At 48.7% G+C, this 69758-nt stretch overlaps 3 protein-coding genes across 3 annotated transcripts; 2 read left to right on the top strand and 1 right to left on the bottom strand.

Moving 5' to 3' along the window:
- The first annotated feature begins 3921 nt into the window (after positions 1-3921).
- LCK (LCK proto-oncogene, Src family tyrosine kinase) lies at positions 3922-12160 on the top strand. Its single transcript, XM_052654886.1, has 12 exons — positions 3922-4026; positions 4321-4402; positions 4554-4644; positions 4862-4960; positions 5115-5218; positions 5402-5551; positions 5824-5976; positions 6129-6308; positions 8538-8614; positions 8706-8859; positions 8941-9072; positions 11535-12160. The coding sequence occupies exons 1-12, from the start codon at positions 3922-3924 to the stop codon at positions 11735-11737; spliced, it is 1530 nt and encodes a 509-aa protein (XP_052510846.1). The 3' UTR covers positions 11738-12160.
- A 4825-nt stretch (positions 12161-16985) lies between these two features.
- Positions 16986-49649, top strand: HDAC1 (histone deacetylase 1). The gene is made up of 14 exons (XM_052659594.1): positions 16986-17108; positions 24358-24470; positions 37403-37520; positions 41927-42001; positions 43685-43823; positions 44281-44422; positions 45460-45552; positions 46737-46845; positions 46928-47068; positions 47637-47745; positions 47844-47974; positions 48116-48268; positions 48784-48832; positions 49109-49649. The coding sequence occupies exons 1-14, from the start codon at positions 17060-17062 to the stop codon at positions 49134-49136; spliced, it is 1449 nt and encodes a 482-aa protein (XP_052515554.1). The 5' UTR covers positions 16986-17059; the 3' UTR covers positions 49137-49649.
- A 233-nt stretch (positions 49650-49882) lies between these two features.
- On the bottom strand, positions 49883-52201 carry MARCKSL1 (MARCKS like 1). Its single transcript, XM_052635595.1, has 2 exons — positions 51923-52201; positions 49883-51114 (listed from the first exon to the last, which is right to left on the bottom strand). The coding sequence occupies exons 1-2, from the start codon at positions 52007-52009 to the stop codon at positions 50605-50607; spliced, it is 597 nt and encodes a 198-aa protein (XP_052491555.1). The 5' UTR covers positions 52010-52201; the 3' UTR covers positions 49883-50604.
- Positions 52202-69758: the final 17557 nt, after the last annotated feature.

The following is a 69758-nucleotide window of genomic DNA, read 5'->3' as shown; positions in this document are numbered from 1 at the left end:
GTAGCAGGGAGTCTTAACCACTGAACCACCAGGGAAGTCCCTACACTCTTGCTTCTAAACTCTTCCCTCTAAGGACTTACTTGCCCTTCCCCTGTCTTACTTTTCCCTCTCCCCCATGGCTCTCATGATTTTGAGGGTTTTGCTGACTAAATTACCTCATTTAGGTACTAATTTTGTTGTTTCTAGTTCAAATGTTAATGAGAGACTTACCTAAGTATGCACTGTGGGTGTGTGTTCACTCACTCAGTCGAGTCCGACCTGTGTCCGACTCTGTGCGACTCCAGACTGTAGCCTGCCATGCTTCTCTGTCCATAGGATTTTTCCCAACTGGAGTGGGTAGCCATTTCCTCCTCCAGGCAATCTTTCCAACCCAGGGATCAAACCCATGTCTCCTGCATCTCCTGTATTGGCAGGCAGATTCTAAACCACTAAGCCACCTGGGAACCAAGTGGCTAAGCCACCAAGTATGCATTGAAGAAGCAATAATGCAATTTGTCAAACTGAGAAGCAAATCACCTGCAAGCCTTCAGTGTTATTCTGGGGCCTCATCGGCGCATGTGGCTGAGCCACTCAGCAGAGTTATGTCTGACACTGCCAGGTCTTGGGGTCTTCTGATTGCTGCCAGGTGTTATACTCCAAAACTCACACTTCTGTATAGGGCAGGGCCTGAAACCTGAAGCCAGGGCTCCGTGGGCACTAAGCAAGTCACAGAAGAAACACTAAGGGTCAGCTACCCAACAGAGCTACCAAGTACCATTTTCCTTAATTTAATACAGCTTGGCTTTGTCTCACTCCTGGCCCCAGTCTTTTATTTAATCGACATATAGTTGATTTACAATATTGTATGAGCTTCAGGTATATAGCAAAGTGATTCAGTTATGCATATATCTATTTTTCCGGTTCTTTTCCATTATAGGTTATACAAGATACTAAATATAGTTCCCTCTGTTATACAGTAATCTTTGTTATTTATTTTATATGAAGTGGTGTGTGTCTGTTAATCTCATATTCTTAATTTATCCCTCCCCTCCCCCACCCCTTTCCCCTTTCAGTAGCCACAATATCGTTTTCTGAGTGTTTCTGTTTTGCAATAAGTTTATTTGCATTGGTTTTTAGATTCTGTATATAAGTGATATCATGTAATATTTGTCTCTCTGTTCCTGGCTTACGTCACTCAGTGTGATAATCGTAGGTCCATCCATGTTGCTGTCAATGGCAATATTTCATTCTTTTTCACCTGGTCTCAGTCTTCAGGGACGTCATCATGTCCTCTCTGGCAGGTCCAGATTTACCCAGGGTATAGGTCCTGCCTGCATGTTTTCCTGGCCCCTCGCCCAAGGCCAGGTGGCTCCTCTTCTCCCGCCGTGTGACCCCAGCCTGGACCACGTGCAGTATTCAGCCCTAGATTCAGCATAGATTTCTTCTGCAGGTCTACCAGCCTCCCCTCACTGCTGCACCCCAGTTCATCCCATTTTCTCAACCCCAATCTTTTCTCATCTTGCTCTTACCCTTTTCAAAACCCCTGAGAATGTCAGGCCTAGAACGGACTTACTGACCCAAGTTGACACCTTATCTGGTGTTGGTGTTCTCTGTATAATATAGCCAACTGGTGGTTTTCCAAGGGCTGTTTGACTATCACAAAAAACAGGTTGCTCAGGACCTCAGACCCTAGACAGTCAGCTCAACTAAGGCTGGTTCCAGAACGTAAACAGTTATTTTCTGGAGGCTTTTGCTGTTAATCAGTTCTACGCCATAATAAAAGTAGCAATCGAAAAAATAAAAAAGCCATTTGCAGCCACAGAGCCGAGGAAGATTTCTCAAATGTCTCCCCAGGACTCCTAAAGCAGGAGGGGAAGAGTATATGTGCGAACACCTTTCCTTGAAAGTCTCTTGATTTGGCTTAAAATTTCATGTACACTTTGTATTTTCCTCTATTGGTAATAGATCTTTTTGTTTAACTATGTGAATAAGATTTAACTATGTGTTTAACACTCATGCTTTGAGAGGTATACACCCGTGACTTCCGGTACCCATGAAAGGTTATAAGTATCTCAGTTCGAAGAGACATGAGCTTATCAACTATACTCCAATATAAAATAAAAATTTTATATATATATATATATATATATATATATATATATAAAAAGAAATGTGAGCTTAAAGCCAAGAGGATTATTTACCAGTCATATTCTTCCACTTTACAAAGCAGGGCTTGGTAGGGCAGAATGAGCACTCGTGGAAATCTTTCTAAGCTCTAAATCAAGCCAGAATTTATCTAAGCTTCTGAGGAAGGGATGACAATTCCCAGTTGACAGAAAAGGCAGAATGAAACTAGAGAATGATTTCAGCAAAGTGACACATGAGTATTATTCCCAGAATTTGAACATAACTCCAGGGACTATCGTTGAATCTTTTTTTTTTTTTCTTTTTTCTTTAATTGCATTCTAATTGAATAGGTCCTTAAGTCTTACTAACTAAAAAACCACCACTGCTCCCCACTTCCAGTTGACCTCAGCAGGGATTAACAGCTCTAGCTTTGTTCTGCCTGTAACAGTTGTCTGAGTTTGAGCAGAACTTTCTGGTCCTCTGTTTGCTCATCTAAAATCTGAGGTTAGACTTGGTGGTTTCTAAGACCTTTGCAAATGGGAGAATCTGTGCATTAACCCTCCACATACCAGTCAACATTTATTAACAAGAATTGTCCTGGGTAATGGGACATTCAGGCAAATAAAACACAACCTCTGCTCTTGCTGAATCCCTGATCTCACCAAGCGGGTAGGAAAGGCACATAAATTAGTGTCATCTTGGCACTTGGTGGAAGTTGATGATTGTGGCTGGTGAGAGTGGAATGTCGTAGTACCAAAGAGCAGTGGGGATTGGGGAGGTTTCACAGAGAAGATGATGTCTGAGCTGAACCTTGAAGACTGAGCTAGAGTTCAATAGATGGGCAAGAGTATTCCCTGGCAGGTGAACCACACGTGCAAGGCATGTTGTAGGAACAGTGTGAGTTTTCTGGAGAAGAGGAGCTCAGAAGACAGATTCTGCGTGCGTGTGTGTGTACACGTGTGTGTGTGTTGCAGAACAGACTGAGGAGATGGATTTGATCATGATAGTAAAGGTTCTTGAATGCATAAATTAATTTATCTGAGGACTGGTATTTCCAGGCAGTCCAGAGGACCAGCCCTGGGGGAGGAGGTACTGTAGGGACTCCTGGGGACTTCGGGGTGAGAGCCCCACTCTGCTTCAGGCAGAACAGCTTCACTTTTACCTGCTATATCTACGGGTTCCGCTCGATTTCATCTGACAAAAAGTTTCCACTGCTAAAAAAGCAAGCAAACAAATACAAAAAAAATATGTATGGCCAATAGGGCCATTGAGGGGTTTTCTTCTAGGGAGAAGCAGAAAGAAGCCTCTGAAGCAGACTTTGTGGGGACTTTGGGGGAGCAGAGGCCTGGTGGCTGACATTCAGCAGAGAGGGTCCCTCATTCAGCGTCCTTGGCAGCAGGGGGTACTTGTAATTAGGAGGTGAGGCACACACCCCTGACTGGTAGGGGAGGATCAAAACTCAGGTCTTCCCTAGGGCTGGGGGAAGTGTGTGTGATCTCTAGTAGGTAGTCCCCCAACTTGGGGGATGGGCTGAGAGAGTGGGAGAGGGGAGAGGCAGGAAGTGGGCAACTAGACTAACAAAGGTGCCTGTGGCGGTTTACCCAGCCCAGGTGGGAGGGCGGGGCCTAGGTCTCAGCAGGGGGCCACGTGTGACTTTATGGGGAGCTAGGACCCCATTTCAGCTTTTCTGCGGCTGGAGAATGGCGGCTGGGGGGCTGACAATCTCAGGCACTTCTGGAAGTTCCCAGGGCTAGGCCCTAGCATGTCTGATGTTCGGGGAGCCCTTTCAGCCCCCTCTCCATTCCCCCAGGGACCATGGGCTGTAGCTGCAGCTCAAACCCAGAAGATGACTGGATGGAAAACATCGATGTTTGTGAAAACTGCCACTACCCCATAGTTCCACTGGATGGCAAGAACACGGTAAGAGGCAAGACAGGGGGCTTGGTGAGGGAGTCGGGTGGGATGCAGGCGTGGGGAGAAAGGAACAGATCATCCCTACAGGTCCTGGAGATGACAGCGAGCCCCCTGCCACACAGAAAGGAAAAGAACCCCAGAGAGGGAAAGCGACTCTTCTAAGGTCCCACAGCAAGTGGTGGGCAAATTCAGTGAAAAGATCCAGCCAAGCTGAAGTGAAGGAGAGCAGGAGAGTGGGGAGGCAAGCCAGGGTCTCACCCAGTCTTCAGCTCTCGGACTTTTCTCATCCCACACCCACAGCTGCCCATGCGGAATGGCTCTGAAGTGCGTGATCCACTGGTCACCTACGAGGGATCCAACCCCCCAGCTTCTCCACTGCAAGGTGACCTCAACCAGCAGGGCCTGAAAGACAAGGCCTGTGGATCCTTGGTTGTCAGCGTCCATCTCCTCCCCCATCCCCAGCTTAAAACTCCTGAACTCACGCTCCCAGTCTGCTCCAGAAGTCTTCTCCCTGACTGCCCCTGTCTTTACAGACAACCTGGTTATCGCCCTGCACAGCTATGAGCCTTCTCACGACGGAGACCTGGGCTTCGAGAAGGATGAACAGCTCCGTATCCTGGAGCAGTGAGTGACCCCCTTCGCCCTGCCCATCCTGGGGTATCTCCAGTACCGCAAACCCCTGCGGTCCCGGCTTGCAGTGGGAGCTCTGCAGACAAAAATGGGAGGCTCCGGGGTGCTGAGCTGGAGGGTGGGGTGGCATGGCCTAACTAGGGGCTCCGACGGAGGATTTCCAGCCGAGTCCGAGGCTGTGCAGACCATGCTAACTGCCGCCGTCGCGCAGGAACGGCGAGTGGTGGAAGGCGCAGTCCCTGACCACCGGCCAGGAAGGTTTCATCCCCTTCAACTTTGTGGCCAAAGCGAACAGCCTGGAGCCCGAACCGTGAGTGGGGACGCGTCGTGGGAATGGTGGGACGCAGATCCAGGGATCTCGGAGCAGAGGAGAGGTGCTAGGGGTGGTGGCGGTGAATGCTTGTGGGTAATGGGGGAAGACCGGACCAGAGGACCCATGAAGACTTCGCTTCTGCCTTGAGCAGCTGGTTCTTCAAGACCCTGAGCCGCAAGGACGCGGAGAGGCAGCTCCTGGCGCCGGGGAACACGCACGGCTCCTTCCTGATCCGGGAGAGCGAGAGCACTGCGGGTGAGCGAAGGGGGCTGCTGCGGGGCGTCGGGAGGGGGCCGCGGGCTGGGGCCGCTAGCCGAGGTCCGGGGTGCGAGGAGCCCGCGGGGATGGGGGGCGTGGGAACCGCGCTGGCGGAGGGGCGACTCGCTGGAGGCCACCCCTCCCCGTCTTTTGCGTTCCTTCATCCCTTCTTTCGTTCAGGATCGTTTTCACTGTCGGTCCGGGACTTCGACCAGACCCAGGGAGAAGTGGTGAAACATTACAAGATCCGGAACCTGGACAAAGGCGGCTTCTACATCTCGCCCCGCGTCACTTTTCCCGGCTTGCACGAGCTGGTCCGCCATTACATGAGTGAGCACGCACGGCAGGACTCTTCACCTGGGCCCTACCCTATCAGCCTGTCTCCCCCACTTCCTCTCGGGGGTCCCCCACCCCGCCCATCTCTCAGCATGCTCCTTCATACCCCCCACCCCCACTCAAGTGGGTGAGGGGCGGTACCTCGTAGCCTCAGGGGTCAGGTGACAGCCCCTGCCTGTCCATTTCCCCCGGTGGGGACTGAGTGAACCCGCCACCTCCCAGTTCCGCCTTATTGACAGCCCTTCCCCCCTCCCTCGACCTCACAGATACTTCGGACGGGCTGTGCACACGGTTGAGCCGCCCCTGCCAGACCCAGAAGCCCCAGAAGCCGTGGTGGGAGGATGAGTGGGAGGTTCCCAGGGAGACTCTGAAGCTGGTGGAGCGGCTGGGGGCTGGCCAGTTCGGAGAGGTGTGGATGGGTGAGTGAGGCCCTCCAGGACTGTGGGCAGGGGGGAAGGGGAGGCGTCTACCGAAGACCTGAGAGTTCTGCGACAGTACCTTGTTTCAGGGCAGCTGCCTGGCTCTGGGCACATGGGCTGCGAGTGACCCTCCCAACCCTTTCCTGCCCTAGGGTACTACAACGGGCACACGAAGGTGGCAGTCAAGAGCCTGAAGCAGGGCAGCATGTCCCCCGATGCCTTCCTGGCCGAGGCCAACCTCATGAAGCAGCTGCAACACCAGCGGCTGGTCCGGCTCTACGCGGTGGTCACCCAGGAGCCGATCTACATCATCACGGAATATATGGAGAACGGTGGGCGCCGCCGCCGTGCGCGGCCGCTGGGGGGCGCTGCCGTGTCCTCTGCCCCCTCCCGGAGTCGGGAGGAGATATGCGTGGCTCTGCACTGAGGTTTTTCTGGAGGAATTTTGCTGAGCCCTCAAAGACTCACCTTCAGGGGCGACCAGAGGGTGTGTGGAGAAGAGGGTGTGCTGTTTGAACCGTATCTGGGAGCCCAGCTTGAGGTGGCAGGCTCTGGTTGTTCAGCCGCTCAGTCGTGGCCCTCTCTTTGCAACCACATGGACTGCAGAATGCGAGGCCTTCCTCTCAGGTTGTGGAAGAGGACTTAACGCCCATTTTCCCTCACCTGCAGTACTGTTTGCCTTCTTCAAAGCCTTATCTTGATCTAAGGATGCTTGATCGCAGGAGATGAGTAGGTCCCTAGCCCCCCCAGCCTTGGGAGGTCTGATCTGTTCCAAGGCCCTCTTTTTCAGTTCTTGATGAGCTTCTCCCCAACCCTTCGCCCACTGTTGGACAGATTGAGAGCCCAAGGAAGGGGAGTTTAAATAAATAGGAATTTCTAAAAAATAAAAAATAAATAAATAAATAGGAATTTCTAGGCCCAGCTTTGGGCCAAGTCTCTGTCCCGCCTCTGGAGCTCAGTTCCCCCAAGAATACCAGCAGAAATCTAAACAGGCTTATCCAGAAAGTAGTAGTCATTGAGGGCTCTGACTTCTTGGGTTGGAATCCTCGCTTGAGGACTGTGTGGCCTTGGGCTGATCACCACTCCTCTCTGCCATGGTTTCCTTGTCTGTAAAAATGATGATAATAATGCAATAGTAACTTTCTTATAGGATCTTTGTGACGATGAAAGCTAATGCATATAGAGCAGTTAGACAATGTCTGCTGTATAGTAATGGCTCAGTAAGTTTGTTGTTATCTGGCTCTGATTCTTTGGGAATATAAGATCTATCCTTCTTTCAGGAAGGGAAAAAAGCTAATTGGTTAATGGATTCTGAAGATGGCAAATAGCAGGCCACCTTCGATTGGTAGTTGCTTGGAGCTCTGTATTGAGAAGGATTCTGAGGTTCATTGGGAGTGAGCACTGGAATTGATTAGCAATATCTGCCATGGGCACAGTGGAGGAATGACAGTGTCTGTCCACATATTTGCTGCCTTTGGGTGAGGTTTTGTCTCAGTGACTAATTCAGCACTCAAATGGGGACATTCAGGTTTTTGTCATCTTCACACAGGGTTTTAATCTCTTGAGAAGGGCCAGTGGTTACTAGCTCTGTTCCAGCCACTCTAATCCCTGGTCTTCTCCTAGTTACCCTCTGCTACCAGAAAGATGGTCCCTCACTCCCTCATGATACCTATTTTCATACTCCTCTTTTAATATATTCAGCATACATTTATTGCTGTTTACTGTGGGCTGGGAGGAGCTTCCCACGTGCCTCAGTGGTAAAGAATCCTCCTGCCAATGCAGAAGACGCAATTTTGGTCTCTGGGTCAGAAAGATCCCCTGGAGGAGAAAATGGCAACCCACTCCAGTATTCTTGTCTGGAAAATCCCACAGAAAAAAGGAGCCTGGTGGGCTACAGTCCATGGGGTCCCAAAGAGCCAATACAGCTTAGTGACTGAGCATGCAAGCACTGTAGGCTGGGAATATTGATGGACAAAATAAGAATCTTGCTATCAGAGAAAACTTGCTTTAATTATGCACCCTAGGAAAACCAGTTTATGCCATAGGAAAGTCTTAGCAGGTAGATGATGATGATGATACAATTTATTATTCTTGGTACAATCTAGAGAGGGTTTTTAAAGGAAGAGTCCAGCTGAGCCATGACCAAAAAGAAACTGTAGCAGAAGAAATGGAACAAAGAGACTTTGGAGTGGGAACCCAGTGGTCTATGAGGAAACTCTCACAATTATCTAGGGTAGATGGAGTAAAAGAGGCAGGAGTGGAGGGCAGAGAAGAAACTGCAGATGTGGACTATGCAGGGCTTGGATGCCTGGCTGAGTTCAGGTTCCACCCCACTGGTGACAAGAAGCTTGCAGACCCCTCCAAGTGGCATCTTAGTCCCCGAGAAAAGGGCATCATACATCTTAGGCACCCTTACTCTGAACACACACTCCTCCATTTTCAGCTCTTACTCTTCCTTTTCACACATCAGACATGGCTTCTAGACCCCTAGTTAGGGGAGAAGGGTCTGGGAGCTTTCCCCTGGGGCAATTTGAGTCAGCAACTCTTGCTTCTGTCCACAGGAAGCCTGGTGGATTTTCTCAAGACTTCCGAAGGCATCAAGCTGACTATCAACAAACTCTTGGACATGGCAGCCCAAGTAAGGAGACTGGGGAGGGGCTGAGCATGGGCACAGGGCAATGGGATCCAGATGTCTGGCCTAGGACTGCTGACCTGTACCTGGTCTGCAGATTGCAGAGGGTATGGCATTCATTGAAGAGCGGAATTATATCCACCGTGACTTGAGGGCTGCCAACATCCTGGTGTCCCATAGCCTGAGCTGCAAGATCGCAGACTTTGGTCTAGCACGCCTCATTGAGGACAACGAGTACACAGCCAGGGAGGGTAGGTATGGGATATGAGGGAAGTCAGGGGTCTCCGGGGTCTGGCCTGGCAGACCCAATGACCTCACTGCCCTCCCTCCAGGTGCCAAGTTTCCCATTAAGTGGACAGCACCAGAAGCCATTAACTATGGGACATTCACCATCAAGTCGGACGTGTGGTCTTTCGGGATCCTGCTGACGGAGATTGTCACTCATGGTCGCATCCCTTATCCAGGTCGGGGTCCAGGCAGGAGCTGAAAGGGTGATGGGGAAGGGCAGCAAATTCATGTCTTTCTACTTCCTCCCGGGCTCAGAATATGAACCTTTCCAGCTGCTTCCCCTCTATCCTCCTAGGGGTGGCACTCGTGCACCCCCAATCAGGTGCCACATCTCCTAAGTCTGGCTTCCATTTCTGTCCCTGAATCTCTCTTCCTTCAATAATCCCAGCTCTTTTCTTTCACTCTAACACAGGCAGCCTAGTAGGTAGAAGAGGATCTGGTCTGAGAGGCAAGAGGCCTGCTTTCTTTTTGCGTTTTTTCCCAAGTTTTATTTCTTTATTTTTTGGCCACACCTTGCAGCATGTGGGATCTTAGTTCCCCAACTGGGGATCAAACCTGCACCTGCTGCATTGGAAAGCAAAGTCTTAACCACTAGACTACTGCGGAAGTTCCCGGAGGTCTGCTTTTTATTACCATCTGCCACTGATGGTTTCTGTTTGACTTTGATCAGATTATTGCTTCTTTCTCCACTTGTAAAACGTGAGGTTAGAACAATATTTGACCCATATGAAACACTCAAGAGTGTTAGGTTTTATTATTAATCACTTTGGGCAAGTGACTTTGGGCAGGTGACTTTACCTTTCTGAGCCTCAGTTTCATGATATGAGAAACAAGATTATTTTTGAAAGTGCTTGACTCATAGTAGATGCTCACGAAACACTGACTTCCTTTCTCTCTGAAGCCTTCCATGTAGAGTGAGAGAGATGTGTAAGCAGCCAATTCCCACTCTCTCCCACTCCTCCCTCTATCTCCTCGACAAAGTTCTTTACCGCTGAATTCAGCCAGGACAGGAATGGAATTTTTTTGGAAGGAACTTGCTAGGAAACGCTGGGGAAAGGAAACAGAACACAAAGACAGGGTCGGGAGCTTGTGCAGCCTGGTGGCCAGACTTGGCAGAAGCTTCCCACATCCTGAGCAGTGTGCACAGAACTTTGCTCCTGGGAAGGTAAAAACACCTTAGAAGTAGGTGTGAGTATGTGAGTATGCAGGCCTTCCCTGGTCTGGACTTGCCCCATCGAAGAGTTCAGGGGCAGCACTGGGGCTAGAAACATATTCTTGTCATCCTGCCAAGAGCTCACACTGCTCCCTTAGAGAATTTTTCTACTAGAAGAATAAAGGCAATGAAAGCATGATGATAAATGGCAACTGACGCACAGTTTCAGGGTCAGGGAGACTATGGGGAGTAATGGGGACCTGGGTAAACTTGCGTCTGCGCCAGCAGATGGTTGCTATTAAGACACAGGGGCCCAAAAAGCAGAGCTGTGTTTTTTCAAGAGAAGTCAAAGCTTGGAGTTTTAGGAAAATTTGCCCATTTCCAAATATTGGTGATGATTCAGATTGTTTAAAAACACAATAAGGGGCCAAGTCAAAGTAGGTCTGTCTGTGGGCTATATTTAGGCTGGGTGTAGCTAATCGGTTTGCACCCTTGACTCTATCCATCAGTGTTGTTTCCTAGCCTATGTCTTTCCATGCCCTGATTTTTAAATGTGAGGGCCACATAGCTAGAGGCTCCCCAGAGGCAAGGCCTGAGGAAGAGAGGTCTCTATCGACTAGGTTCCAGTTTGAAGCTTTGTAGGAATAAAACTACTATTTTGCTAGGACATCTAGGAGTTAGGCTTCTCTTCTCAGGAGAATGAAGGAGAAACCAGAGGCCACACAGGTAAATTAGTAACAGGGGGCCTATTTCTGCTGTGACCATTCAGTTCTCCAGAGCAGCATCTCTTGGGGTCCACATGTAATGGGCCTCGCTGGTGGGGCCAGGATCAGTACAAAGGGAGGGAACTGGTCCAAAGATGACTTCATCTGGGTCACAGAGGGGCCTAGTGAATCTTCTGTGCCCAATGCAGGGTCTGCCTGGCTGAGGCCCAGGATCCACCTGGCTTCCTGATGTAGCATCTCATGTGCCTGTTTCCAAAGCTGGAGAAACTTCCCCATTGTCCTGGCTGTGGGCCCCTATCCTGCGCTAGGCCCTGATGGCTTCATCCTTCCCCACCAAATAATAATCATCACAGGTGCTGTTTATGCTCCATCTCCTCCTCCAGGCACCATCCTCAGGGCTGTGTACACACTTTCTCATTCAATCCTCACAACATCTCTAGGAGGTAGGAGCTCCTATTATCCCATCTTCCAAATAGGGAAACTGAGGCTCAAAGAGGTTCAGTGGGTCACTCAAGGACTCACAGCCAAACACGTCTGTGTTACTGCAGGTTTAAGCCATAGCAGACACTCCAAGTGGCATGACTGACCTTTCGCAGGTACTGCCAGTATAGCCTTACTATCCTTACCATCGATGAAGACCAAGATCCCTTTGGATTGGTGCTCACACCATACCTGTTGTCAAATATCTTCTTAACCATCACCCCTGCCTCTGGGCTTCCGAAGCCTGGAGCTTGATGTCAGTTCTCCCATCAACCTCTAGGGATGACCAATCCTGAGGTGATTCAGAACCTGGAGCGAGGCTACCGCATGGTACGACCTGACAACTGCCCGGAGGAGTTGTACCAGCTTATGATGCTGTGCTGGAAGGAGCGCCCGGAGGACCGGCCCACCTTTGACTACCTGCGCAGCGTGTTGGAGGACTTCTTCACGGCCACGGAGGGCCAGTACCAACCCCAACCCTGAGGGGCCTAGGTGACTGGGGCTTGCAGCCCTCCCACCGTCTAGCCAGCCTGGCTGGGGGAGGCGCAGTTCCTGTGTCACACCCATGTGGCCTGTGCACATTTGGACTCAGCATGTGAATCCCGCCCACGTGCAACACATACGCTTCTCATGTCTTGTACACGGGATCTGTAGCTGGGTGGGCTCTGCACATGTGTCTTGTACCTGTGTGGCCTGTGCATATATTGTCTTGGACACTTGTCCAAGTTGTCCCTTTCTGGGCGCCCCCGTGACTTCCAAGACCACCAAAGAGAGGAGAGAGGCCTGTGATTAGCACCTGCTTCTCCCTGTCCCCCTTTCTGTTCCCCTGGTCATCAAGATGCTCTCTAAGAGCTGAGACCTTATCTAAAATACCTCTGTGTGCTCCTCTTTGGTGTTGGCACACATAAGGAGCTCAATAAATACCTGTTGGTGAAGATTGTACATCTTTCTGCTCCCCACTCCAGTCTCCTCTTCCTTGCTGGGGGGAGTGGACATTCAGAAGATGGAAACTGAGGCACCCTGAATTGGGGTGAAAGGTGGGAGGGATGAAGGGATGTCTGAACTTTTTCCAGCCCTGCTGATGTTGGGTGCCAAGAGGAGGTCCTTATACTTTGCGGTATGTGTTCTTTGAACCCCTTCAAACCTCCACCCCAAAGAATTATGGGCACACTACCCAGAACCTCCTAGAGAGTAAATGTGTCCCAAGACCCTTCCTTTCCCATTGTATAAGGGTGACTGCCTTTTCCTTTTTACAGCTACTGATTCAAGAGCTATATGTTCTGATTCACCTTTAAGGTGTTTTTAAACACTGAGTTAATCCACTCACTTAACAAATATTTATTGAACATTGTGCACTAGGCCTGGAAAATCCCATGGACAGAGGAACCTGGTGGGCTGCAGTCCATGGGGTCACGAAGAGTCGGACAGGACTGAGCGGCTTCACTTTCACTTTTCACTTTTATGCATTGGAGAAGGAAATGGCAACCCACTCCAGTATTCTTGCCTGGAGGATCCCAGGGATGGGGGAGCCTGGTGGGCTGCCGTCTATGGGGTCATACAGAGTCGGACACGACTGAAGCGACTTAGCAGCAGCAGCAGCAGCGTACTTCTCCCTTCATGTCTAACAAATCATTGGTAAAATTTACTAGGTTATAGATTTGTAGTTTACTAGATTATAGATCTGGAGAAGACAATGGCACCCCACTCCAGTACTCTGGCCTGGAAAATCCCATGGACGGAGGAGCCTGGTAGGCTGCAGTCCATGGGGTCGCTAAGGGTCGGACATGACTGAGCGACTTCACTTTCCCTTTTCAGTTTCATGCATTGGAGAAGGAAATGGCAACCCACCCCAGTGTTCTTGCCTGGAGAATCCCAGGGACGGGGGAAGCCTGGTGGGCTGCCATCTATGGGGTCGCACAGAGTCGGACATGACTGAGGCGACTTAGCAGCAGCAGCAGCAGCAGCAGCAGGCAGTGGATAAGGTCTCTGGGGAGCTCACAGGGAAGATAGACAGTAAGCATCACAAAGAAATAAATGGCATGGTATGCTGCAAGGTGATAGTGCTAAGGGGAAAATAGAGCAACAAAAGGGGAATTAGGAGTGTCATATTTGGGGGAGGTTTGTAGCTTTAAAGGGGATACACTAGGAAGGTCTCATAGAGAAGGTGAATTTTGAGCAAAGATTTGAAGGAGTTGAGGGAGTAAGTGGTATAGGGGAGGAGCAGTCAGGCAGAGGGAACAGCCTGAGGCAGAAACTTGAGACAAAGGGCAAGAAACTTGCAAAGGGCAAGCTCTTGAGACATAAAGGCTGCCTGAGGGAGGAGGATAGATCCCATGGGGCTTTGGGGCCTGTGGCTTCTGCAGGAGCCATTTTGAGACTCACATTTTAAAAGTATGGCTCTTACTGCTGTCTTAAAAATAGATTGAGGGCCTTCCCTGATGGTCCAGTGGAAGACTCCATGCTTCCACTGCAGGGGGCATGGGTTCGATTGCTCTTCTGGGAATTAAGATCTTGCATGCCAAGGCACAGCCAAAAAGTAAACGTGTGCTGTGTGCTAAGTCAACGCTGTCGTGTCCAACTCTTTGTGACTCACGGGTTGTAGCCTACCAAGCTCCTGTCTCTGTGGGATTCTCCAGGCAAGGACACTGGAGTGGGTTGCCATTTCCTTCTCCAGGGGATCTTCCCGACCCAGGGATCAAACTCTAGTCTCTTATGTCTCCTGCATTAGCAGGCGGGTTCTTTACTTAAATTAATTAAGTAGGGTTTCTCTGGTGGCTCCATGGAAAAGAATCTGCCTGCCAGTGCAGGAGACACGGGTTCCATGCTTGATCTGGGAAGATTCTACATAGTGCAGAGCAACTAAGCCTGTGCTCCATAACTACTGAACCTGTGCTCTAGAGCCTGGGAGCCGCAACTGCAGGCCCTGCGCCTTAGAGCCCGTACTCTGAAACAAGGAAGCCATTGCAATGAGCAGCCCGAGCACTGCAACTAGATAGTAGTCTCCGCTCGCCAAAATTAGAGAAAAGCCTGCACAGCTGTGAAGACCCAACACAACCAAAAAATTAAATTTATTAAAAAATTAATTAATTAAAAAAGAAAATAGACTGCGTTAGCAGTCAGTTTATAAAACTGGGGCGGTTTTGCAAAAAAACTCCAGATTTCTGTCTTCTCTTGAGAAAAGAGGAAGATTTGGCTCCTTTGGGTTTACCTGGCCTCATGGAGCTGAGTAATGGCCACCGCCTTTAGGTGGGGCATGAGCTTTGCCTTTCACACCCTATTGCTCTCAGATTATGCACCTAAGTGTTAGTGGCTATTTATCATCATGCTTGTGCTATGGTTTTTATAATAAAGAGGCAAATGAAAAATTTTTGCATACCATATTTCTATTACAAAGTGTGAAAATTAAAGATGCCTGAAGATGGCAGTGTGTTTGAAGAAAGATGGGAGGACATATTTCTTTATGAAAGTAAAAAAAAGAATCCAGTTTTGAAAACAAGCAAAGTACCTGACTCAAACCAATATAACTATAATACACATCCACTCATTTGCACCACCTTCCTGACCTCTGTAGGCATCCGAGTTGGTGATTCCTGTTCAGCATTTTATAAAATGCTGCCACACCCATGACCTCATCTGATCCCACCCTCATCCTTTTTTGGACATGGCTGCAGCCACAGAGTTGATGAACTTTGTTTTCTTACATTCTCCATTTTACTAAGCGGGAAATGGGGACACAGAAATGTTCCTGGCTGGGAAGCAGCAACACAGAACTGGGAATAGGGATTGTTTTTTGGTCCTTTGCTGTTTCTATAATAGAAGAGCCCAACAACACCACCTAAAGGTTGGACAAAACCCCTAAGCCAACCCTCTGACCGGACCCCTGGACACAACCCTACCCTCACCCCATATAAGGAACAAGCTTCACCCCCTCACCCCCGGGCGGTGGGGGGTGGGGGGTGGGGGGTGGGGGGTGGGGGGTGGGGGTGGGGGAGCTAGCAAGCAAGCAAGGAAACCTGTTGTTTGTTCTTGCTCCCTGATGTTGTCGGCTGCTGCCCTAGGGGCCCCAATAAAGCCTTGCCTGAAAAAAAAGTACCCAGTCTTAGATCTCCTGTTACTTTTATAATTAAAGGCTCAAATGCAGTTCCCATGTGAGGAATACAAGTGCCCAGGCTGTCTTTAGACTAAGTCATGTCTGACTGTTTTGCAGCCCCTCTCCTCCACCAGCCTGCTCCTCTGTCCAGGAGACTTCCCAGACAAGAATACTGGAGTGCGTTGCCATTTCCTTCTCCAGGGGATCTTCCTAACCCAGGGATCGAATTTGTGTCTCCTGCATTGGCAGGCAGATTCTACTGTAAAGAGGCATAAAAATGTATCTTATTGACTGTAGAACCATAAGTAACTTACTTGGCACACAGTAAGCACTCACTAAATATTAATATTGTTGTAGTTGCCTCTTTAATAGCCCACCACAGTGCTTTTCAGCCTTTAGCTTCCAATAACGATTGACTGATTGATCTAGTGCAGTGGTTCTCAAGGATTGGGTTGGGGGCACTTTTATACTTCCTCCAATCCTCTCCTCCTTGCCCTGGAGACATTTTGCCATGTCTAAGTACAATTTTTGTTGTCACAGCTGCAGAGGGCTGGGGGAGTGCTACTGGCATCTAAGAGTAGTGGCCAAAGTGAAAATGTTAGTCACTCAGTCGTGTCCCACTCTTTGGGACCCCATGGACTGTAGCCCGCCAGGCTCCTCTGTCCATGGAATTCTCCAGTATCCTTATACCGGAGTGGGTAGCTATTCCTTTCTCCAGGGAATCTTCTCCACTCAGGGACTGAACCTGTGTCTCCAGCATTGTAGGCAGATTCTTTACTGTCTGAATCACTAGGGAAGCCCACAGTGCACAGGATGGCCCCCCACAACGTATTTGGGTGTTATCCAAAATGTTAACAGCTTCAGTATCTTTAGAAACTCTGCTCTGGTGTAAGCGACAGTTTCCTCCCATCTAAAGGCACTCCATAGCCCGCCTAGGAATTGCATCAGGAGTAAGAAAGAACTGCATTTGAAAAGAAAGACCGCATTTGGAATAAGAAAGGCTGGGTTCTGCCACTTTGATATGTGCTTCTGGAGTCGAGTAAGCGTTTTAAAAAATCTGTGGTTGAAAACTGAACGTGATTATTGTGTGACTCCGAGGAAGTCACAAAGTTCTCAACTTCGTTATCCTTGCCTGTTTTTACATTTTTGCGGATGAAAGGCCCCACTCCAAAGCCGCCAATACGAACAACAGAGATGACCGAGATAATGTCGGTAAAGCTATGGCACAGTCCTTCGTCTACAGCAGTTTCCTGTCGTTTGTCAATTTATTTCTCCTCCTCCAAACTTAGCTGAGTGACCTTGCGCAAGTCACTTTCCATCGTAGGCCTCTGTCAAATGAAAGTTGGCCTCTGATCGCCAAGCAGTCTCCCGAAACGGAATGGGACACCCAAGTTAGCAGGCCCACTTTCTTCCCCCGGGACGAATGGTACGATCCCGGGGCAGCCCCACCCCCCCCTGTCGCGGACCTTGGTACAGGCCCAGGGGGCCCTCCGAGGCCTCGCCGGGCTGCCCTTGCCCCCCGCCGAGTTCCGGGCCGTCCCAGCGCCGCTGATTGGCTGGAGCCGTGCCCGGGCTGCGCGGTTATAGGTGAGCCCGGGCGGGGATGGGCGGAGCACGCTGGAGGCCCGCCCCCTCCCCGCGGGTCGGACGCTGAGCGGAGCCACCGGCGGGAGGGCGGACGGACCGATTGACGGGAGGGACGGGAGGCGAGCAAGATGGCGCAGACTCAGGGCACCAAGAGGAAAGTCTGTTACTATTACGATGGTGAGCACAGTCCTCGCGCCGGGGGCGGGGCCGGGCCCGAGCCGGGCGGGATCCGGGAGAGGGAGCCGAGGAGGTCTGAGGGGGGAGGCTGAGGCGTTTGGGAAAGGCTGAGGGAGGAGGCTGAGAGAAGGAGGCTGAGGCTGAGAGAAGGAGGTCGAGGCTGAGGGCAGAGGCTGGAAAAGGTTGGGGTTGAGGGAGGAGGCTAAGAGGAAAGGAGGTGGAGCTTGAGGGAGAAGGCTGAGGGGAAGGGGGTCGAGGCTTAGAGGGGAGGCGGGGGCGGGGGGGGGTCCGAGGTCAGGAGGGTCGCCTGGGGAAGCGTGAGGTCACCTTGGTGGGGAATTCTGAAGTCTGATGTGGAGTTTGCGGCGGCCTCATAGAGAGGAGGCTGAGTCCGAGGCAGGAGGCAGAATCTGGTGAAGAAGATTGCCGGGTGACATGTTCTGCTGAGAATCCTAAGATCTCTCACTGCCCCTTTCCTTCCTCATCTCTTCTGGTGAGAGGCCTGCAGGGCTCAGCACCTAGAGGTCACCAGCTCCCCTCCCCCTGTCTCCCAGCGGGCCCTGCGGTTGCTGCTGGGAAATGGGACTCCTGGGGTTGGAAGAAGAAGGATGCAACTTGTCAAAACAAACTTTTTCGTTGAACAGAAATCTGTGGAGCAGCAGCTTCTTCTGTTGTAGGTATCGTTTAGGGGCTGAGGCCAGGGGATGATCTTGCCACCTTCCTTTCACTCAGTCTGGAGGAGCATATAGACCATGACAGAAAAATTGCTCTACACTATCAGGTTGGGAGGAAGGACAGCTCAGAGTTTGCTGGGAGCACAGCGAAGTATCTGCCCAGTCTGAGAAGTCAGGCAAGGAGGTGCCATCTCAATTAGGACCTGAAAATCAGGAGTTATTAACTAGGCCCAGGAAGGATAAAGATAACAACAAGTTGAGAGGTAAGAGAGAGGCGAGCACCTTTGAAAAATGGCTGGATGTACAGTATGTTGGAGGCATAAATTTGAAGGCACAGTGTTAGAAGGTGTAGAGCAGGGGGTGAGAAAAGGGTTGCAAGTGATGAGGCTAGAGAAGTAAATGGGGACCAGATCACGAAAGGCTGGGCACACCACCCTAAGAAAGTTGGATTATATTCACAAGTTGGGCATTGGTGAATCACTGAAGTTGTATTCAGGTTAGTGACATCATCAGATTTATTGTACCTTAGAACTATCACTCTGGGACAGAAGTTAAACGCATGAATGGAGAAGTAAGGAAAAAGGCAAGGATCCCAAGTATCTAGTTTGGGCAGTTTCATGCTGAATGTAGAAGGCCATTTCAGTTGATAATGTTGGGTTTTGTTTTTTAAAGAAACATTTGTTGAGATGTCAGGGGGATATCCCAAGTAGAGGTGTCCAGTAGGCAGTGGCCATTCAGGTCTGCAGTTTAGAGGACAAATGAGAAAATAGAAAATTTTGATGATTGTCAGCATACATACATACAGCTGATAATTTTAGTTACAGAAGAGGATGCAGTTACCCTTGTATCCCATATAAGAAGTTGTATAGGGTGAAAAGAGAAGAGGGTCCAGGGTGGGATTCTAAGGAGGTGGACTGAGAAAAAGTCTAGTGTTCTTCATGCTCTGTACTCCCGGGTGTGTAGAGTACATTTGTACATTAGTCACTGTGTATTGGAATTGCCCATTTACTTATTCATACTTCTTACAGACAGTGAACTCCTTAGGGAAAAGGATCATGTTTTGTCTACCTTTGTATACTCAGGCCCCCAAAACAGTGCCTAGCTCGTAGTAGATTCTCAAAAAATACTGTTCATAAAGTGAATAAAGATACAGAGGGAATGACTTCAGATGTAAGTGAACAAGAAAGTGTTGGGTTACAGTAGCCGAAAGAGGGAGGGAGTGGCCAAGTGTCGGCAAGAACTGTTTCCTGTGCAGCATTTAGAACTGAAGTTAAATTGCTGTAGACTGAAGGGTTCAGTGAAGAGGAGGCATTAGATTGAACTTTTTTTTTAAATCATACCACTCTGTGTGTAGGGTCTTTGTTCCCAAACCAGGGATTGAACCTGTGCCCCCTGCAGTGGAAGCACGGAGTCTTAACCACTGGACCACCAACGAAGTCCCTTTAAAAGGAAGCTTGTTGAGACAGAGAGAGGCTTGTTGATAAAGAAGAGATGTAGTGGCTGAGAGTTAAGTATGTGCAAATTTTTATGGAAATTAGGGAGAGGTTGAAGATACTAGTAACAATGGAGGGGCTAGTAACGATGGAGGTCCCTGAGGAGAGATCAGGTCAGATGGAAACCAGAGCACACGTAGGGACACCCCTCTTTCAAGAGGCAGTTCCTTTGGGATGAGAGGTTAAGTGGCAAGAAAAAACATGTTTGAAGGAGAGAAGATGGAAAGCGGAGGGGGCTTTTAGGATGAAGTAAAAATATTCCTTTTCGTGAGAGTGGGGGAGGGCAGTTGGGTAGAATAGGAATCTTGAAGAGAGATAGCTGTTATGAAAGAGGGAGCAGGTAAAAACATTTGAAGCCTTGCTGGGCTGTGGTGAGGGCCCATTTGAAGCTGGAGTCTGTGACTTCATAGCTTTATCAGTTTGCACGGTTTTGTGATCTCCACATTCTCAGTTTAAAAAGAGAAAAAGTGGAAAGACCTCCATCTTTAGAGAAGGGTGATCTCTTCCTTTCTGAGAAACTACTTGTGAGTTTCTCAGTGAGGTCACTAGTTGGGGGTTGAAATTTGGCTCTGCTGCTCAAAAGCTTTGAAGTATTGGGCAAGTCATTTTACGTTTCCAGGCCTCAGGCCTCTCCCCTATAAAATGGAGAAACTATGAGAACAGTGTAGAAAGCCCTTTTTAGTAAAGTTTTAAAAAGTTTGAAACAGCTGGACTGGTTCCAGGACCCCAGTACAGGTATCAGAAGGATGCTCAGGTTCCTTAAGTAAAATGACATAGTACAGTAGGCCGTCCTTAGCCTGGGTTAGTGGATGGGAAGGGCCAACTCTTATCTATGAGGATTATTTTTTTTTAAGTCTCTCAGCAATCTGATTAAAAACTGTTAAAGACAGGATAATGTGTTTGGGCCCCACCCTCAGGTACTCCCTTAGCTTTCTAGATAAGTTATCTCAATTCCCCAAGTCTAAACCTTGGCTGGATTCTGGGTTGATAGGCAGGGGAGTTACTAGGGATCAAGACCTATACCAGAGAAATGGGTAAGCAGGAATCCAATTTGTATAACATAGCAATGACCTTGTGACTCTTGACTGCCCACAAATTGGGTCTGCATCTTGAAGACTTGGATTTACCTGGTGGCTCGGATGGTAAAGAATCTGCCTGCCATGCAGGAGACTCAGGTTCAATCCTTGGGTCAGGAAGATCCCCTGGAGAAGGGAATAGCTACCCACTCCAGTATTCTTGCCTGGAAAACTCCATGGACAGAGGAGCCTGACAGGCTGTGGTTCATGGGGTCACAAAGAGTGGGACACAACTGAGCCGCTGACACTTTCACTTTCTGGAAGTCTCAGCCAGTGCCTTGAGAACATGTTCTACCCAACCCCATGGTGGTAAGGCTGTCTGAGGAGCCCTGGGAACAGACGTCTCTGACTGCCTTCCCTCCTGCTGTATCTCAGAGTCTGTCTGTATGGGACTGTTGGATGCCACTACGTGCTGTGCTCTGGCTTGTGACTGTCTGAGAACACAGGCCTCACTAAAATGGAGGGGGTGAACACTAGGGGTTCATTGGGTGAACACTAAGGAAATCTAAATGAAGTATGGACTTTTAGTAAATAATTATCAGTATTGCTTCATTAGTTGTAATAGATACTTTGTTTCACTAATGTAAAATGTTAATAGAGGAAATAGTATAGTATCTAAGAACTTTGTACTTTGCAATTTTCTGTAAACCTAAAATTGTTCTAAAGAATAAGGTTTATTTAAAAAGAGAAAGGGACTTCCCTGGTGGTCCAGTGGCTGGGGCTCTGCACTCCCAAGGCAGGGGGCCTGAATTCAATCCCTGGTAGGGCGACTAGATCCCACATGCCGAAACTGAAGGTCCAGTGCTGCAATAAAGATCTAGGATCCTGGGTGCCGAAACCAAGAAGACCTGGTGCAGCCAAATAAATATTTTTAAAAATAGAGAAAAGGATGAGATCCTAAATATTCAACTGTTTAGAAGTTTCCTATTATCACAGGCCATGTCTGTGGTAAAGAGAAATGGAGTACAGCTTGGATGCTCTTGGTGGCATTCCCCACAGTGCATTGATCCCTGGAATGAAGCCTATTTCTGGCACTACTAAATTGTTGATTAAGAGGTTGGGACCCTTTGTTTCACTGGTAATGCAAGATCTGCCTCATCCTAGTGAACTTCCAAGGAGAGAACTTTGGGTGTGCAATTCACATGATTTTGAAATATTTTCCCAGGAACTTGGTACCAGCTAGACTACAGAGCCCTTTAGGTTAATTGCAAACTGAAGTAGGTACAAAGTTTTTGGTTTTGTTTTTTTAATTTTGAAAATTTTGACCACCCCACTTGGGCATGTCTCAGTTCCCCAACTAGGGATCAAATTCATGCCTCCTGCATTGGAAGCCCAGAGGCTTAACCACTGGAACACCAGGGAAGTCCCGCTGATACAGTTTTTAACATCCTGGATTTGGAGTTAGAAGGGTCGACACTCAGATCATTCATTAGCTGTATGATCTTGAGGAGGCACATAACTTCTCTGAGTCTCAGTTCATTTCCTTGAATCTTTATTCAGCCGGTGTGATGTACAGGGTATATTTGTCCTTGCCTTCAAGGAGCAGTCTTGGAGATATAACACAGATATGTAAATAATTGAGATACAAAATTAAGTGCCATATATAAATTGCATGCAGAGGAAAAGACCATTTATTCTGATTAGGACTATGGCTGGAGCTTTAGCTGACCTTTGTAGTGTGAGGAGGATGCTCAGAGAAGGAATGACATTCCAAGTCAAAGAAACAGTCTGAACAAAGGATACTTTGGTGTGAAGGTGAATGCGTTCAAGAAGCTGATAATAATCTAGTGTGTTCATAACAGAGATTGGCAGTTCAACTCAGTTCAGTTCAGTCGCATCTGACTTGTTATGACCCCATGGACTGGACTGTAGCACGCCAGGCGTCCCTGTCCATTACCAACTCCCAGAGCTTGCTCAGACTCGTGTCTGTTGAGTTGGTGATGCCATCGAACCATCTCATCCTCTCATCCCCTTCACCTCCTGCCTTCAACCTTTCCCAGCATCAGGGTCTTTTCCAATGAGTCAGTTCTTTGCATCAGGTGGCCAAACTATGGGAGTTTCAGCTTCAGCATCAGTCCTTCCAATGAATATTCAGGACTGATTTCCTTTAGGCTGGACTGGTTGGATCTCTTCACAGTCCAAGGGACTCTCAAGAGTCTACTCCAGCACTACAGTTCAAAAGCATCAATTCGTCAGCGCTCAGCTTTCTTTATAGTCCAACTCTCATGTCCATACATGACTACTGGAAAAACCATAGCTTTGACTAGATGGACCTTTTTTGGCAGAGTAATGTCTCTGCTTTTTAATACGCTATCTAGGTTGGTCATAGCTTTTCTTCCAAGAGATTGGCAGACTTTCCGTAAAGGGTCAGATAGTAAGTATTTTAGGCTTTGTGTGCCTGGGAGGGCTTCCCAGGTGCACTAGTGGTAAAGAACCCACCTGCCAATGCAGGAGACTTACGAGATGTGGGTTTGATCCCTGGGACGGGAGGATCCCCTGGAGAAGGAGTTGGCAGCCCACTCCAGTGTTCTTACCTGGAGAATCCCATGGACAGAGGAGCCTGGCAGGTCAGACATGACCAGAGCGACTTAGCATGCACGTGCCATATGGGTGAGTCTCTGTAGTAACTATTTAGCTACTCAACTCTGCCATTATAATGTAAAGGTAGTCATAGATAATAAAACTAATGGGCATTGTTGTATTCCAATAACATCTTATTTAGAAAAATCAAGCAACCAGTTAAATAACCCAGATTTGCCTGCCAGCGTCTAGAGCAGAATGTGTGTGTGTATGTGTATGTGGTGTGTGTGTTGGGGTAGGGTGGTTGTGGTAAGAAGTTGGAAAAATAGATAAAGAAAGTCCTATTGAAGTTGTTCTTTATGCTTTATCCTATAGGAAATGGGGAACCATTAAGGATTTTTGAGTAGGGGAGTGATGTTATCAAAGCTGTGTGTTAGGAAAATAACTGGTATGGCAGATAGTTTGAACTGACAGCAGAGGGACCAGTGGAAGGTTATTGCTATGGATAAATGAAGAGATGGTGAGTTTATGGGGTTTCCCTGGTGGCTCTGCTATGGACAGAGGAGCCTGGCAGGCTACAGTCCGTGGGGTTGCAGGAGTCGGACACAACTTAGCGACTAAGCAACCAACCAACCTGGTGGCTCAGTGGTAATCTGCCTCCCAGTGCAGGAGACATGGGTTCAGTCCCTGATTTGGGAAGATCCCACATGCCTCGGAGCAACTAAGCCCATGTGCCATAGTCATTGAGACTGTGCTCTGTAGAGCCGGGGAACCACAGCTGCTGAGCCCACGTGCTGCATACCTTAAAGCCCGTGGTCCGCAGCAGAAGGCACTGCAATAAGAAGCCTGAGCACCACAGCTAGAGAGTAGCCCCCATTCTCCTCAGCTAGAGAAAAGCCTGAGCAGCAGTGAAGAGCAGCACAGCCAAATAGAAAAAGAAAATTAATGGATAAGCTAATTTTTACAGAGATGAGTTTAGTCTTTAATCTATAAAATGGGAATAATACTCCCTGTCTTAACTATTTTCCAGGGTATTTGTGAGAATCCAGTAAGAAAGTGATTGCAAAAGTGCTTTGACATCATAAAGTGTTCTGATGTGCAGGAGGTGAACTGTGACTTACAGTAATTCTGAGTAGTGATGATTATTCTTTCTGTTGTGGGAGTGAATTCCTTGGAGACAGTGAGGTGAGTCACCTCACTGGCCGCTGTTACCAGTAGCTTTGGACTGACCCACTCACACTGTCTAATGCCTTTGGGTTCCAAGGGAAAAAACTGGGCCAGACAGACATCATTAAGTGCTCATCTCACTACGGTCCCCTGCTTTTTGTTTTCTTTTGGAGTTACCCTTCCTTGATGTGGGAGAGAATCTTGGAGCCTAGAATGAACCAGACGGAATTTGCCTAGAAATTTGTTGTAAAAATCTGTGGGTTCTCCTGGGAGTGTGTGTCTAACTGTGTCACTGAAGCTGTCACTCTTTCTTCTTCAGGGGATGTTGGAAATTACTATTATGGACAAGGCCACCCAATGAAGCCTCACCGAATTCGTATGACTCACAATTTACTCCTTAACTATGGTCTCTACCGGAAGATGGAAATCTATGTGAGTTACTGGGAGCTTCACCCCTCCCTAGCCTCTTCAGCTCTGGTTCCCCATATATCATTCATTATCTCATTTTTTTTCAATTACTCATTTATGAAATGTGTTGAGTGACTGTTACATGGCAGACATTGTAAATGGTAGAGATTCTTTGTTTTTTAACGTGCTCACTCTAGTGCTGGTGAACAACATGTACACAAATTGTACTAGAGTGTGTAAGGGCAACGACTTAAAAATGTGTAAGATTCAGAGACATTGAGGTGGAATGTGGAAGGGAGCCTTGGAATGTTTCCTAGAAGTGATAGCTAAGCAGTGTTTTAAAGATTAAATAGAAATTAGCCTGGAGTTCAGGAGGGGACTAGCATTCTAGGCTGAGGGAAGAGCATATACAAAAAGGCAGAAAGGTAGGAACAATATGATGTGTTTAGGGAAATGTAAGTAGTTTAGTGTGCAAGTATTGCTGCAGTATAAAGTTGACAAGTGTGAGAGAGGGGAGCTAGAGCTGGAGAGGTCAGCAAGAATTGAATGTGCTATATTAAGCAATTTTGCTGGGCCAGGGTCAAAAAATCTAGTCCCTAAACACTAAGTGATTGGAACTGTGTTGAACTAGATACCAAGTCTCTATAGTTACTGGAGAGTATGGACTTTCTAGCCATTTGGCCTGGCTCCAGCTGATGTCTTTTGCCACATCTTCCAGTTTTCCCTGATGGCTCAGCGGGTAAAGAAATCTGCTTGCAATGCAGGAGACACAGGAGACATGGATTCCATCTCTGGATTGGAAAGATCCCCTGGAGGAGGAAAATGGCAACCCGCTCCAGTATTGTTAACTGAAAAATCCCATGGGCAGAGGAGCCTGGTGGTCTGTAGCCCAAAGGGTCACGAAGAGTCGGACACGACTGAGTGACCAAGCACATAGCGGTTTTTAAAGAGAAGCCAGAACTCTGGATTATTACATAGAGTCTTCAAGGTTTAAAATGTTGGCCCAAGTTTGTTTGAAACATGTAGGAACAAAAGTACATGAACATATCTGTGAGCCAAATTTGGTCCAGAGTTTCCCAATTTGAACTTTTCTGGAGGCTGTAAAAAACAAAAGAAGTGTTTATTCAAAACGTTCTGTTTATTTGTTCGGCTGTGCGGCTCTTAGCTATGGCACACAGCATCTTCTGTCTGCATGGTGGTGTGCTGGCTCTTCAGGTGCAGCATTCAGGATCTTTTACTGCGGCATGCAGGATCTATTTCCCTAACCCCTGGATTGAACCCAGGCCCACTGCATTGGGAACGTGAAGTTTTAGTCACTGAATCACTAGGGAAGTCCCAAGTGAAGTGTTTTAAATGAGAAATAGGAATAGGCATGCATTTTAGAAGCAGGGAAGCTAAGTTAGGAGGCTGTTGCAAGAGTCCAAATGAGAAAATAAGGAGGGGCTGGGGGCCTGTGTTGCCTTACGGTTAGAGTGTAAGGGTTGTTGAAGTCTGTGCTGACAGCTTATGTAACCTAGCAGCAGCAGCATCCTTCCCCACCATTCCAGAGACTGAAAGGAGAGGAATCTTCTGTCCCAGGCGACCGTGTCATGTCTCTGGAGCCCCTGGAGGCAGCTGGGGAAGCAAGGAGGGAAGGTAGACGGAGGAGCAGATGGAACTTGGGACCAGAGAGCATTTTCAGGTGTGAAGGGCATCTGGGAATGAAAAATATAAAAGATAGCAGAGGTTTTCAGGGACTCTAGGGAACAGACTAGTATTTAGATACAGAGAGGGTACCTGAATGTGGGATAGTAAGCACCAAGGCTCCACGGGGCTGCCTGTTGCACATCTCAGCCATGCTCACCTGGCCTCAGTTTGCCTCCCTCCCTGCCACTCCACCCTCAGAACCCTCCATTTCAGCCAGATCAGATTCTGCCTCTTTCCACCCCATTCTGATGGGGTGGATTATTTACTCCACCTAATCATATCTTTCTCATTTTCAAGAGTTGCGTTAAGCACTGTTTCTTTTTTTCATTCAACAGATTTTTGTTGAGTACTTGTTATAACCCAGGGACTTTATTAACCTCCATGAGTGATACTGATATATTAATAATAAAAAAAGGGTCATATCTTTAACTGAGAGGAGAAATTAACTAACATTTATTGAAGATTGCTAGGTACCAAGCCAGGGCTACTGTTATTTACTTAATCTTTATAGCAACCTTGATTTTAATCACTCTCCACTGTGCCTACCCTGCACTCTATTTTTATTAAAGAAGAAAGCCCTTCCTAGCAACTTCCTAACAGATTTCCCTTTAAGTCTCGTTGGGTCATTTGCCATACTTAGACCATTCACCAGCAATTTGATCCTTGGGGCTGGGTATACCCAACGAAATTGAGATCTGTTAAAAAGAGGGAAGGGAGAGAATAGCTCTTTGGGAAGTAACCAACCATGGCTGTCATAGGAGATAATAATACCTTATTGGAGATTACTTCATCTGTGTGGTATTCTTATTGTAAACTAAAGCAAAAGCCCAGTGTAATCTCTTGCTGAAATCGCTAGACCATGTTCTCTTTCATGTGATCTTTTTCCTTTTCTGGTTCTATCTTTTTTTTTTCCCCTCAAAAAAAATTTTTTTTTTAAATCTTTTGACCATACTGCAAAGCTTGTGGAATCTTAGTTCCCCGACCAGGGATCGAACCTGTACCCGGAGCGCAGAGTCTTTACCACTGGACCACCAGGGAAGTCCCTGGCTCTACGTCTTTATTGAGTATGAATCTTTAGTCCTTTTCTCACAACAGCGTTTCTCTGTTGATCTCTTCTTTCTTCTCCTTTCTCTGGGCTATGATCCTAGCATCCCTTTCCCAAAGGACAAATAGCCATTTATTTTAGTGTCTGTCCTGAAATTAATGGCTTTTGAGAGTTAACTCCTGAAAGAAATTCCCTAGACTTCTCATAGAAGTTTCTATACCTGAAGGAGACAGATTGAAGTCTTTTTCACACAATTTCACCTTCTTGGGTTCCTTCTCCAGTTCTTTCTCTGCACATCTAATTAATCTCTCCCAGAATCAAATCCTCACTTTTCATCCAGGCATCTTCCTATTTACATAATTAAGAATCCTGCTCTCTTCCTTGCCTTGGATACTGATTTTGTATATTCCCAGGCTTCTTACTCATTGCCTTCTGTTCCTTTTTTTAAATGTTTTTATAAAATATTGTGTAGATCTGAAAGAATTTTTATAAAATATATGTAAAGTATAAAGAATCACATTATTATTAATAGTACCTTGTTTAAGAAAAGGAATATTTCCATGACTGTTAGAACTCCTGTCTGTCCTTCCCTGATTCCGTCTTCCCCAGAGTTAACCTTTGCCCTGAATTTGGGATTAATTATTTCCTTGCTTTTCTTTATAATTTTACCAGTGTATCCTTAAATGATACATATTTTACTTTTACATGTTTGAATGTTACATAAATGGAGCCATACAGCATTTATTATGTGACTTGCCTTTTTTGCTCAGTGTGTTCCTAAGTCATTCATGTTGATGATACATATATTTATTTTCACTGTATTTCGAAAGACTACCACAGGTTGTCTATTTTATTGGTATTGGTGGGCTTTTGGTTTGTTTCTAGTTTTGAGCTATTACAAACACTGCTGCTATGAACATTCTTTTTAAAATATTTATTATTTCTGGCTACACTAGATATTAGTTGCTGCACGCAGGCTTCCTCTAGTTGTGGCAAGCAGGGTCACTCTTCTTTGTGGTGCATCAGCTTCTCACTGCAGTGGCTTCTCTTGCGGTGGAGCATCAGCTTTAGGTGTATGGGCTCAGTAGTTGCGGCCCTCAGGCTCTCCTGGGCTCACCAATTGTGGTGCATGGGCTTTGCTGCCCGGTAGCACATGGACTCTCCCTGGACCAGGGATCAAACTTGTGTCCCCTGCATTGGCAGGCAGATTCCTAGCCACTGGACCAACAGGTAAGTCCTGAAGACTCTGGAACATGTCTCGTGGTGCACATATGCTTGAGTTTCACCAGGTGGTGTGCTCAGAGGATATAGGCACACAGTCGTCCTTATTGCTGTTTGGCATGCAGATAATGCCAAGATGGTATTTCTCTTGTTACTAGTGAGGTTGAGGATCTTTTTACAGATTTCCCTACTGAAGTTCCCATTCAGGCCTTCTGCCCATTTTTCTTTTTGATTGTCTGGTTATTCTTGTGTTTCTGTTGTAATTGGCTCTAAAGGTTAATTGTTTTTCTTGGCTTATGAACATCCAAAGATTCATGCTTGGCCATCTTTTTTAAGAATTTACTTTGTTTATTCATTCACTTTACTTAAATATTTTTTAAATTTATTTTTTCTTAATACTTAAATATTTTAATAATGCAATGAACATCCATATTCCTACAACCCGATCTTCTAAATTTTGTGATTACTATTCTTTTGGTTATCATATTATGTTTATCATGTATATATGTGCCTAAACAATATATAGTATTTATGTACTTGTTCTTGAATTTTTTAAAAAGGGTTAGCATGCTATGTGTAGTCTTCTGGGACTTGCTTTTGTCTCACAATATATATAATTACTAAAATCTATCCAACTTGTTGCATATAGCTATAATTCTTTCCTTTTTCTCTGCTGAATAATATTTTATCATTTCAGTATATCATAATCTTAATTTGTATCTCTGTTTTTTAAAATTAATTTATTGTTTTGGCTGTGCTGGGTCCTCATTGCTGCAAATGGGCTTTCTCCAGTTGCTGTGAGCGTGGGCTACTCTTTCTTGTGGTGTATGGACTTGTCTTGTTTCAGAGCATAGGCTCTAGGTGCCCGGGCTTCAGTAGTTGTGGCATAGGGGCTTAGTTGCCCCTCAGCATGTGGGGTCTTCCCAGGCCAGGGATTAAACCTATGTCCCCTGTGTTGGCAGGCGGACTCTCTACCACTGGACTACCAGTTAAGTCCTGTATCTAGGTTTTTAATGTTAGGACCAGTTTTTCTGTGATACTCTTAGACATGTCTCTAAGTGTATATATGCAGAATTTTCTTATGGCTCTTTATCTGGGGGCAGAATTTCTGGACTATAGGATTTGTGAATATTAAATGCCAAGTTGTTTTTCATTGTGGTTGAATGAATTGGCAATATATAACAGATACCTTGATTTACATCCTCTCTTATGCTTGGAATTAGACTTTAAATTTTGCCAATCAAATGGGTGAAAAAAAAAACTATAATTATGGTCTTGATTTGTTTTTTTGGGGGCTGTACCACATGGCACATGGGATCCTCGTTCCCCAGTTTCCTGACCAGGAATTGAACTTGTGTTCCCTGCATTGGAAGCATAGAATCTTAGCCTTTCGACTGCTAGAAGTCCCAGTGTTGATTTGCATTTTGCTAGTGACCAGTAAAACTGTATGTCCTCTGCTATAAGTATCTTCATTTCTTTTGTCCATTTTCCTCTGGGGTCATTTGGCTTTCTTTTTCTTACCAATTTATAGTAGTTTTACCTCTCTCTTTTTTATTTTTGGACCACGTGGCACATGGGATCTTAGGTCCCCTACCAGGGATTGAACTTAAGCCCTCTAAATTGAAAGTGGGGGACCTTAATCACTGCACCTTTTCCACCAGGAAAGTCCCCTGTAGTAGTTTTTTGTTTTTTTCAATGTATTTTGGTATATGTAGTTCATTGTCAGTGTACTGTTATAAATATTTTCTACTCTGGTTTTGCTTTTTCAATCTAATGTATCCATAATAAACAGATTCTTGATTGTAACATAGTCATATTTATTGTTTCTTTTAAAAGAACTTTTATGTCTTAAGAAATGCTTCCCAACCCTTAAGGTGTTCTCTCATGTTAATTTTTAAAAAATCTTCATAGGTTTGCCTTTCACATACAGATATTCATTTATCTAGATTTGACGTTTTAACATGATTTGAAGTAAAGAAACCACTGAAATTTTTCCCCTATATTCTCCAGCTGATTGACTGAAAAGTCTGTTGTTTCCCCACTGAGCTAAGTGCCACCATTTTTATATCTGAAATGTCAATATTTATTAATTTATTCCACAAATACTTACTAAGCACCTACTTTGTGCCAGATCCTATGTTGGAGTCTGTTTCTGGGCCCTGTGTGCTCTTGACTTTGCCTCTCTTGCCCTGGCCAGGCTCCTCTGTCCATGGGATTTCCCAGGCTGCTGCTGCTGCTGAGTTGCTTCAGTCGTGTCCGACTCTGTGCGACCCCATAGACGGCAGCCCACCAGGCTCCCCTGCCCCTGGGATTCTCCAGGCAAGAACACTGGAGTGGGTTGCCATTTCCCTCTCCAAGGCATGAAAATGAAAAGTGAAAGTGAAAGTGAAGTCGTGTCTGACTCTTAGCGACCCCACGGACTGCAGCCCACCAGGCCTCTCCATCCATGGGATTCTCCAAGCAAGAGCACTGGAGTGGGGTGCCATTGCCCTCTCCATTTCCCAGGCTAGAATACTGGAATGGGTAGCAATTGCCTTCTCAAGGATGCTGTTACTACAGTGGCTTAATTATAATAGCTTTTTATGAAGTCTTGATAGCCAGTATTAAGTCCTCCCACTTTACCTTTTTTTTAAAAAGTGACTTGCTACTTGCTTTTTGTACTCTGAATAAATTTTAGAGACCTGGGTTTGATCCCTAGGTTGGAAAGATCCAGCAGAGAAGGGAATGGCAACCCACTCCAGTATTCTTGCCTGGAGAATTCCTTGGACAGAAGAGCCTGGCAGGCTATAGTCCATGGTATTGCAAAGAGTCGGACACAACCGAGCAGCTGACATTTCCTCTTGCACTTGTCATAAATTTTAGAATTAACTCATCAGTGATACAAACAAATTTCCTAGGATTTTGGTTGAAATTTCAGTGACTCTGTGCATCAGCTTAGGGAGAATTGATATCTTGAGAATAGTAAGTTTTTGAATCCATGAACATTGTATATGTATATCTCCATTTAATTACGTCTTTTTAGATTTCCTTTAACTTCTTTATTATGAAATATTAACACCGAAAACTGCATAAAACAAATATGCAATTTAACAAATTGATGTAAACATACACATGAACACCGGCTAGTTCAAGAAATAATAAAGCATTGCTGGTAGCTCAGAAACCTGTTCCTTCCTGATTGTAGCCTCTTCTTTTCCCCCAGAGGTAACTAGAATTGTGACTTTTCTGTTAATTGCTTCCTTGCTGTTGATCATAATTCAACTACCTAATTATCCATTTTAAAATAATATAGGTTAATTTTGCTGAATTTAATATAAATGGAATTACATAATATGTATTTTTTGTGTATAGTTGTAGCTTGTTCATATTACTGTATAGTAATTAATTGTAGAATATACCATAATCTATCCATTCCACTGTTGAGAGGGAGTTGAGAATTTGGCTATCAATATAAAGTTTTATAATTTTCTCCATAAAGATGATGTACCTCTTTTACTAGATTTTTTTCCCCATTACTTCATTTTTTTAATGCTATCATAAACTGTATCTTTTGAACTTTTTATTTATTTATTTTTAGAATTTAACACATGACTTTTCCTTTTATTCATAAGTTCTGAGTATACATTTTGGTGTCACAAAGTGAACTTTTTGTTTTTGAATTGTTTCAGTTCAGTTCAGTCGCTCAGTTGTGTCTGACTCTTTGCAACCCCATGAATTGCAGCACGCCAGGCCTCCCTGTCCATCATCAACTCCCAGAGTTCACTCAGACTCACGTCCATCGAGTCCGTGATGCCATCCAGCCATCTCATCCTCTGTCGTCCCCTTCTCCTCCTGCCCGCAATCCCTCCCAGCATCAGAGTCTTTTCCAATGAGTCAACTCTTCGCATGAGGTGGCCAAAGTATTGGAACAGCTTTAGCATCATTCCTTCCAAAGTAATCCCAGGGTTGATCTCCTTCAGAATGGATTGGCTGGATCTCCTTGCAGTCCAAGGGACTCTCAAGAGTCTTCTCCAACACCACAGTTCAAAAGCATCAATTCTTTGGTGCTCAGCCTTCTTCACAGTCCAACTCTCACATCCATACATGACCACTGGAAAAACCATAGCCTTGACTAGACGGACCTTTGTTGGCAAAGTAATGTCTCTGCTTTTTAATATGCTATCTAGGTTGGTCATAACTTTTCTTCCAAGGAGTAAGCGTCTTCTAATTTCATGGCTGCAGTCACCATCTGCAGTGATTTTGGAGCCCCAAAAAATAGTCTGACACTGTTTCCACTGTTTCTCCATCTATTTCCCATGAAGTGATGGGACTGGATGCCATGATCTTCGTTTACTGGTATATAAATACTACCAGCTCAGCTGGTAGAAAATCCACTTGCAATTCAAGAGACCCTGGGTCGATTCCTGGGTCAGGAAGATCCCCTGCAGAAGGGATAGGCTGCCCACTCCCATATTCTTGGCTTCCTTGGTGGCTCAGACTGTAAAGAATTCACCTGACATGCAGGAGCCACGTGTTCGGTCCCTGGGTTGGAAAGATCCCCTGGAGAAGGGAATGGCAACCTCCTTCAGTATTCTTACCTGGAGAATTCCATGGATTGAGGAGCCTGGCAGGTTACAGTCCATAGGGTTGCAAAGAGTCGGACACAACTGAGTGACTTTGACTTTACGTCACATAAAAATTCAATCCTTTTCTTTTTTAATTATTACTATTATTTATTATTATTGTTTTGGCCACACCCCATAGCATGCAGGCTTAGTTCCCGATAAGGGATCTGACCCATTCCCCCTGAAGTGAGGGTGCTGGCATCCTAACACTGGACTGCCAGGGGATTCTCAGTGCTGTTCTTTTCTATTTCAGCATATGTCCAAGGTCCCTGAGGATCTGATTCTGCTATTAGTTGTTTCTATGACTTCTTACCTCTGGTGCTTTGTTTCCTTGTGTTTTGTGATTTTTTTTTAATATTTATTTATTTGGCTGCGTTAGGTCTTTGTTGCAGCGTTCGGAATCTTCTGTTGTGGTGCGAAGACTCCCTAGTTGTGGCCTGTGGGCTCAGTGGTTGTGGCATGTGAGGTGAGTTGCTCCATGGTGTGTGGAGTATTAGGTCCCTGACCAGGGATTGAGCCTGCATCCCCTGCATTTCAAGGGGGATTCTTAACCATTGGACTGCCAGGGAAGTCCTCTTTTGTGATTTTTGATTATGAGGTCATATTCCTTGAAACGTTGTGGCCTGGGATGAGATAGGTTCTTAGGATGAGATTTGCTTTTACTTTGTAAAAGAGGCAGCTTTTGAGATTGGCTTTGTCCTTCAGAGGTATGGGATAGGGATGAATTTCAAATAGTAGAAAGGCTTAATCAGAGTCACTGTGGTGGGAAGCTCTGTAGGTCTTGTTGAAGAAGAGTTATTTTCTGGATGATTATGTTTATGAAAGAGGGTAGCAGGGAGGATTAGATTGGGAAAGGAACCCTGTAAAGTTCCTTGATTACTATTGTTGTTCAGTCGCTCAGTCATGTCTGATTCTTTGGGACCCCAGGGACTGCAGCACGCCACACCCTGTCCTTCAGCGTCTCCTGGACCTTGCTCAAACTCATGTCCATTGAGCCAATGATGCCATCCAACCATCTCGTCCTCTGTCATCCCCTTCTCCTCCTATGCTGGCCTTTAAAATTGAGTTTAAAGTCCCCTTGATTACTGTGCTAGACTTTAAAATCTTTTCTTTTGTCATTGAATGTTCTAGAAGAGGGCATTGACTTTTTAAAGATTTTTGTGACACCATTATGGAAAATGGATTGGAAGAGGGTTAGACTGGATATAAATGGAACTGATTAGGAGACCAAAAATAATCAAATGAGAGTTAATTTATTATGACAACAGATTTTTATTGAGCACTTGCACAAGCTGTACAGCGTCTTAGTTCCCTGACCAGGGATTGAACTTGGGTCATGGCAGTGAAAGCTTGGAGTCCTAACCACTAGGCCACCTGTGAACCCCTCCCCTGTCCTGTGTTTGTAGAATACAGTCAGACCTGCTTCTGGCCTCCCAGAGTAAAGTAAGCAGCTCAGTTTCTATACAGGTTGGATGTGATGACAAGGAAGTACAGGGTTCTCGGGAGCACTTCAGAGAGTTACTTAACTGAGACTCTGGGGGTCAAGGACAGCTTTCTGGGGAAATTAACTTTTCAGTTGCAGCCTAAAGGTTGCATAGAAGGATGTGAAGAGAACAGTATTCTAGACCATAGCATGTGCAGAGGCCTAAAGATGGGAGAGAATTTCCTTAGAGAATCACTAGTAGAGTTGTGCTCAGCAGATTGGTACAGTCATTTCATGAGAAAAATTCCGCCCCTCAAACATTCTTATTTAATTCACGAAGTATTTTTAAGAACTTTATGTTAGCATCTAACCTTTGAAATAAATGGAATTTAACCCAGAAGACCCTGGCATTTAGGCCCAGATTTCCTCACTAGTTTTTGTTTGTCAAGTTAGCTAAACTGCCTGGCTCTTACAAGTGCTTTGAATTTGGTATTCCCTAGGCTAGAGCATAAAATATTTTAGGAGGATTCTAGAGAGGTGAGCAGGGACCCAATTATTTTGGTTTCTCAAGCCAAACTAAAGAATTTGAGCTTGATCTTGTGAATAATGAAGCCACTGAAGGGATTTTAGAGGGTAGTGACAGGATTCAGTTTGAATTTTAGATTACTCTGGCTGTACAATTGAGAATAGATTCACAATTGTTAAGGTTAAGGGTGTGATACCAGTTAGAAGAATGTTGCCAGTGACCTGGGGATGGAAGTGGACAGGTTTGACAGAGACATTGGCAGTAGTTTCAAGAGAAGTTGAATGTAGCAGAAGGGGAGTCAAGGGTGATGCTCTAACTTTTGTCTGGAGCGACTGAATGAATGGTAGGGAGAATAGGAAACCTGGGAAAGAGGAGCATAGGAGAAATAAGGTGGTGGATGCAGTCAATATTATGGAGGGGGGAAAAAGAACCATTGTGGAGGTATAATGACTGGCAATGGATCAAAATGGAAGGCAAGAAGGACAGAGTTAAAGATGACACTTCACTAACAAAAACAGCATCAGAGTAGTTCTGGAGGTTAAGTTTGAATGCCTCTAGGCTCTCAACAAGTTGTTATGTCCAGTAGAATTTGAAGTGCCTGTAGGATTTGTGAGCAGAACTGGCTGGGAAGCTATTGGAATTGTGAATCTGAAGCTTAGAACATCAAGACGGAGTGAAAGTCTGGGCGGTCAGCTATCTAGAAGGTGATTACCAAAGCTCAAGAGTGGGAAGGGCTTAGTATAGTGGAAACAACTTAGTATTTGGAACTAGTACTTGCTTCTTTCACTATGGGTTTGTTTTTTAGTAAAAGATTTATTTATTTATGTCTGAGCTTGGTCTTCCCTGCTGCTTTTGGGCTTTCTCTAGTTGTAGTGAGCAGGGGCTACTCTTCATTGCAGCGCACAGGCTTCTCATTGTGGTGGCTTCTCATGTTGCTGAGCACAGCCCTAGGCTCGAAGGCTTCAGTAGCCGCGGAGCTCGGGCTTAATTGCTTTGTGGCATGTGGGATCTTCATGGACCAGGGATCGAACCTGAGTCCCCTGTGTTGGAAGCAGATTCTTAACTACTGGACCACCAGGAAAGCCCCTGTTTTTCATTCTTAATATTCATCAATAAAGGGGGATTAAATGAGAGTCGGATATCTCTCTATCAGTATCTAGAGCCAGACCTCTGGGTTCTATTCCAGCTTACTAGCTGTGTAACCTTGGGCAAATTATGTTTAACCCTTCTGTGCTGTAGTTTACTTACTGCAGAGTGAATATAATAATAGTATGAACTTTAAAAGGTTGTCTCATACTGGATAGCAATAAAGTGCCTGAAACAGTGGCTGGCACAGAGTAAACAATTACTGTTAGCTGTTTTGAAAATGCTTTATAAACTGTAAAAATATGGGTTATTAGAAAAGAAGAGGGTTATCTTTGAAGGAGACCCACCTTTAAGGGATGAGAGGAAGAGAACTTTTATTTTTATTAAATTTTTTGGCTGTACCAACACAGCATGTGGAACTTCCCCACCCGGGGATTGAACCCACGCTCCCTGCAGTGGAAATTCAGAATCTTAACCATTGGACCACCAGGGAAGTCTTTTTCTTTTTTTTTTAAGTAAAAATTTCTTTGGGAGAATTTTTAAAAAGAGGACAGGCTGAATCAGAATTTTGGGATAACCAGGAAATTACTATGTCAAAGAAGTTTCTTTTTTTTTTTTTTTTAATATTTATTTATTTGGCCTCCCCTGGGCCCAGTTACAGCATGCTGGATCTGCATTGTGGCAGGTGGGATCTTTAGTTCAGGCATGCGAACTCTTATTTGCAGCATGTGGGATCTAGTTCCCCGACCAGGGATCGAACCTAGGCCCCATGTCTTGGGAACAGAGTCTTAGCCTCTGGACCCCCAGGAAAGTCCCTCAAGGAAGTTTTTATCGGGAGGATGTGATCAGAATTATTGGTATGATGATGAGTTATAAAGGATTTGCCATCTATTTCACTCAGTACTAGTCACCTCTCCTTCTTGAACTCTTAGAGCCCTTTGGCCTATAGTTGTATATTGTTACATTTAATATTGAAGTAATAATTTGTAAAACAATTTACAAAGAGATTTAATAATCTCATCCACTTCTCACAACTCTCCTGTGAAGTAGATGTTGTTCTCTCTATTTGGTAAATGAGGAAATTGAGGCCCAAGCAATAGACTTGCCACCACAGTTAAAAACTTAAAACAGTTTTTTAGATTTAAAAAATGGGGGAAAAAAATAGGCTTGCCTAAGCAATAGAGTTTGAGTTGCAGTCTAAGTTGTGAGATACTATCTTTTGATAATCATGTTTGTTTAACTAGCCTGTGAGTGTCCTGAGGCCTGAATCTCATCAGTGAGTTCTTTTTGTCCTGTGTAGCTCAGTGCCCAGTGAAGACTGGCCATGCTCAAGGCTAACACGCTTCTCTCCCCTCTGTCTTCCAGCGCCCTCACAAAGCCAATGCTGAGGAGATGACCAAGTACCACAGTGATGACTACATTAAATTCTTACGCTCCATCCGCCCAGATAACATGTCCGAGTACAGCAAGCAGATGCAGAGATGTAAGTGCATTCTGCTCCCTCTCTACTCTCAAGCCCCCGTTAGGCCCCCCTTCTAGTTGGAGAGACTCACCCTCCCTTCGCTTGTATTCCCCCATTCAGGTGATACCTGATTTCCCCTGCTTCCTAAGGGCACCACAGTGCTTCTTTTGTCTCAGGACTGGCTTTGTTTCCTGATTGTAAGGAATAGAGACTGAACATTGTCCAGTTAGGTTCACAACACCATCCCCCCCAAACCATGATTGTTGTAATGGAAAAAGCACTGGTCTGGGAGAGGGAGACAGGTGATACAGGTCCCAGCTCTGACTCCTAACTGACTGTCAAGTCACTTCTCAGATTTTTCTTTTGTAAAGTGGACTGGATGGCATCCCATGCAGCTGTAACTGCTCTGACTATGTGAGTGTTAGTTGAGAATTTAGCAGCTACTTAGGACAGACTCTAGATGATGTTATCTTTGAGTTGAGGTGATTCTGCCCCTGCCCCCTGGAACTTAAAACCAGATCATTTCAGAAGCCACACTCAGCTTGTAGGAATTATGGTGATTGTTTTAGTTGTGGGGAAAAATATGTTCAAATTTGGGAAGAAACTATCATACATGATTTCTCCCTTGTGTTATTTTATAAATTATCATGTAGCATCTAAGATCTCGTAATAAAACAGTATAGCGGTATTGTCTAGAAGAAGTTTTGAGTAGTTTATGATAGTTTATTTTGGAATACCAGGAAGCCTATGACACTTTCTTGTTACTACTGGCCACAAGGTAGTCTGATTCCTAAGGCAGAAATTTATTTGTTACAATCATTGTGCACTGCTAATGATTACAGAACTACAGAGACCTTTTTGGAAGCATTAAGCTTCTTTGCCACCCACAACTCCAGGACCAGCTGCCCCATCTAAGGTATTTACTATCTAAATTGGCATGGTCTTACTTCATTTCAGTCTGTCTCAAGGTGAGACAGATTCATTCCTTTGCTCCTGATGCCTTTAGGGGGTTCCAAAACTTATTTAGGCTGGTGACCAGGCTCTGTTCTCAGCAGAGAGGCCTCTCATTAGTGAAGCAGCTTGGTTTTGCAGCAGAAGAATGAGCTCTGATGTCTTAGTTTGAAACCTGTGGCTCTCCCACTTAGCTATGTGTTCTTGAGGAAGTCCCCTAGCCTCTTTGAGCCTTGTTTTCTCCTCTTTAAAAGGAAGACGGTAGTGCCTGTTTTATAATGGAGTTTGGGGGGATAAGTAAGATAATGTATTTAAAGCACCAACTGTCAGTGAAAGTAAATAGTAGCTTTTGCTCTTATGACTTACTGCTTTTATTATTTTCAAATCTTCCAAGGCAGACAGCATATTAGGCCCTTGGGTGTACAGTAGTTTGGTTCTGGCTCCCAGTTTGCTCCATTTTTCCCAAAACCAGCATTGTAAAGTTGTACATTAAAAAAAATTAGGTCTGAGATTTTCTATCATTGGAGGTGGAGGTAAGAAGGATGAGGCTTTCTCAGGACTTCAGGGTACTTAACTGACAAGAGCCAGAGAGATGCCACTTAGTGCAGTGCTTTATAACCAGAGGTGTCTGTACAGAGAGAACAACAGGGATGACGAGCTGAGCTCTGTTTCAGTATTTTCCAACACCTAGCCTAGGAAGTTGGGCTTTCCTGGTGGCTCAGTGGTAAAGAATCCACCTGCCAACACAGGGGGCCTGGGGTTCAGTCCTTAGGTTGGAAAGATCACTTGAGAAGGAAATGGCTACCCACTGCAGTGTTCTTGCCAGGGAAATCATGTCCCAAGGACATGGGCGCCTGGAGGACCACAGTCCATGTGGTCCCAAGAGTGCGACATGGCTTAGCAACTAAACTACCACCATGAACCTGAGAAGTCATACCTCTAAGAAGACCAAAGAAGTCAGATTTCCTTGCTCTTGGCTAGAATGTAATTTAAATGCTTTGTGTTCACTTTGAGACTTTGAGAATCTAAATTAGAAGTTCTGATCTAATATTTAATAATGGGAACATAAATTCATTTTGGTGGAGGGCCGATAGTCTATCAAAATATGAGGCTCATGGTAGAAACATGATAAAAGGAACTTGTGCTAATAAAATGTGGAGGCATGCTTTTCCATTTTGTAAACCTACAGAGGTAAAATGACTTTCCCAGCAAGATAGTGGTAGAATGGAGAGTGGAACTCGAGTTTCCTGACTCTGGAGTATTTTAATTTATCTATCTATTTTGGCTGCGCTATGTGGCATGTGGGATTTTAGTTTCCGGACCAGGGATCGAACCCACATCCTCCACATTGGAAGCATGGAGTCTTAACTGCTGGATGCCAGGGAAGTCCTGGAGTATTTTAAAATATGTTGCAAATAAAATATTTCAGGCACACAAAAAAGTATAAAAATAATGTAATGAACATCCATGTTCCTGTAATCAGCCTAAGAAAGAAAATATTACCAATATTGAAACCCCTGGACACCTATTTGATCACATGCCCTTTTCTTCTACTCCCCTCTCCACCCCGTTACCACTGCCGCCACCACTAAAGGAGTAAGCGCTATCCTGAAGGCAGTGTTTAATCCCATACATCTCTCTGCGGTATGTTTTTTACTGCCTTCTCAACCTACATCTGCTCCCATATCTCTCACCCAATATTGCTCCCCGTCAGTCTAAAGCCAGGCTAAGAATGAGAAAAGTATAGTGGGAAGAGAGAAAACCCACAGAAAAGTCCTCCCTGGTCTCACAGATTAGTCCAGGTGAGGGTCTGCTCTCCCATTTTACCCCTTTTCTGTCTGTAATCACACAGCTCCTGGGAATAATGGACTGGTCATTTGAGCTGCATATTGATGTGGGGCCTGAAGGAAAATATTTTTTCTCATTTCTAAAAGACCAATTTCTTCCCACGGGGGCTCCACATCAAACAGGAGTATAAGCAAAGCTAGAAACCCAGACAGGCCAAACCCACCGAAGGAGGAAGCCGCCAGAGAGGGAAATCAATTGCCAATGGATAAATAAATAGCCTGGCCTCAGGGACCAAAGTTCTTATTGACACAGCCTCCCAATGTTTACCTGGGAAGTGAGCGAGAGGGCCACCTTCTGCTTGCCCCCTTATGCACACCATCCTTCCTCATAGCACGGCTCTTGGCAGGGCTCCAGATCAGAGCACCCTCCCAAGTTTAGGGCAGTACTAGGATTGGTAACTCTGGTGGCTGTTGCCGACCTTGAGCTTCAGCTGTGTCTCAACAGGTCACCACAGTCTAAGCTGGGCTCTCCTACCCTCCTCACCCTAGGGCTCCCTCTCTTTGCTCCAATTTTATTGATAATAGTGGATGCAGTGTGAAGGCTGAGGCAAGCAGCCTTGCCTCTAACTTCTGGGTATCATTGATACCTCAGCAGTTTCCTTTTTTGTGAGCGGAGACTTGGAGCTGTAAAGTTCCTCTCTAGCTCTGAGTCTGTAGACTTCAAATGCGCTTCCCTTCCTGTCTTTTTCATTTTATTTGCATTATTGTTTGCATGTGTTTCCACATTATGTGTTAGTTTGCACTTTTACCCTTTTAGGCCTGAAATAACTTTCCTCCAATTGTCACTTGTTGTAGTAGAAAGAGCACTGAACTGTGGGAGTCAAGACACCTGGACTCTGGTTCTACCACTCACTGCCTGGTTATATAGCCTTGGGCAAGTCAGTTAACTTCACATCTGCACTGTTCCTCTGCACAGTGGGGTTGATATTGGTCCTGTCCATCTTTTATGGAGTTGTTAGGCAGATTCGAGATTATGTATGTGAAATTACTGGGGAAAAGATCAGAGTATATTTTCGTGGGCTGTTAGGACAGACAGACCAATCCTTGAATACTGCCTCTGCCATTTACTGGCAGTTACCTCTTTGAGCCTGTTTCCCCACTTATAAAAGAGGACCAAAAAAAAAAAAAAAACAGGACCAAATCCTGCCTCAGAAAGTTGTGTGAGCATAGATGACACCAAGTATTTAAAGCACTTAGCATGGTGACCAGCATGTTGTTAAGCATCAATGGAGGATAGTATAGCCCTCTGTTCTTTGCTTGCTTGTTGACCCGCTGGAGTAAGATCCAGGAACAAACCCAGGCTGGAATAAGAGGCTAAATTTTTCTCCCTCAGGAGTGAAACAACATTTTCCGAGTACTTACTTGCTGAATGCTTCCCCATGTATGGTTTCTATTAATCTTCTCAAGAATTAGGTGAGGTGGATATTATTGTTGCTTGTTAAAGATAATGAGCCAAAGCTCAAGGAAATTAAATGACTAGACCCAGTCCCACAGTCAGTAAGCAGGAGGGCCTGGACAAGAACCCAAGCCTTCTGAATCCAAATGCTGTGTTTTTTCCATCAGCTCATAAATAATGTAAACAAAACCAAAAGGAAATTGTGGAAACTAACCTTTTCGTGTTTTTTCAAGTCAACGTCGGTGAGGACTGTCCGGTATTTGATGGCCTGTTTGAGTTCTGTCAGCTGTCTACTGGTGGCTCTGTGGGTAAGGAATATACCCTTCATTAAGGGCTATTCTGGGCTGTACCAATGAGGTCTGTCTTTTAGGCCACTGTCCTAGTGAGGCTGACCTGTGACCATGTAAAATGGTCCTGTGGGTTTTTACGTTAGGTCCTTAAAATGTTATTCTGCTTCAGTCTGAGGCCAGGTTCAATCTGACATGGTATAGATATGTGTCCTAGCCTGTCCTTTCCTACTAAGACATCCTGTATACAGGAACTCCCTGCAGACCTCATGGGGTTGTTGAGATGCTGAACATAAAAGTAATTTGTGAACTGCAAAGTGCTGTAAAAATAGGAAGTGTCATCATCTGTGTCTTACAAAAGAGCATGGTAATTACATTTAGAGGTCAGAAACACTTCCCACGTATCTCCCACTTCCATTAATATCTATGTTATCTCTGGGATCACTCTACCATTTCTTAACAAATATTTATTTTTCTGTGATCATTGTTTTTTCTCCTCGCCTCTCCCTACCACCTCACAATATAATCTCAGAAAACAAAGAAGTATACAGAGGAAAAAACCTGACTGCAATCACACTGTCATGGATAACCATCATTACCATTTTGGTGTTTGTACATCCATGCTTTTTTCTTTGTGCACGTATCCAGACAAAACATATATACTCATCTATATTTTACAAAAATGTGTATGTATAGTTTTGTGCCTCCCTACTACATTTTTTACTTAGTAAATCTTTTTTTTCTTTTTTTTTTTTTCCGGTCATGCCATGTGTCTTGCAGTATCTTAGTTCCTGAACTAGGGATTGAACCTGGGCCCGTGGCAGTGAAAGTGTGGAGTCTAACCACTGATCTGCCAGGGAAGTCCCTACTTAGTAAATCTTTGAAATTTAGCTGTAATAAGGTTTAGCATGATATCTAGTGGCTACATGATTATTCTATGTTATGGACCAACCTCAGTTGATATAATTAGTCTACTCAAGTTGCTCTGTGTTGGTGTTTTTTTGGTTTTTGTTTTTTCTACACCATGCAGCTTGAAGAATCTATCTTAGTTCCCTGGCCAGGGACTGAACTTGAGCCCTTGGCAGTGGAAGCTTGGAGTCCTAACCACTGCACTGCCAGGGGATCCCTCATGTTCTTATTGCTGTTAAAGTCATACTGCCGCAAAGGCATTTGCACACATGGTGTGTATTTTTCTCGCACTTCTTCTTGGACCTATTTGTGCTTCAAGCCTCTGTCTGCTACATTTGGTATCTTCAAAATATTCTGACCATGAACCACAGTAAGAAATACATTTACACTTAAAATCCTGGTTATGGACGCACTTGCACACACACATCGTCTCTTGCTCTGCAGCTAGTTTCACAAAAGAGTGGTTACCTTTACTGTTACTCTGCTATTTTTATTCTATAGTCTATCTCATTAAAATATATATATATATATATATACTAACCATAGCCCACTAAACCAATTTTAAGGCCTATTAGTGAGTTTTACCACTTTCAGTTTGGAAAACAGGTTTTTTAGAGTAGCCAATATTGTGTTTATTCCCATTGGAGTAGACAGAGGGAGAGGGCTAGCTGGTGAATTGTACAGTTCACCTGTTAAATAGGCAGGTCCTATCTCTCACTGGGTTCCTATGGTTTTTTGGGGAAAGGAGAGAGACGGACTTTGTGACAGGCTTGTGTTCTTTCTTCCGGTGCCCAGCAAGTGCCGTGAAACTTAATAAGCAGCAGACGGACATCGCTGTGAATTGGGCTGGGGGCCTACACCATGCAAAGAAGTCCGAGGCATCTGGCTTCTGTTACGTCAATGATATCGTCTTGGCCATCCTGGAACTGCTAAAGTATGCCTGCCTGGCCTTGTCTCGGAGGAGCACCTTAGGCCAGGTCCCCACTCCCTCTCCCCCGGGCTTGCCTCCCTAGTTTGCCTTTCCTAGCGGCGTGCCGGCTAGGATGTGTTTGGTGAGTGTCTCTGGCCATCCTCTCCTTGATGAGGCCTTGATTGGATCTGAGCCCACGGCAAGATCAGGGGCAGGTGCTGCTCAGATCCTGCCTCCAGAATGTCCCTGTGTGGCTGGAGTTGACCCTGGCTGTAGAGTAGGAAGATCGGACTTGGTCGGCTTGGTCAGGCCTCTGGAGACACCCTGCCGCTCTTCCACCTTCCTTCAGCCAGTTTCCACGTCTCTGGTGCTTAGAGATACCTGAGGGAGGCAGCCAGCCCGGTAAGCTGGGCCCTGGCGCCCTTGGCGCGTCCCACTCCCAAAGAGCCCCCAGAACCCCCTGACCCCCTTCTGATCCTAGGTATCACCAGAGGGTGCTGTATATTGACATTGATATTCACCACGGCGATGGCGTGGAAGAGGCCTTCTATACCACAGACCGAGTCATGACTGTGTCCTTTCATAAATATGGAGAGTACTTCCCAGGAACTGGGGACCTACGGGTGAGAACTCCCTTCAGGGGCCAGCCAGCTCACCCTCAGCTGCCAGCTCTAACTCTCCTGTCTCATACCACCAAAAACCACTTCCTGCCTCTTCTGCCATTCGGAGACCACACACCTGCCACGCTCTCTTTCCCTTTCTTGTTCTGGAGGAAGGGAATGATGGAGCATACAGGGTTGTGAGGGATGGGCGCCTCCTGACTCATTGCACTTCCTCCTGGCCACAGCTGAGTTGCATTACACTGTTCAGATGTCCTAGACAGCTTGAATTTTAGGCTAGAAACATCAGGTACTCTCCCATGGGCTAGGAATTGGGACCTTTGTGAACCAATATAAGGGTTCTTAGTATTTTTAGGTTACCTTCCCCTTTGACCATCTGACTGAAAGCTGCTCTCTCCCCAGAAATGTACATGAAATTTTATGTTTGATATTGAATAGTTAATAGACACCTCCTCCTACTGAAGCCCATCCATGGACCTCAGGATAAGAATCCCTGGAAGCTAATTCATTAAACTCTTCTGCTTGTGTTAGCACGGATACAATGAAACCATCTACTTTGTCATGCCAGTGGCCCTTGGGTGAAAAAGAGGCATTAAGCGTTAGAATAATGAGCGTGTACCATTTTGAAGGAGTCTTCTTCCCTTCGGCTTGCTTTCCACACCTCCCTGGAGCTGCGGGTGGGGGAGCAGAGGAGTGAGCAGTGAACTGTCTGGGAAAGGGTTGCTGTGGCGTGGGGGCTGAGTCTGTGCTCCAGCCCCCGCCTCTAACCCAGTCGTGCTGTGGGGGTGGGATATTCAGCCTCTGGCCCCATAAATGATTCTCAGCCTGAGTGCAGACTCAGTGGTTTGTCCAGAGACGTGAGCTAGAGTTGTCCCACCAGTGAGGGGAATGATGCTAACTTGCTCTGTCCCTGGCCCACCTCATGGACCCAGCTTCTGTCTCTTAGAACCACTGCCTCTTTCCTTAGCCTTCCAGCCCCTACCCTTGAGCTTCCTCCTAGCTTCATCTTTCAGTTTTACTTTAATGTCCTTCTTGATTAGGATATTGGAGCTGGCAAAGGCAAGTATTATGCTGTTAACTACCCTCTCCGAGATGGGATTGACGACGAGTCCTATGAGGCCATTTTCAAGCCGGTAAGTGGCGTTTCCACCACTGGGCTGTAAATGGGATTGGTCTAAGGCAGGGGTAGCAAAAGCACCTCAGGGGTCCTCTCCCCAACGAGAGGCTGGCTGGAAATGAGACGGGTTTGAACCCTGGATTGCATGCTGTATGGCCAGTTGAGAGGACAAAATTTCTCCAAGTATATATCTGAATCTTTTATCCAACACTGTTGTTATACAGGAATGTCTAAGGCATGATCTGTGTCCTTGAAGACCTCACAGTCCATGGTGTAGTCCATGGTGTGAGAGGCAGGCACATCCCCAGTACATGTGGTTAGTGCTGTTTTTGAGGGAGGAACAGAGGAACGAGAGAGAAAAACTGCTGTCTGAGCTGGGGAAAGGGTAGTCAGAGGTGATTTCACAGAGGTAGTGACATTTGAGCAGGACTCTGAGAAACGAGGGGTTACTCATGTGAAGAAGGAGGTGGTCTGGAGGCCGGGGGCAGGTGGCAGAGGGAACGGCTCCAGCAGAGGCGCCAATATGTAGCATGTAGGCCTGTATGATGCGGGGAGGGGTCTTGAAGGATGTGGTAGAAAATATTTGTTGGGTTCGTATTTCAAAGGGAGCTTTGAAGGCCATGCTGAGGAGTTATATCTTCACCTGTGAGCAACAAGAGTAGTCACTGCTAGAGTAGTAACCTGGTTAGGCCACGTAGTGGTTTAGCAAACACCAGGTGCCCACTATTGCTGCATGCCTTGTAGCAAGGGTGGCAGAGAAGCCTGAGTTGCAGTCTCTGTCCTCAGTCCCATTGGAATCTAGTTGTGAGAATGAGATATACAAAAGTGAGGCAGCTCTTGGTAGTGTGAGGCTCAAAGTCTGTAGGACCAAATGCATGAGCAGATGCAGCGAAGGGTCAGAAGAGCTTCTTGGAGCCAGTGGTCTTGGACCTGGAGAGCAGGGAAGGATGTAGGGAATTAATAAGGAGGCTGTGTTAGGCTCAGGATTACTAGTGCTAGAAGACTCCTGGAAAACTAAACCAAGTAGGGAAACGGGAAGCCCAGATTGGCTCTCCATTTTCTCTACTCCTCAGCCTGGGGAAGAGTGAAAAGGCAGGAGTGGCGAATAAGGAACAGAAGAAAGTGTTGCACCCACACTTTTCAGCCTGAACCCCAAAAGCTTTTCTTGAGGCTGGTGGTGACCAGGTTGTGTCCTTTCAGGTCATGTCCAAAGTAATGGAGATGTTCCAGCCCAGTGCAGTTGTCTTGCAGTGTGGCTCTGACTCCCTGTCTGGGGACCGGTTAGGTTGCTTCAATTTGACCATCAAAGGTGAGTCCCAGGTAGCATAGAGATGGGTGGCCAGGGTCCTGCTGGGTGCTCCTGTAACTTGGCACCCCTTCTCCCACCAAAGGGCATGCCAAGTGTGTGGAATTTGTGAAGAGCTTCAACCTGCCTATGCTGATGCTGGGAGGAGGTGGCTACACAATTCGTAATGTCGCCCGGTGCTGGACATATGAAACAGCTGTGGCCCTGGACACGGAGATCCCTAATGGTAATGGCTCCGGGGCCAGACTGGTCCGGGCAGTGCGTGAGCTCCTGTGTCCTTGAGCTCACACCCCCTTCCCGCTGGCTCTGCAGCGTCTCCTTTTCAGACTCTGATTCTGTTGCTAGCCTCTTGTGATTTTCAGACTATAGCCATCAGTTTTTTTCCAAGTCCTTTAGCTGCCCCTGTCCATCCTCCCTTGACTTTCGGTCTGGACAGAATTATCAGTAGTTATAGCTTTGGAATTCATACTCTATAGGGTAATTGGGGTAGTGAGGGAGAGAGTACTCTCAGTGAATATTGCCTAAATTTTTCTAAATCAGGGGCTTCAGCCTTCTCCTTATACATAGGCACTCACATAAACACACCCAGACACCACTGGTGTGGACCCTGGAGAATGGCTTTGGCTTTTAAACCCTTGAAATCCTATAGGATTTCCCAAGTCTCACCCCATCTTAAAGGCATGCTTCTGTTTGATAGCTGGGCTGACAGGCCCAGATAAACCTGCAAATGCTTTTCTCAGGGTTCCATGGTGGCCAGATCTCTTAACTCTCTCACCCGCCCCCACCCCAATTAGAGCTTCCATACAACGACTACTTCGAATACTTTGGACCAGATTTCAAACTTCATATCAGTCCTTCCAATATGACTAACCAGAACACTAATGAGTACCTGGAAAAGATCAAGTGAGTATACCCCTGCCCCACACACCCCTAACTGAACATTTCAAGCTCCGGTTGGTCCCTGATCAGAGCCCAGCCAACCTCTCTACCATTGGCCATAGACAGCGGCTGTTTGAGAACCTGAGAATGCTGCCCCACGCACCTGGGGTCCAAATGCAGGCCATCCCTGAGGACGCCATTCCAGAGGAGAGTGGCGATGAGGATGAAGAAGACCCTGACAAACGCATCTCAAGTAAGACCCAAACTTCGGGGGCCTTTGCCTCCCTACTCCATAGGCCCTTGTCCAAGCTGCCCAGCTGTTGAGAACCCCAGTGCTCGTACCTGTAGGGATAATCTGCTTTCTCACTGGAATGTCCCATTAATTACCTCCCAGTCTGTTCCTCGGACAAACGAATTGCCTGTGAGGAAGAGTTCTCCGACTCTGACGAGGAGGGAGAAGGCGGACGCAAGAACTCTTCCAACTTCAAGAAAGCCAAGAGAGTCAAAACAGAGGATGAGAAAGAGAAAGATCCGGAAGAGAAGAAAGGTGAGTTTGGGTCTTGAGCCCCAGGCCCTGGAAGATGAATTTATGTAGGGCACTGTGGGGGTGGGGAGCCGACTTGGCACTGTCAGCTCCTTGGGGTACTCCCTCAGCTACGTGGGCCTTCCTGTGGTTCCTTGAAGTGGCCCACAGAACAGCTACGTGGGCCTTCTGTGGTTCCTAGAAGTGGCCCACAGAAGAATGAAACTCAATTCGTCATCCTCACTGGCTGATAGAGCCCTGCCAGGTTCCAGAGCCAGGGACATGCCTGGGCTCCCCTTGGTCAGGCGGGGCTCTCATACCACCCAAGCCTCCCAGTGCTTCACCGGTTTCCCAGGGGGCTGCCTCCACCCACTGGGTTTAGGCTCCAGCAGGCTGGGAAACCGGTCCAACCTGTTCTCTACAGGTCTAGCTGGGAGGGCTTGGGACGAACTTTTCTCTCCACTGAGCTGTGATGTTGGGAAGGGGTTTCAGATCGCTTAAGTCTTTCCCTTGACCATCCCTGCATTCTTATGTTCTAGAAGTCACAGAAGAGGAGAAAACCAAGGAAGAGAAGCAAGAAGCCAAAGGGTGAGGAAAGAACTGTCTGTCTGCTCCCTGGCATTGGAGCACCAGCCCCTTTGTCCCACCACACCAAGAGGGAAAGCACAGGGACAGCTGGTCCAGCTTACAAAGGCCTCTTTCAGGGACCAGTCTGTCGGTTTCTGCAGTTCTAGGCAGAGCTAGGAAGCTCCAGCCTTCAGCAGTCACCTGGGCAGCCAAGGGCCTGAGGAAGTCATTGTGCCCTTCCTTTTTCCGAGGTCTCTAGGGTGGGTTATCTAATGCCAGTCTCTGCTCTCTCCGCAGGGTCAAGGAAGAGGTCAAGTTGGCCTGAAGAGACCTCTCCAGTTCTGGCTTCTTGCCAAATCCCCACCTTTATCCCACAACCCTTCAGATTTTATATTTTCTATTTCTGTGTATTTATATAAAAATATATTAAATATAAATATCCCCAGGGACTAGATAGGAACCAGGGCCCTGAGGTCAGGGCACACATTACTTTTCTAGTAGCTGCCTTGCAACCCATCCCTCCCAAACTCTTGAACCCTAATGGGTACTGGGTAAAAGGGATCCGCTTAAGCAGCCATAGGACAAAATCTTGAAGTGCCTGCTTTGTAGCTTTGAAAAGGTGCCCTTGCTGACCATTTGAGAAGGGTGGCTGGGTCTTCAGGGACTCCCTGTTGTTTTTAGGCTCTTAAGGTAACATCAGCCATTTTTAGATTGGTTCTGTTCTCATGCCTGCCCTCTCTGTCTTCCCCCAATTCTGCAGGTGAAGATTGGTAGTCTAGTTTCCATTTTGAGATACTATATTCATTTTTGTGAGAATCTTTGTAATAAAATGGTACATTTCTATACCCTCTTGAGCTCATCTCTACTCTGTAGTATTGCCTGGGTTCATGTCTCTGCCCTTCTGGTGTCCATGAGAACCTGGGCAAGCCTTCAACAAAACCCCAGACTTACCTGTCTTAATCCCCCCAAAGCTTGAGGTTGGCCAGTCTTCTCACCTTCACCCCCAGAAGACCACTCATGAAAAAGCACCACTAAAGGGACAACATTTATTCCTTTTTCAAATGTTACAGTAAAACCAGGTGGAAGAGAATGGTTTTAGCAGTTAGAAAAAAAAAAAAAAGTACAAATCTGGGGTTTGGCCATTAAAAGTTATTTACAACAATGGGAGGGGGAAAAAAAGACAACAAGAAGTTTCACATTACAGACCTCCCGCCCACCCCAAAGCTTAATACTTGCTTACCAAGTCAAAAAAGGAGACACGGGTTGATTCACAAGCTGGAGGTTTGAACTTGAGTAAGACATTTATAAAAACCTAGACCGGGGCAGTGTTCTCCCCAGCCCAGGTGCCACTAGGCACAGCACAAGAGACTAAAAACTCAACGGGAAGGCTGGACACTCAGGGTTTGGGAGTGTAGGCACCCCCACATCTGGCTCAGGGATTTGGGGAGTAAACAAAACCTACTTGGAAAAGAATTGGGGAAGAAAACCAGCAATTGCCTTCGGCACAGGTGGGGACAGGGAAGGAGGTAGGGCCAAGGGCAGGAGCATTTCACATCACTAACCTAACTTGGGAAAACTGCAAGGGACCATCTTCAACTGGCCTTAAGAGGAAGACCAGATGGATGATGGGAGAATCCACAGGAGGGAGAGAAGGAGAGGAAACGTGGCTAGGGGGCAACAGCCCCTTCCTTTCTGGGCACAGGAAGGCAGCCGGGGCACCAGGTCCAGGCAGTGACCTCACAAGGACAGCACAGTTTTTGCAGCTTAGAGATCACCCACCTGCCCCCACCCAGCTACTCATTCTGCTCGCTGGCTGGTGCAGGGTCACTCTCTGGCCCCGAGGGAGTGGATGGCTCTGCGGCCTGGGGCCCTGCCTCTTCTGTGTCTCCTCCCTTGGCGGCAGCGCTGGCCTCTGCCCCTTTGGCCTGGGGCTCCTGGCTCTCGGGGGTGGCAGCAGCCTTCCCTTCCTGGGCAGTGCCCTCCTCGCCGCAGGCACTGGTCTCCCCCTGCTCCTGCTCTTCCTCTGTGGGTGAGGAGGCAGACGAATCACCCCCACCCTCCTTCCGATTTCTCTTGAAGGACAGGCCACTCAATTTGAAAGGCTTCTTGAAAGAGAATTTCTTCTTCTTCTTGGGGGTCTCCTTGGGGGGCACCTCCCCCTTAGCCTCAGCGCCCTGGCCAGGGGGTGCTGGCTCGATGGCATCACCAGTGGCCCCTGCTGCCTCCTCTGTTCCGTTCACGGGGGGCGACTCCCCTTCACCTTTGGGGGATAAGTCTCCATTGCTTTTCACGTGGCCGTTCTCCTGCAGGGCAGAGAAGACCGCAGTGAGGGTCGGGGCTCTAACTCCCCTCCCCCAGCCCACCCAGACATCGGGGTCCCGAGTCATGCCACCGCAACCCCAGAGCCTAGTTGTAGCCTCACCCCAGCGGCATCCAGTCAAACCTCTCCCTCCTGCCCCGCACAGGGATACAGAAGCCGCGACCGGCAGGAGGCGCTGGGGTCTCGGGGCCCCCCACCCACCTCTCCCGGGGCGCGCTCTCTATTCCGCGCAGGACCGCCCGAGGCCGCGGATCCCGGACGGGCGGGGGAGCCGTGCAGCCAATATTGGGCGGGAAGCCGCCCCGGGGCGCTGTTCCCTGCACCTGGACGGCCTATTTTCCCAGCCGCAGGCTTTGTGTAAAAGGCCCCCACCCACCGCAGGCTCTCCTCACATCGCGGCTCCTCCCTTAAAAAAGGCCTTGGGATATTGAGGTCGGGTCTGCGGGGGGAGTGCCCTCGCCTCCGGGCACCCGCCCCGCGGCCCCCGGGCGCCCCCTTGGCGCGGCCCAGCAGCGCCTTTGTTCCCCGCGCGGCACTCGGGGCGGCCGGGGGGCAGCGCCGGGGGCCGGGGCCGCGAACAAAGAAGGCGGCGGGGCCCGGCCGGCGCCCCCTCCCCGCCCCTCCCCTCGCTTCGCCCGCGGGGGCTGCGGCGCCGAGAACAAAGGGACCGGGCGGGGGAGGGGGCGCCGCGTGTCCCGGGCCGGACAAAGCGCGCGGCCCCGGACCGGGGCCCTAGAGGGGGCGAGGTACGGGAGGAGGGGGCCGGGTCGGGCCGTGCCGAGCGCACCCACCTGTCCGTTGACCTTGGCGGGGGAAGCGCCTGCTGCCTCCTCGGCGGTCACGTCGCCCCGGGGAGCCTTGGAGCTCTGGCTGCCCATGGTGGGGGGTTCTGCTGGGGGGGCGCCCGGAGCCGCCCCGGGCTCGCGCCGCAGGGGATAGTTCGGTCGGGTGGGCCTGGCCGGCGGAGGGGTGGGGCTCGCGTCTGAGGGGGAGGGGTGTCGGGGGTAAACCAAGCTGACCCCCGCTCCGCGCCCGACCCACTAGCTGCGCCCACCTCCGCTCCGCTCCGCTCCGCTCCGCGCCAGAATGCCGCCTGCCGCCCGCCGAGTCTCCTATATATATGCGCCCGGAGCTCGGGGCGGGGCCGGACATTTAAATGAGCGCCCAATCAAGGGGCGGAGGCGGACCCAGGCCGCGGGCCCTACTTGCACGGTGGGCGACGCTGGCGGTCTGGTCCCCCAACCCACTCGGCTCCCGGGGGCAGGTGGGGTCCAGGGCGGGAAGAAGGGAGGCGGGTTCCTACACGAGCTGGGCAGAGAGGGGGCTCCTAGAGGAAAGAGAAGGGAACAGTCGTCCCCTCCTCTCACCGCCCACCTCTCAGGGTGGACGCCCTAGCTCCTGGAGTGGCCCCCATCGTCTTGGTCCCGCATTGGCAAGCTTTGTCAGTCTCCCCCTAGAACTGATCGAAGGACTCACATGCCCAGACTCGTCAGCCGGCGGGCTCCAGAGAATGTGGTCATGGCAGCCGCAGGGCCCTAGCTGGGTTCTGTGCCCCCTCAGGCCTGGAGATGGGTCCGAGGTCCCGCCCACGTGCTGCCTGCCCCACCAACCTGGGAGGTCTGCCCGGCCGCAGGGTTAGTCTGGTGAGTCTGGTGAAGTCGTCCCTCATCCCTCCTGTCAGTCCATCGGTGGCCAGTCACACTAAGCCCCCACAGACAAACTCACCTTTGGTCCATCTTTTCTCAGACCCATGACAAAGTCCCACCTGGGTTATCTTAGTGGGTATCTCCATCCCCATTAGAAAGCTGAGGAGCCTGAGGCTCAGAGACCTGGACATAACCTGTCTGACTTCAGCACTCCCCAGTCACATCCGCTCCCCTACATCAGGGTTCCCCCCAAGACAGCAGAGGAAGCCCAGGAGGGGGCTCAACAACCTTTAAAACACTCCAGTTCCTCAGGAGGAGGGGCCTTGGACGGTCCCTTGAGGCCAGCCCCCAAGCTGCCAGTCCAGCCTTCAGCCCTGCCTGAGTAGGGGAGCCTGGAGACAGGGGCAGGGTGGAGGTGACTGGAAACTACAGCTGGAGCCTCTTGCCACTAGTCCAGGCCAGGGGGAACCCCAGAGTCCTGGCTGGCCCCGGATGTGTGCGTCCGGCTGCTGCCCTCAGCCCCCAGGAGGAAGGAGATGGGGGCTGGCGGAAGCCAAGTGTTGCAAAAGCAAGGCTGTGTGTCCTGGACAGCTCAGCACGGCCCTCCCTTGTTCCCTCCCTCCTACGAGTAAGGTCTCCTGGGAGGCCTGAGGCTGTGAGGTGTGGAGACACCCCAGGGCCTGAGAAATCAGGAACTCCCACAGATCTGACGACACGACTGAGATGACTTCTACCTGCAGCACTCACTCCTGTGGCTTCCACCCCCACCCCTACTCAGAGACTACAGAATGCTCTCGGCTTCATTAACGCCCTGTTTTTCAGAGTGGACAGATTCAGAAAGGGAAAATGACATGTCCAAGGGTACACAGTAAATACCAGTAACAGGGTAAGACAGAGTTGGAGAGACCTGTAAAAAGGGGCTGTGGGCTATAAGGAAAGTCCCGGAAGCAGTCTCTCTTGAGATCTGGGGCTGCCTGGTCAGAGTGGGAGGCAAGAAGAGCCAGCTCTTGGGACGGGATGGCGCACCATGCCCTACGGCAACTCACTGACAGGACAGTGACTTCTCCACCCCTGCCAGTAAGGGATGGACATCGTGACCCGCATTTCTGTCTTGACCACAATAGGGGATCCACAATGCTGCCAGGCGCTGCCAGCTCCGGCTGGCAGAGCTCAGATGAAGGCTGTGTGAGTCCCGGACGGGTTGGAGTCAGAGGTTAAGATCCCAAGGCCCCCAGTTTCCAGGCTCTGCTCTGGGGGGGATGAGTGGCACATCGTCAGGATGATCCCAGGAGGAGAGGGGAGCTATCAGGGGCTGAAGGATCCCGAGTCCCCAGAGCCCCAGAAGGAGGCTGGTCCACAAGGGAGCCCTGCATCCCCCACCAAACATGGAAGGAGGCTGAGGAGGGGGCACCTGAGAGGTGAATCCCTCAGCAAATCCAGGGCCCAGCTGAATTCAGCTTCTGGAAGGGGGAAGAGGCTTGGGATGCTGCGGGGGTGAGTGGGGGTGGTACGGCAGCCCCCACAGCCCCCTCCATCCACACTGCGGCTCCTTTCTCCCCAGCTGCTGCCAGCCCAGACAATGCGCCCATTGTTCTGTATCTCCAGGGGCCTGTGTGCAACTGTGTGTGTCTGTTTCTCTCTGTGTGTGACTGTGTATTGCTCTGTATCTATCTGTGTGTGAGAGAGACTTTGTGACTCTGTGTGAGTGTGTGTGTGACCAGGTGTGTACTTTTGTAGTTGTGTGAGTACACATCTTTGTTTGGCAGTGTGTATTAAGGGTCAGAGAGAGAGGCTTGGTGACTCTTGATGACTTTCTGAGACTTTCTGGGTGTGTGTGCCTGTCTGTCCTTGAGGTTGGGTTGGTGACTGGCTGTGACTGGGTGTGTGACTATGAGTGTATGTGCATGAGAGAGTGGCTACTTTGTGTTTGTGTGAGTGGCTGTGTGTGCCTCCGTGGGTCAGATCATGGTGATCAGGACCTTTGAGATGTGAGCTTTTGCCAGGACAGAGTGGCAGGGGCAGGAGGAGTGGGGACTCTGAGATGGACAGGGGAAGGGAAGGTGAGAGACCAGACTTTTCCCACATCTTCCCTCTGTCCCAGTTCTCCCATGAAGGCTCAGACCCTGGTCCTGGCCTGAGATGCTCCTTGTCCCCATGGACAGAAGGGAGTGGGACCCCAGGAGAGCCCTGAAGTGGGGTGGGGAAGGAATAAAGAGAACACCACCTCATAAAGACGGCTGTGGGGGCATGGGAGGGTCCTGTGGTGGAGATCAGATTAGACGCTAGGTGAGATGTGAGTGGGCAGGATCTTATCAGGAATGGAGGACGGGACTTCCAAGGGGAGGGACCAGTATATGCCAAGGCCTGGAGAGGGGAAGAGATACCAGAGGACGGCTAGGTCCCAGTGGAGACCTCAGAAATGGTGACTTGGAGCAGCCCATTTCCCAGCCCCAGGGTCCCCATCTCCTTCCAGGAAGGATCACCTGGACCCAGAGACTTTATAGTTCTAGCCCCAGCTCTGCCTTCCGCTTTACCTGTCAGCCAGCCCTCTCTCCTCTTGGGCCTCGGCCTACTCATCTGTGCAGTGACAGCTTGGCCTCTGTGATTCAAGTGCACAGAGCCTGGAGTTCCTCCTTTTGCTCCTACGTGGCAGAGTATCAGCTGTGAGTCACGCCGGGCCCCTGCCCGCAGGGGTTTCCCACTGGGGAGGCTGGCAATGCCTTAAGAGGAGAAGAAAGAGCCAGAGCAGGGTCAGATAAGAGACCTGTGGGTTGCATGGAAGAGGGCCCTCTGGGAGGGCCAAGGGATGGAGGAAAAGCTTCCAGTAGCACAAGGGAACAGCAAATGGTCTGTGTGGAGTGGGGATGAAGGCAGAAGCCTGTTCTAGACCAAAGTTAAAGAGACAGGGTTCTAGGATCTGGGGACTGGCTGGTACAGGGATGGAGTGGAGACATGGGAGTGAAGATTTCTGAATTTTCTGTTTGGGGTCCATGATCCCATGACTGAGAGAGGGAATCAGAGGAAAATAAAGCTGGCAGGGGGTTGTGGAATTTAACCTTGTTGAGTCTGAGGTGCCCAGAGAGAATTCGGGGGGCCATCCAGGAGGTAGCCTGTATGCTTTAGCACATAGGCATGTGATCATGTTTCCTGAGCCAAAGGCCAAGCCCCAAAGGCCAGGGTCTGGCTAGTGACCCTAAAGGGATAAAAGACAGAAGGTTTTAAGTCAGAACTGACCCCAGGAAATCTGGATCTCTGGTTGCTGCTAGTAAGAGGGTGACTGGAGCCAAGCAGTGCATGAGGTCACCCAGGAAGTCCTGGGGCAGTGGGAGCTCTGCCATTAGCCAGGCCAGCAGCAGGAGAGGGCCCCAGGGAGGGAGTCAATGGGAGGGGGAGGAGAAACCCTGGAGCGCAGAATCATGGGGATCCTTGACCACTCGGGAGAGTTTTGAAAATGCAGGAATGACCAACGGTAATAATCAAAGCTGCTACCAATACATGCCTGCTACACCACTGCATGGTATATTACTGCGTGACCGTGTTTCCCCTCTATAGAGGCAGACTCTGAAGCCCAGCCAGGTGGAGTGTTCATTAAGCAGAAGAGGAGGAGGTCAGGTCTAAAAGAAAGTGGAGCTCTGAGGAGCGGCCTCCACAAAGGGTCTCGCTGCTTCTGGTTTGGGAGGAGCCTTTAGGGATGTCAGCAGGGAGCGCATGGCAGCTGCAGGAACGGGATCCCTGGAACTGGACTCCCCAGCACCCTGGGTACGCTGGGTTCTGGCTGGGTTGTTAGCAGGCCAGTGCTGGGGCTGGAACCTGAGTCTGGATACTGGGCACCTCTGGGACCCTTCCCTGGGACCCACCATCCAACCAGTCACCACATCACAGAGACGAGATCTGGAAAGTTCCCTTTCAGGATTTTAGGCCACTCAGCCCTTTTATTTCTCCCTTTTGCTCCCTCTTCCCCTGGTGTGTGTGTGTGTGTGTGTGTGTGTGTGTGTGTGTGTGTGTGTGTTGGCAGTGGTTGTGCAAACTGGACAGGATCCAGCCACTCTCTAATAGAGCTGTCTCTCTGGGGCTCAATTTCTCCAATAGCTAAGAGGTGTGTAATCCCAGCTCACCTGCCTATCTCCCCCAGGCTCAATGAGGTCACCAGAAATTCAACCCAGTTCTGGGCTGCCCTCGGCCTCTCCCTTGCCCCTGCCCCTCCCCTTTTCCCAACTTTCAGTTTCTTTTCAGATCCTCAACACCTTTAGGGGGAAGAGGTGGCCAAACCAGTGGAATGTGGATTGCTAACAAGTTTCCAGCCAAAATCCCCCATTTAGGGGAAGTCCTTTTAAAAGGGAAACTGAAACTCTCTCCTAGTCCAGTGCCAAGTCCCACCCCTTCCTCTCCACAGATCTTGCCCCATCACCTCTCCCATTCAGCCTCCTCCCCAAAATGATTTGGATCCAAGCTCCAACTACATTCCAGCTTTGTGACTCTGGACAAGTCCCTTCCCCTTACTGAGCCTCAAAATGCCCACTCCATACAGCAAGGACATCCGGCGCCACTTCGGGTTGTGGCAAGGGTTCAGTCTCTGACTAGACGAACGTTCAAAGTCAACAATGAGGTGTTGGAGAAGACTCTTGAGAGTCCCTTGGACTGCAAGGAGATCCAACCAGTCCCTCCTAAAGGAAATCAGTCCTGAATATTCATTGGAAAGACTGATGCTGAAGCTGAAACTCCAATACTTTGGCCACCTGATGCAAATAACTGACTCATTGGAAAAGACCCTGATGCTGCGAAAGGTTGAAGGTGGGAGGAGAAGGGGACGACAGAGGATGAGATGGTTGGATGGCATCACTGACTTGATGGACATGAATTTGAGTAAGTTCTGGGAGTTGGTGATGGACAGGGAAGCCTGGCATGCTACAGTCCATGGGGTCTCAAAGAGTTGAACACAACTGAGCAACTGAACTGAACTGAACTAAAGGGTTCAGTAGGTATTGTTGTGTTGAGGCAATGGTAGTGGTAAAGAACTGGCTCCATCACGTCCCAGCTATGCGGCTTTAGGCCTGCTCTGAGCCTCAGTCTCCATATCTGTAAAATAGGAATGATGATTATACCCACTTCTCAGGGTTATTGTGAGATGAACGACCTAGTATCATGACATAAAGCTCTAAGAACTAAGCACCTGAGGTGCCCAGCACGTGGGCAAAGTTGACAATGTTCCTAAGTGTGATTACGTGAAATCCTGGGCCAGGGCCACTCTCTTCCCTTCCTTCCCTAGAGAGAGGAGGTGGGTGTCTAGGACCACCCTGGGATAACCTTGTATCCCCTCCATCAACTTTCTTCCTGGGCAGGTGGTGGAGGGACTGTTCTAAGGATGCTGAAGTGTTCAGAGGGAAATTTACTGGGCTCAATCAGTTCCTTAAATGGTAAAGGAATCTGCCTCTCCCCAGAACCCTGAGGATTCCCTTCCTTTTCTCTCACACTCCAGAAGTATCCCCCAGGGACCTTCTTTTAGTGATTTTTCCCAGAAAAGACATACTCTGGACACCCCTTGACGTGCACATCATCTGTCTCCTCGCAGCTCCTCCTCACACTCTCCTTCCCTCCCATCTGTCTGCATAGGGGTGTCTGGCATCTCTGGGGACCAGCCTGCAATGCTCCAGGTTGTGCCTCAGAGATGGGACTCCCAGCCTTACTTCCCTTCTCTTTCTTCTTGGCCTATTGATCTTCAACTCTCTTGGGTCTTTAGGTCCTCAGGGCTGATCTTCTCCTACCTCAGGGCCTTTGAACAGTCTGTTCCCTCCACATAGAATGCCTCTTTCCACTTCTCTACTTGCTGAATTTCTGTTCTTCTCTTTCTCTCTCTCTTTGTCTTGCCATGTGGCATATGGGATCTTAGTTCCCTGACCAGGGATCGAACTTGTGCCTCCTGGAGTGGAAGCATGGGGTCTTATTACCCACTGGATCACCAGGGAAGTTCCTCTGCTTTCTCTTAAACCACTCCCAAGGACTTTCCAGATTCCCCAGGAGGAAGAGATGGCTCTCCCACCACACATTCCACACTCCTGGGCTGAGAGTTCCCACTACTCAGCTGCCCAAACCAGGAACCTGTGCTGCATAACCAGGCCACCACCATCAGCTCATCCTCCCCTGTCTCCATCTCCACAATTGGCCCTTCTCACCTGGACCTGGGTCATTTCATCAGCCTTCTCACTTGTCTGTCTGCACAAGTCCAGCCCCTCCATTCATTCTCCTCTACCTGAGAATTACTTTCTAATAGGGGGTGCTCACTGAATAATCTGTTGACAGATGGAGTAAATGAGTGAAGGAATGAATAAAAGAAATGTAGAATCAAACACATCCCACTTGGCTTCAAACCTTTCTGTGGCTCCTTACTGCCCTCAGAGGAAAGTCTGTGCCTTAGCTTTGAGATCCTCACTGATTCCCTATAGCACACTCTGGGCTTTCCCCCAAGCCTAGCCTGCTCTCCTTCCTGTATTCATGTGCAATTGTCCTTCTTCTCTGCTGTGCAAGAAGGGATGTTGAAACAAACCATGATGGGAAGAGATGGTAGGAACCTGCGCTAAAGAGAGAGGGGAGAGTGAGCCAACACCAACACTTCCTGGGTTAGACTAGACTCTGTCCTCGGGGCTGCGGACTACGAGCTGGGCCTTGGAGCTTCAGTTTGAGATGTCTATTAGCGTCCGCATGGAGACATCAGGCTGGCAGTTAATAGATCTATGAGCCTGGACTCCAAAGGTGAGCTTTTGCGGCCTCCCAGATTTGAAGCCACAGGACTGGACGGGATCCACTGAGAGAAGTGGCTCAAGAAGACACCGCCAGGGCCTCTCCAGCATTGAGACTCTGGACGGGGAGCCAGCAGGTGGATTCAGCTCATGGGCAGAGAAAGGAAGAGAACCAGGAGCAGGGTATCCTGAAGACCGAGGGAGGAAATGGCTTCTAGAAGGAATGTGTGATCTGCCAGGTCAGATGCTGCTGAAGGTGGAGGAAGACAGAGGAGGAGAGGTATAGGAGGGGTTTAGGGGGCAGAAGTGACAAGTCTTAACAAAATACAGGATGATGGGAGTCAGGAGGCAGGGCCAAGGATGGTGCCTGAGGGTCTGGCTTGGGAAATGGGGGGAAAGAGGTGCCCAGTCACACATAGGAGGTCTAGAGGAGGAGCAGTGGGGCACCATAGAAATGGAGAGGTCAGCTTTGGAAAAGGTTAAGTCGAGGTGCCTTTGGAATGCTGTTAGGATCTAGGCATCTGGAGTGAAATCTGTGTTGGAGAGAAGATCCCTGTATGTGTGTGTCTCTCTGTGTCTGTCTCTCTTCTCTGTCCTTCTCTATGTGTATCTATAGGACAATCTGTATGCTGACCATTATGAAATCTCTATCTTCAGCCAGATCTCTCCAGAACTCTGGCTCCCTTGGAGACCACCCTGGATGTGCCACAGGGACCTAAAGACACAGAACAACAGGCTCAGGACACAGATCAAAAAAGGACAGAGTTGGAGGCCATTGTAAACCAGGGAACAGTTGGTCAGACTGGTCCAGACAACGTGAAGGTGGCCTGAACTAGGCAAGAGCAGAGGGCAGAAGTGGAGATAAAGTGCAGAGACATTCAGGGAGTGGAGAACACCAGAGATGGGGACGAGTTTCCGTTGGAGGGAGGGGGGCTAGAGGAGGAAGGGAGCCGACTCTGGGGGCCCACTGGGTATGGGAAGTGGGGGCTGCTGTCCTGCAGTTACCTGTTAATATGACTGAGACATCCCCCCAAAAGGACAGGGGATGGGTCACAAGTGGGTCTTATGAAGTGGGAGAGGGATGCTGTTGACCACAGAGCAGTTGAGTCAGGGTACCTGCCCAAAGATGGCTCAAGCCATCAGCCCCCTCTGCCGGATCCCTGCAGGGGGGCTTGAGCTGATCCACTCCCAGGCTCAGTCCCAGGTAGGCCCTGCAAGAGAGTTCACAGAGGACAGGGACAGGTGCCTGGGGCCTTGGACCTAGCTGAGGGCCGGAGACCACTCATTGTTCACCAGAGTGGACTCTGAGACCCTGGGCGGGCTGTTGGCCTAGAGATGCCACGAGGGGATCATGTTCCTCCCTTGCTTTAAACCTTTCCATGGCTTTCTACTTCCTCCCAGAGCATGTCCAGCCCCTCGTCCTGGTTTTCAAGGTCCTAGAAGCTCCAGGCCCAGCTAGCTCCACCTTAGGCAGAGAGCCCTGGCTGCCAGACTCATGGTTCCCTCAGCGGGATGACAGCTTCAACGACACCACTGCAGCCTGCAAATCACCAAACCTTTCTCCATGCTGCCAGTTCTGCTTGGATTGCTTCCTCCTGTGTAGCTGCACCCAGGGCCTGCCCATCTGTGGAGACTCAACTCAAGGAACTCCTCCAGAAGGCTTTCCTGGGGGTCTTCCCTGGCAGCCCAGTGGTTAAGACTCCGAGCTTCCACTGAAGGGGGCATGGGTTTGACCCCTGATCTCTAGTCAGGGAATTAAGATCCCACATGCCATGTAGTATGGTTAAAAAAAGAGGGTGGTGGGGGTTTCCTGACCTCACAGAGGAGTCACTGCCCCAAACAAACTAATGTCACTCTCCTGTGGCACCTTACTGAGCTAGCGTATGCCTCTGCCTTTTTCTATGACCTGTGAGAGTCTGGGGAGCCGGAACATGTTGGGTTCACCCAGCGTACCCCATGGCGGGTCATGGGTGCAGCAGGACATTCAAGCGTGGCTGCAAAGGTCCTCCCAGCTCTGTGGGTTCGATCTAACTCAGTGTGTGTGGCTGGGGAGGACACAGATCATTACCCCCCAAAGTAGGGAGAGTCAGAGAGTGGTGAAACCTGCTTTATTTGGTCAGTGAAGGGTGGGAACACAGAGAGCCAGGAGAGGACGAAGGGACAATCTTCACCCCCAGAAAGGGGACAGAGGACTGTGCAGTGCTCCTGGGCCATCTTCCTGCTCATCCTGGCTTGGCACAAGTCAGCCTCGGGACCATCATGTGATGAACCTGAGGCTATCTCCCCAGATTCCTGGAAAACAGGCATCAGTGACACTCCTCTGGGACCTGGGGCACAGGGTGTGCAGCTGAGCACACCAGCCTGTCCTGGCTCCTGTGCAGCTCTACTGCGAACTTGTGGGTGTCCTTGGACAAATCACTTAATGGCTCTGAGCCTCAGTCTCCTTATATGAGGATAATGGGAACATCAATGGTAACTACCTCAAAGGTTGTGATGAAGCATGAAAAATTTTAGCATAATAACTGGCTGAAAGTAAATGTGGAATAAATATTAACTGTTACGATTATAACTATTTTATCAAGAGACCTGGGTTGTGTTCCCAGTTCTGCCCCGTTTTCCTCTCTGGACCTGCCTGATTTTCCATCTATAAAATGGAATGTTGAAGGATTAAAAGAAATAATGGATGTGGCAGAGGCTCCTGAGATGCGTGATCGTCTTTGCCCCTCTGAGGTTCCCCTCCCTGTGGTTGCAGAGGGGTTGCCACTTTCACTCTGTCAGGCCCTTACTGGGCTGTCTGTCCAGGCAGGATCTGCTGCCACAGGGCCAGCCCATCTCCTCCCCTCTGTCCGTGGGGCAGAATGAGAGGAAAGGGCTGTGGTTGCCCCAGCAGGGACTGTGGTTACACAGGACGAAGGACTTCCTTCCGGACTGCAGGATGCTATCCTGGGAAGGAGCCAGAGATCGTGGGACTGAGGCTGCCGAGGGAAGGGGTTGCTTCCAGGGGAATGTCCAGACCAGGCAGCTTAGGCCAGAGTGGGCTAGTGGAGTGAATCAACTCAGCAGTGACCTCACTTCCAGAGACCTTGGAGGGCCCTGTTGAAACCCATCTCATCCCCATCCCCCTACCCCCACCCACCACCCCTGGCTCCCAACATCAGAGGGACAACAGAGAGACATAGCCAAAGGGGTATTACAAGATAGATAGCTAAAGCCAAAGGGCCACCCAAGAGACAAACATGCAGGCTGTTCCCTCAAGCCAGAACATTCTTCCCAGAGTCTGGAGGGGCTGCTCTCTCACCCTTCAAGCCTTAATCTACAGTTACCTCCTCAGATAGGACCTCCTGGCCAACCCATCCATTCATGCACCCTTTAGTGAGCCCCTGTTATGAGTCAGGCATTGTTCTAGATCTGTGAACAAGACACAGGCTGTGCCCTCTCCATACAACATAGCACTTGGCCCACTTCATCCTTCTCAAACACAGCACACTGTTTATCTCTGACTTCTCTTTATTGTTGTTTCCCCATCAGAATGTAAGCTCCATGAGGGAGTCTCAACTATTCTTTTCACCAATTTGAACTCAGTGATTCAGAATATAAATCTGACACAACCCTCTAAAACAGGCCCTGATAAATAACTTGCTGAATAAATGAATGGACACTGAGACCAGAGACAGACAGACACAGAGAAACAGAACCATGTTCAGAAGTGATGCAACATTCAGAGATGCCCCCAAATGTGAAGCACACACAGACACACACGGGAGAGTGTCCTTCAAGCAGACCAGTTCACTTTGGTCATTCAGCTTGGTCACCAAGCCTGGGGCTGGGGTCACTCTTGTCCTGAAACTGACCCAGTTGATGGCCAAGGGCATGATCTATTCTGGCTTCCACACTCCCTGCGCTGGGTTCAAGTTGGCATTGTGTTTGAAGAGCCCTCTTTGAAACTCTATTCTACCTCTTTAGTCGTCTTTTGATGAACAGAATTTTAATAGAGACGAATCTGTCAATCTCCTAAAAAAATGTCTGTGGTGGTTTGAAAAGGGCAGGGATGAATAACCTCGCAGAAACCCACGCCGAGCCCGCGGAGCCTTTCTCACTGCGGCTCATTCCCTCTGGGTCCTCGAGTCTGGAAGGCAAGGCGGACTGACCTCGCTCCCGGAGGGCAAGGCGGACTGACCTCGTGTCGGGGCATCACCCTTCCCCACCCCTACCTCCGCCAGGCCCCGCCTCTAGGCCCGCCCCTCCGAGGTCGCGCCCTCTACGGGCCCCGCCCTTCACCGGCTCTCGGGCGTGCCGGGGAGCTAGATCTCCCTTCCTCCCGCCCAGGTATTGGTAGTTAATATTCTGCCACCAGTGCTTCCACCAAGGGAGGGAAAACTGGGCCGCCAGGACGGGGGCAAATCCCACTCGCTCTCAGATTACGCCCACTGCCTTCCGTGGACAGCCGCTTCAGGCCCCACCCTTAACCACAGTCAAGCCAGCCTATCCAACCCCTGACCGACCCTCGGGTCTGGGGATCCGCCCCTTCCACAGACCCCGCCCCCGCCGTAGGCTCCGCCCCTCCCCTCTGGGGGCCTCCGCCCCGCCCCGCCCCGAGCGTTCGTAGGAGGCGCGGGCGCGCGCCGTAGCAGCTGGGCCAGTGAACTTGGGGCACGTCCGCCCCCCCAGTGGCCCCCGGCAGCGGTAGCAGGTTGTGCGCAGGCCAGTGCCAGGCGGAGCCCGAGGGGCGGCTGCGCTGCGGGCTCATTCAGTAGTCGCCCAGGCCTCGGCGGGCGGCGGGCACCGGGCGCCGGCAAGACCGTGCTCCGGCAGCCCTAGAAACAGAACTCCTAGTCCAGGCAGTGCCGGGGCGTGGCCTGGGGGCGCCCGTAGGGGAGACAGGGCAGCGGTCTCCCCAGGAGGCGCGACGCGCTGGGAGGAGGGAGATTGGAGGCCCCTCTCGGGGTCTTCCCAAGGACCTGTGCTCCTCCTCCCTCCTAGCTGCCAGACCCGGGGCCTTTATCTCGCCGGCACCCTACTCTGGACCCCTTCACCAGGACACAAGAAAATTCACCACCAATTGGGCAGTCTCGGTGAATAGCATAGTGTCCAGGCTGTCTGGTCCTCTTCGGCCTCTAATACCTGCTGGGACGTGGAGGGGGAGGCCTGAAAGACCGTATTCCCCTCGGGCCCCGCTGTTTTTAGCAGGAGGCCTCAGCTGTCAGAGCGGACTGGGCAGCACCAGGCCTTCTGGCGGGGTCGAGTAGGTGGTCTTTCTTCACCAGCCGCTTCAGGGGGAGGGGGTTGATCACCACTGCTGAGGGATTCCCTGAGACGCTAGTCCTGCAGGGTCAGGGACAGAAAGACAAGGACAGAGGCAGCAAGAGGGGCCCAGGAAAGGTCAGCTGCTGTTTGGATTAACCCTTCCTTTTATTTCAACCAGGGGCCTCCATCTTCTGCTTACACATCCCTGATGGTGTGCTCAGGAAGACGCCACACCTCAAAAGGCCTCACTGTTTCCAGGCTTCAGAGCTCCCCACCTCTGCCCCCCTGGCCCTTACAGGAGCCTTTCCCTTGCTTCAGGAAACTCTTAAATCAGAGGCAGAAAACTCCTCAGCCAACTCTAGTTCAGAATTCTTATCTGGAAGCCAGGGATGAGTCTGTGGGTCTTCACTAAACTGTCTGCCAAGTTCAAATACACATATATTTCTGAAAGGAATCTAGAAATCTAGAAAGGGTCCCTGATACCTGTCCCACCCTCCTGCCCCCCCCAAAAAGTTAAAAACCCTAACCTAAGTTTTTTTGCAGAAAGGGAAACTGATTCAGAGAGGGACAGCGAAAAGCCAGTTTACTCTGCCTGCCCCTACAAAGGGTGAGACAACTTCCCTGTGCCCTTGTCCTGCTCAGGGCATGGGGTTCAGGGCTCATAGCCCAGGCTGGGCCCTTCTCCCCCACCCCCTGGGGAACATGTTGGCCCTGTGCCCTTTCCTACACTGCCAATTTGGGCTGTTTCCCCCAGTGACTCACACTGGCTGCTGGGAAGAGTGGGCAGCTATTCGGAGTCCCCGGAGTCCTGTACAGGCTTGTCCCCCCACCACATTGTGTGGCCATATTTGGGGATTTCACCTTCTCTTTTCTCTCCTTGGGGAATTTCCCTCCTCTCATCTCTTCCTCCTTTCCCTGTCTCCAGCCTCTGACTCCCTGATGCCTCTTTCCCAGCAGCAAACAAACAGGCTCTAGTCTTTCCTATCTTTGAAAAAGAAGAAATCCTTCCTTCGACCCTGGGTCCTTCTCCAACTCCCCTTCACAGCCAAGATTCCTGAAAGAGTTGTGGGCACATGTTGTTTCTACTTCCTCATCATACCCCTGCAATCTGGCTCGCTCCCTCACCATTCTCAAGGTCACCACTGACCTCCTTGTTGCTAAATCCCAGGGATGCTCATGAGTCATTATCTGACTTGACCGTTTAGCAGTGACCGACTTTGACACACTCTTTCCTATTTGAAATATTTTGGGGCCTTTGTTTTTCTAAACACTGCAGTCTTGACTTATTTACTATCTTACAGGTTGCCACCACGTGGCAAATTTCTCATCTGTTTCTCACTGCCTAACCATGGGTGTTCTTGGGTCTTGTAGTATGTCCCGGGGATCTTGTTGGTTCCTGTGCCTTTAATGCCCACCTTTGTCAGAGACTCACTTCTCTCTCTCAGCCCAGACCCCTCTTCCCTGCCCAAGACCTGTCTCCTGGCTCCCTTCTTCTTGATGTTCCACTTCACAGCAGACATGCCCCATACCTGTCCCTCCCATGTTCCCCAGCTTGGCTGTTTCCTCCGTTGCCTGAACTGGAAATCTGGGCTTGGTTCTAGACTCTTCCCTGCCTCTCCATTTTCATAGTCAAGCAGTTACCAAATCCTGTCCTCTCCAGGATGTCTAAAATGCAGTTGCTTTTCTCCATCTCTGCACACACCTGGTCCAAGGCCCCATTGGCTTTTACCTGGAAGGTTGCAGCAGCTTCCTGAATGAGCTCTCTGCCGCTACTTGCCATCTCTTCCATGGTCTGTTCTTACAGAGCAGCCACGGCTGTCTTTCCAAGACTTGAATGTTTCCCTCTTCACAGTGTCATCAGCACCATGATTATCGTGGCACAGACCAGTCTCAGGGCTGGGGATATTTCCCACCGCCTTGTCCTTGTGTGGGTAACCGCTTCTCATTTTCATTTCAGGGTCAGTTCCTTAGGGAGGCCATTCCAGATCCCTCAACTGCCTCTGCTATTCCTTCACCTCACCACGCTCAGCCTCCCCTCTGTGGACCCATCAAGCCATTGTTCAGTAGCCAGTCTAATTGACAGACATTCTACCAATACCTGAGCCCTTCCATTCTCGGCCCCAGGATGTCAGGATGAATACGACACAGCCTCCGCCCTCGGTGAGTCTGTAGTGTATGGGTAAATAGGCATTCAGCAGGGATCGGGGAAGAAGTGAGTACACAGTGGGACAAGCAGCTGCTCTGGGAGGGAATGGACAGGTGGTCAGAGGAGCCTTCTTTGAGGACTGACAATTGGTGGAGATCTGAGGGGTAAGGGGAGTGGGAGGAGGCTATTCCAGGCAGAAGGAACAGCGTGCTGAAAGGTGGAAAGAAGGTTTTGTGAACTCAGGGGTGTCCTTGTGGTTGGGCAAGTGATGTAAAGGAGCCATTTAAATAGAGATTTAAATAGATGAGATTTAAATAGAATTACATGGCTGGGTTGTGGTCTTTATAGAATAATTCGGGGCTGGAGGAATCAAGCAGGGAAGGAAGTACCAGACCATAAGACCAGTTAGGAGGAGACTTCCTTGCAGAGGCTGTGGGTTTGATCCTTGGTCAGGGAACCAAGATCCCACAGGCTGCAGAGCAACTGAGCCTCTGTGCCACAAATAGTGAGCCCATGTGCCACAACTAGAGAGTCTGTGCCACAAATAGTGAGCCCACGTGCCACAGTGAAAGATCTCACATGACACGGTGAGGATCCCAGGGGCCACAATGAAGACCCAACTCAGTCAAATAAATCAATAAAAAGTATTTTTTAAAAAAGAAAAAACAGGTTGGGGGGCCACTGGAGTAATCCAGATGAATATCAATTGGAGTCTGATTCAGGGCAATATGGTAGAATCAGAGAATCGACTGTGGGCACCTGGACTGGGGCCTGGGGAAAAGAGAGGGAGTGAGAATGATTCCAGTGTCTTCACCCCAAGGGAGGGTGGGGAGAGGCCCGTGGATCCCTGTGGGGTCCAACCCACTGATCTACCTGGTGTCAGATTGCCTGCTGTCTCCCAGTGGCCCTCATCCATGCTTTTTCCTGGAGGAGCAGATGGAGTCTCAAGAGGTAGATGGCTGCTAAGAAGGCCTAGGAGGAGGAGGCAGATGGGAGGAGGAAAGGGAAGTTGGGTCAGGGTTCGGATGTGATGAGGTTTCAAAGAAAGTGGCATCTGGGGTTTCCTCAGAGTCCGGAAATTCCACTGTCTCTGGATTCACCTCCCCCATTCCTTCTTTAATTAATCAATTAATTTTTACTTTTGGCTGCCCTGGGTCTTTGTTGCTGCGTGTGGGTTTTCTCTAGTTGCGGTACGCGGGCTTCTCATTGTGGTGGCTTTTGTCTTGTGGAGCACAGGCTTTAGGGCATATGGGCTTCAGTAAGTGTGTTCAGACTTAGTTGCTCCGTGGCAGGTGGGATCGTCCCAGACCAGGGATTGAACCCGTGTCCTCTGCACTGGCAGGTGGATTCTTATCCACTATCCCGCCAAGGAAATACCCGCCCTCTGCTCCCTGCCACCGGTTCTGAGATGCTTAAACTCAGGGCCAGACCTTAGGAATGCTGGAAGCTTTTAGGGGCTGTGAATCTATATCTGAAAAGCCACAATGCCCTGACAGGTCCCCAGGACTCTAGAGAGTCACTAACATCAGTGTGCACTTCCCATAAACTGGCCTAATGCCCGTCACCTGCATGATCCTCTGCAGTCCTCACATTAACCGTTGGAGGAATGTAGCTTTCTATCCCCATTGTACATACTAGTCTTCCAGGGTTAAGGGACTTGCTCAAATTCAAACAGCTAAAACCATGCAAAAAGAGGATTTGAACCAAGGTTGGACTGACATCAGAGTCTGTGCTTTTAACTCCCGTGCTATATTAAGCCTGTCGACCCCTTGGTTGATTGGCTTGGTAAAGGGAGGAGGCTTTGTGGGGGATTTGCTTGCGGTTGGGGTGGCTGCCCCCCTCTCATATCAAGCAATGAGAAAGGGTAGTGCTGACGTCAACTGTTGCCATGGCGATACAGCAACCCTTTCCCTGCCATCTCCATGGTAACCTGAGGGGGGGTCCATCTGTACTTCGCCCCCTCCTTCTAAAAGAGGGTCCCTTAGGGAGGGGCTGGCTAATAAGGTGTTTGAGAGAGAAGTCGGGAAGGCAGGGATTTGAGTATCCTTCTTTAACTGGGCCCCTCCCCATTCCTCAGGCAGAAAATGAGGCTGGGATGTGGGGGTCCTGCTTTGGGGTCTGCATGCATGCTAAGTCACTTCAGTCATATCTAACTCTGCAACCCCATGGATTGTAGCCCACCAGGATCCTCTGTCCATTGGGATTCTCCAGGCAAGAATACTGAAGTGTGTTGCCATTCCTTTCTCCAGGAGATCTTCCAGACCCAGGGATCGAACTCACATCTCTTACATCTCCTGAATTGGTAGATGGGTGCTTTACCACTAGCACCACCTGGGTAGCTTTGGGGTCTGGGGACAGCTTTCTCCTCTAGGGTAAGGAAGGCAGTTCTGCTTTTCCTACCTGGGGATTCCCCTGAAAATGCCCCCTGCTCCCAAGTTCCTTAGCTTCTGAGCAGGACTGATAGGAACTTGACAAAAGGAAGCAAGAGAGATTCCAGATATCCAGCCCTTGGGGACATGGCTAGCTGGCTGTCTGCTGCCCCTTGAAGCCAAAGGCAGTATCCTCTTTTGGTCCGTGCTAGCTGTGCCTGAGATTCCTGCCTGGTGCATGACTACTGAAACCTTCCACCAGATGTTATTAGCCCCATTTTACAGATTTGGAAATAGAGACTCAGAGAGGCTAAGTAATTAGCCCAAGTTTGCACAGCTAGTAAATGACAATCAGGACTCAAATCTAGGACTAGAGTTTAGGCCAGTGGCTTTTCCTGGGGAATAAAGGAAGAAGCAACAGAGAACATGATGGAAAAAGAAAAGAAAAATAGAGTCAAGTGACCCAGGTTGGAGCCTGTCACTCTCCC

This window comes from Budorcas taxicolor, chromosome 2 (assembly GCF_023091745.1).
Source record: "Budorcas taxicolor isolate Tak-1 chromosome 2, Takin1.1, whole genome shotgun sequence".
Taxonomy (NCBI): domain Eukaryota; kingdom Metazoa; phylum Chordata; class Mammalia; order Artiodactyla; family Bovidae; genus Budorcas; species Budorcas taxicolor.
This window is presented reverse-complemented; position numbering and strand designations above follow the sequence as displayed.

Excerpts from the sequence above, each read along its gene's own strand:
- LCK (XM_052654886.1), top strand. The coding sequence starts at position 3,922 with ATGGGCTGTAGCTGCAGCTCAAACCCAGAAGATGACTGGATGGAAAAC. Across the intron at positions 5,219-5,401 it reads GGAGAGCGAGAGCACTGCGG|GATCGTTTTCACTGTCGGTC; the intron begins GTGAGCGAAGGG and ends TCTTTCGTTCAG. Across the intron at positions 6,309-8,537 it reads CACGGAATATATGGAGAACG|GAAGCCTGGTGGATTTTCTC; the intron begins GTGGGCGCCGCC and ends TTCTGTCCACAG.
- HDAC1 (XM_052659594.1), top strand. The coding sequence starts at position 17,060 with ATGGCGCAGACTCAGGGCACCAAGAGGAAAGTCTGTTACTATTACGAT. Across the intron at positions 42,002-43,684 it reads GTCTACTGGTGGCTCTGTGG|CAAGTGCCGTGAAACTTAAT; the intron begins GTAAGGAATATA and ends TCCGGTGCCCAG. Across the intron at positions 47,746-47,843 it reads GAGTACCTGGAAAAGATCAA|ACAGCGGCTGTTTGAGAACC; the intron begins GTGAGTATACCC and ends CATTGGCCATAG.
- MARCKSL1 (XM_052635595.1), bottom strand. The coding sequence starts at position 52,009 with ATGGGCAGCCAGAGCTCCAAGGCTCCCCGGGGCGACGTGACCGCCGAG. Across the intron at positions 51,115-51,922 it reads CCGCCAAGGTCAACGGACAG|GAGAACGGCCACGTGAAAAG; the intron begins GTGGGTGCGCTC and ends TCTGCCCTGCAG.